This window comes from Acomys russatus, chromosome 9 (assembly GCF_903995435.1).
Source record: "Acomys russatus chromosome 9, mAcoRus1.1, whole genome shotgun sequence".
NCBI lineage: Eukaryota > Metazoa > Chordata > Mammalia > Rodentia > Muridae > Acomys > Acomys russatus.
Genome location: NC_067145.1, coordinates 35,857,137 through 35,922,136, shown reverse-complemented (window position 1 = coordinate 35,922,136; position 65,000 = coordinate 35,857,137). Strand labels below are relative to the sequence as shown.

The following is a 65,000-nucleotide window of genomic DNA, read 5'->3' as shown; positions in this document are numbered from 1 at the left end:
AGGGGGCTCCGTGTGATCCCTCTGCTGATCCAGTGTATGAGTGAGGTTGCTAACTCAAAAAGGAAAGAGAGTGCTACTTTAAAATTAAAGACAGGTGAGGGCATAATTTGGGAAAACCAAGTAACAGCTGGAAAGAAAAATAACCCAAACATTCACAATAACCTTGTTACATAGAATTTGTTTTGATGGGAGAACCTGCTCACTAAGAAGACAAACTGTTTTCGTTGACATTTATACTCTATGATAAAGCAATGGGCTCGGATTAGCAGATTGGTTTGGGTGTGTCTGTGTGCCTTTGAAGACACGCATTCTTGAATAGGGAGTGGTGGTGGTCTGAATTCTGGTCCACACTTTTTTCTGTTCACATAAGCTCCTAAAGTGAGTGAGCAAAACGTACCTGCTCCACCCAGCGGCTTCCTCAAATAGCTTGCACAGAGTTCTACTTAGAACTTAGCTGCCGGCCTTGTTCAGGTTGGGGGGGAGGGTGATAGGGTTAATTTTTCCTGTGTAGTGATGGTATAAAAATGGGAGTAGCTAGGAAGCAGAGTACGAGGCTACTCTCTTGCCTTCTGCCTGGAATGCGAAGAGGGTGAGCAATGCAGTTTTCTGTCACTACATTTTAGTTGACCTCATTTGTTTATAAAGCCATCTGTCATTAGGTATTCCATGCAAGCCTCTGTACAAAGCAACCCAGAGTCTGGCTTCAGGTTTCACATGTCTGTGGTTCCCCCTTAAGTTCCTCTCTTTGCAGAAAGTATTGGTTGCGTACATTCGGAGGTTCATTGATGGAGACTACAATTCCTCTCTCTTAAACTTTACAGGGTTAAGTATTTGGTAAGTAAGTGAGACTTTTAAATGAACTCACAGTAAAGTAAGAGATCTAACTTGATTGCTAGGTATATAATAAGCAAAAGAGCAAAGAGAAATGTTCTCACCATTTGCCGTGGTAGAGAGGGAGCGCCAGCCACATGCACACCAGACAAGTAAGTGCTCGGCCACCAAGCAGCATGCCCTGCTCCGGCCCTGTGTGTTTGTAGACATCATCTTCCTTGTGTGCCATAGAGAATCTCCTCCTGCCACGTGGGTCTCATTACCCTGTGACCTTTTGAAGTGCTATGTCCTGAGGGTGCTGTCAGTTCTCATGCTTTTGAACACATTTTTGGTTTAGGCGTGGGTATTATTTGTAGAATCATTGCATGTACTTTATTCAATAAGAAATTAAGCACCGACTTTCTTTTCCTGCCTCCAAATTTCTCAGTCCACCAATGTGTGAGGAAAAAGCCCAGAGATCTTTTTTTTTTTCATTTTTAAAATTTTATTAATGTATTCAGATTACATCTCAACTGTTATCCCCTCACTTTTATCTTCTCATTCCTCCCTCCCTCCCTCTTTTCACCCTTTTCCCCTCCCCTAGGTCTGTGACAGAAGGGGACCTCTTTCCCCACCATAGGGTCACAGCCTATCAAGTCTCATCCTGATAGCCTGCTTATCCTTTCTCTGAGTGCCACCAGGCCTCCCCACCAAGGGGAAGTGGTCAAATATGGGGCACCAGAGGTCATGTCAGAGTCAGTCCCTGCTCTCATGCAACTGTGGAAAATGCCCTGTCCATTGGCTAGATCTGAGTAGGGGTTCAATGTTTACTGCATGTACTGTCCTTGGTTGGTGCAGTAGCTTGAGCAAACCCCTCTGGATTCAGATCTGCCCATCATGTTTTTCTTGTGGGTTTCTAGGACCCTCTGGGTCCTTCTATTTCCCCCGTTCTCCCATATTTCCCTCACCTAGAGTCCCAATAGGAAGTCCCCACATCTATCCCGATCTCCTGGTAAGTGAAGACTTTCATGGCACATCTCTTTTGGACTAGTATCCAATTATAAGTGAGTATATATCATGTGAGTCTTTCTGAGTCTGGGTTAACTCACTCAGGATGATCATTTCTAGTTCCATCCATTTGCCCATAAATTTCAGGATTTCCTTCTTTTTAATAGCTGAGTAGTATTCCATAGTGTAAATGTATCACAATTTTTTTTATCCATTCTTCCACTGAGAGACATTTAGATTGTTTCCAGATTCTGGCTATTATGAATAAGGCTGCTATGAACATGGTTGAGCATATGACCTTGTTGTGTGGTGGAGCATCTTCTGGGTATATTCCAAGGTGTGGAATAGCTGGGTCTTGAGGTAGCTCTATTCCCAGTTTAATGAGAAAGCACCAGATTGATTTCCAAAGTGGTTGTAGAAGTTTGCACTCCCACCAGCAATGAAAGAGTGTTCCTCTTTCTCCACATCCTCACCAGCATGTGCTATCATCTGAGTTTTTGATCTTAGCCATTCTGATGTGTGTAAGATGGAATCTCAGAGTCATTTTGATTTGCATTTCTTTGATGACTAGGGATGTTGAGCATTTCTTTAAGTGTTTCTCATCCATTCAGTATTCCTCTATTGAGAATTCGCTGTTTAGTTCTATACCTCATTTTTCATTTGGGTTATTTGGTTTGGTGGTGTTTAATTTCTTGAGTTCTTTATATATTTTGGATATTAGACCTTTGTCATATGTAGAGTTGGTGAAGATGTTTTCCCAGTCTGTAGGCTGTCGCTTTGTTCTGTTGACAGTGTCTCCTGCCTTACAGAAGCTTCTCAGCCTCATGAGGTCCCATTTGTTAATTGTTGACCTTAAGGCCTGGGCTGTTGGAGTTCTGTTCAGGAAGTTGTCTCCTGTGCCAATGCATTCCAGACTCTTCCCTACTTTTTCTTCTAACAGATTTAGTGTCTCCGGTTTTATTTGAGGTCTTTAATCCACTTGGACTTGAGTTTTGTGCATGGTGATAAATATGGGTCTACCTGCATTTTTCTACACATAGACATCCAGTTAGACCAGCACCATTTGTTGAAGATGCTATCGTTTTTCCATTGAATAGATTTGGCTTCTTTGCCAAAATCAAGTGTCCAAATGTGTGTGGATTTATTTCTGGGTCTTCAATTCAATTCCATTGGTCAACCAGCCTGTTGCTATGCCAATACCATGCTGTTTTAATTACAGGCACACATATGATCACAGCACACTGGTTGAGGCATTGTGGACTGTGATGAGCTCACCATCAGCCTGGGCTGCATAGCAACACCCTGTCTCAAAAGGTAGACAACCCTGTTTTCAATTGTTTTGGATTTATACACAATAGTAGAATTCTAATTTTTTACAACACAGGGTTTCTCTGTGTAGCCCTGGCTGTCCTGGGACTCATCTGTAAATCAGGCTGTCCTTGAACTCGTAGATCTGTGTGTCTCTACCTCCTGAGTCCTGGGACTAAAGGTGTGTGTCACCACCACCCAGCTCTAGTTTCAATTTTTTTTTAATTTAAGCATTATGTTTCATTAATTTGTTTCTTTGTTTATTTTTATTTTATGTACATTGGTGTTTTGCTCACATGTGTGTCTGTGTGAGAGTATAAGACCTCTTGGAACAGAGTATAAGACAGTTGTGAGCCACCATGTGGGTGCTGGGAAATGAACCCAGGTCCTCTGGAAGAGGAGCCAGTGCTCTTAATTGCTGAGTCAGCTACCTAGTTTTAATTTTTTGAGGACCTGATATACTGTACTTTTTTCACAGATACTGTCTCCTCATCTTTCACAATACACATTTTCAATTTGGTTTGTTTGGGTTTTTTTTTTTTTTTTTACTAGTAACCATCCTTATAGGGTTTTGTCTTGGACCCATGTTTTCCTAATTCATGGTGAATGTTTTTCTTTGTGTGTTGGCTGGTCATTTGGGTATCTCTGTCATGTGCATGTTCATGTGTATGTATGTAGGCATGCACATGTGAGTATGTGGATGCCACAGGTTGTCTGGTGGCTTCATTGATCATTTTTAATCATCTATTTTGAGCCTGAAGCTCCCCATTTTGACTAGACTGTCTAACCAGTGGACTCTTAGAGCCCTCCTGTCTCCGCCTATGTAGTGAGTGCTAAGATTACAGAGTCAGGCCACTCACACTTATGTGGCAAGTATTTTACCATGGCCATTTCCCTTGGTAGCTTCTTCTTCTTCTTCTTCTTCTTCTTCTTCTTCTTCTTCTTCTTCTTCTTCTTCTTCTTCTTCTTCTTCTTTCTTCCTTCTTCCTCTCTTCTTCCTCTTCTTTTTCTTCTCCTCTTCCTCTTCTTTTTCTTCTCTTCTTCTTCAGGTGTGTCTCTGTAGTGAGAATTTTGGCTTCTTTAAAAACACAGAATTGTTATGGGAATATGTTTTTGTTTTAATCCCAGGTGTGAGATATGGGGCTGCTTCAGATTGTCCACAACAACTGACTATGATTTGCCTCATGCTCTGGCAGGGTTGTGACTTTGCCAGCTGCAGATAGTTTCTGCAAGTGTATGACATCTGGATTCTGGGGACTCTTGAGAGGGTATGTAAATGCTAGAGTCCTGAGAGGAGCTGCTGCTGCTGCTGCTGCCGGTGGTGGTGGTGGTTGCTGTTGGCTGTGGTTTGTCAAGTGTTTGTGTGTAAAGAGATGAGGAAGGAAAATTGGATATCCTGATGTTAAAGACCAACCCTGCCTCAAGGACATCAGCACACCTAATGATATAGACATTCCCTTTCCTCTCTAACCTTCTTTCTCTCTTACCTAGTCTTAGGGGGTTGGAAGATTAGTAGAAAAAGGGACCCACAAAATAGCCAAAGCACTGACTATTTGTGTGCACGCACATGTGTGCACAGGTGTGCATGTGTGCATGCCTGTGTGCATGCTTGTGTGCCCATGTGTAGTTATGTGCACATGAGTACAGATGCCTGGGAATGGCAGAGGTATCATTTTCTTACAGGCAGTTGTGAACCACCTGGCATGGATGCTGAGAACCAAAGTCAGGTCCTCTACAAGAGCAGTATGCAATCTTAACCACAGAACCATCTCTTCAACCTTCCTTCTTCCCCTCCTTCCTTCCTCCTTCCTTCTTTACTTCTTTTCTCCTATTTCTCCTTCCCTCCTTTCTTGAGAGGGGATATCCTTATTTAGTCCTGGCTGGCCTGAAACTCTCTATATAGATCAGAATGGCCTCAAACCCAGAGATCTGTCTACCTCTGACTCCCTAGTACCGAGATTAAAAGCATGCACCACCAGATCTGACTCTCCATTTCTTTAATGTTTTTGTATTTATGATGCTGGAGAGATGGCTCAGAGGTTAAGAGCACTGGCTACCTTCCAAAGTTTCTGAGTTCAATTCCCAGCAACCACATGGTGGTTCACAACCATCTCTAATGTGATCTAATGTCCTCTTCTGGCATGCAGGAGTACATGCAGGCAGAATACTGTATACATAATAAGTAAGTAAATCTTTTAAAAAAATTTTTTTCAGGTTTATTGAAAATATGACAGAACAGATTTAACGGGTAAGTTTTGGGTCAAAGTTTTTGTGGGTGGTTTGGTGGTGTTCTCCCTCCACTAGGAGTCTTGTCTAGAAAAGATCATCCTGAGTGAGGTAACTCAGTATGTACTCACTTATACATAGATTTTAGCCATTTAGTAAACATACAACAATGCACAGTCTCAAAGAAGAAAAGTAACAAAGAAGGCCCAAGGGAGGATGCTTAAATCTCACTCAGAAGGGCAAATAGAATAGACAGAGGTGGCAGTTGAAGAGAGGGAACAAGGAAGGAGAGAAAGTGCTGAGAGAAATGAGGATGGGGATCAGATGTGGGCAGAGCGTGGTTGGGGGCACGGGGGGACAGAGGGCTTGCAGAGAAAAGAGAAACTGTGGGTGGGGGCATCTCTCTGACAAGCTGGAGACCTAAGTCAGAATAGGCCTCTGGGGGGGATATGAGGAAACTATAGCTGAAACTCCTAGTAGCAGGGACTCTCCATTTCTTAATAATATTGTTTCTTTTATTGCTGTTGAATTCTAGTTTGTTTTGTTTTGGGTTGTTGTTGTTGTTGTTGTTTTGAGATAAGATCTCCTGCAATCGGGGATAATTGAACTTATGATTCTCCTGCTCCCATCACTGAAGTGCTGGGTTGCAGTTATGTGCACTGTGCCTGTCTGTCACATGTACGTTTCATGTGTGTTAGTCAGGCACTCTTTCAAAGGAACTGCAATCTCAGCCCTGCTTCCGTTTACTTTTTAAGGCTTCTAGAATATGACACTGAGGCTTTCAAACTATTGTTAGAACAACCTTTAGTACCGGAAATCACTCACTCACAGACGTGAAAAGCAATTTTTGTTTTTTGTTTTTTGTTTTTTTTCAAAGTTGTTTCCCTTATCTCTAAGTTTTCTTCTTGGAGTTCTTTCAGAAATGATTTTAAGACTTTTCCTTCTTTTCCACGTATGGCCAGCAGAGGGCACCCTAAGAACAGCATTTGTATCTGGATGAACAGTCGCCTTTTCGATGTAGCCAATGTGTGTAGCCAAAGAAATCTGCAGTCAGGGTTCTGAATGAAGGTTAGGTGGGCTGTCTGGTGCATGAGGTGGTGCTAATTTGACACACCTGTGAAGGTGAAACCTCAGATGGAGAACTGCCTCTAACGGACTGGCCTGTGGCTGCTTCTGGGAGGTATTTTCCTAATTTGAGGTAGAGATACTTGGCCCCCCCCCCCCAAGCTGGATGAACTGCGTCAGATCCCCAGAACCCCCGGGGATGGAAGGAGTAAACTTGCTCCTTAATGTGGCTCTGACCTCTGACCTCTGACCTCTGCGCGAACACGTAGATATATATCTCACTAGCCCCAGAGACACCAGGGCCCCTTCATTTTGCTATCGGACTATTAGAAGAGTTCCCACAGAGGAACCTGTCTCCCAGGAGGGGGTACGAAGCCTATGTAAGATGCAGATTGCCTTGTCCTGGGCAAGCTGTCTGAGACAGTGTTCGGAGTGCTAGGCAGCCTGCTGTACCACCTGGCAGACAGACTAGAGACCAACAAGGATGCGCCGAGGAGGACCGACAGGGCCACCTCCTGCCAAGACTTCTCACTTGGCTCATGCTGACTCCACCCTGGAAGGACAGCGCGTGATTTCTGTTTAGTGGCTCTCTAGAGTCTGTCCTGTGCTTTTCTATGGCTGATTTTAATTTGTCTCCGTGCCCCCGTGTTGAAATGTAATCACAAACGTCAGCAGCTTCCTGTGAAATTTGTAAGTCCTTCTAGAAAATTATCAACTGAGATTGGTCTGGGGAGACTCCTTAAGTTTACAGCTGGTAGAAAGGGAAGCAGCCTAGTGGTTTGAACCGGGAAATGTCTCCTATAGGCTCGGGCACTTGAACGCTTTCTTCCGGATTGGTGCGGCTGCTAAGAGAGGGTTATGGATGGAGCCTTGTTGGAACAGGCACATCCCTGGGAACAGAGGGCCTTTGAGGGTTCCTAGCCGGGCCCCACTCCCCGCGCTCCTCCAGTCTCACCCAGTATGTGCACAACATGTGGTCGCTCTGCTTCCTGACTGCCAGGCTGGCCTCACACCCTGCTGCCGTGCATCCCTCTCCTGGCATGATGAACCAAGCCCTCCCTAGAACCGTAAGCCGGAACAAGCCCTTTCTTCTCTAGGTTTCCTCTTGTCACAGTGTTTTGTCACAGCACCAAAGATGTGGCGAATAACAGGCTTCATGTGGGTTGTGTGATTTCAAACGTCTCAGGTGATCGAAAGGAAAGAGAGAGCGAAGGGGGAGGGGGGGAGAGAGAGAGATAGATTACAGTTTCTGTTCTGTGATGAAAGAAGCTTGGTGAGGAAAGCATTTATTTGGCTTACACTTCCATATCACAGTTCACCATCAAGAACATCAGGACAAGAACGCAAACAGGGAAGGAACCTGGAGGCAGGAACTGAGGTAGAGGCGGTGGTTTCCACGACCCAAGATCACTGGCTCAGGGGTGGCCACACCTACAATGGGCTGGATCCTTCCCCTATCAACTTAAAAAAAAAATGCCTTCCAGTCCTGTCTATAACCTGATCTTTTTTTTTTTTTTTTTTTTTAAGATTTATTTATTTATTATTATGCCTGCATGTACACCTGAAGGTCAGAAAAGGGCATCAGATCACATTATAGATGGCTGTGAGGCACCAGGTGGTTACTGGGAATTGAACTCAGGACCTCTGGAAGAACAGCCAATGCTCTTAACCTCTGAGCCATCTCTCTAGCTCCTATAGCCTGGTCTTATAGAGGCATTTACTTAATTGAGGTTCCTTCCTTTCAGATGACTTTAGCTTGTGTCAAGTTGACATAAAGCTAAGACAATTCCCAAAGAGCTCTTCAAAGGAACTGTCATTGCCTGAAGCAATTTGGAAGAAACTCACACTTAGGGATGCTCTTGAGAGCAATGCTTCTTTTTATTTAGAACAACAAGCTAAACCATCAGCTCTTTGCTTTGCAGGGAGAACTAGGAAAAATACAGCTAGGAAGAGATCTGTAAATGTCTAAACAAATTGGTCTCAGTCAGAAATTAAATGATTTAAGCTGATAAGCATAGCACAATTAAAAAAATAGAGCAGTCAGCCAGCAGGACATGATGGCACATGCCTTTAATCCTAGCACTTGGGGAGGCAGAGGCAGGCAGATTGCTATGCGAGTCCAGGGCAGCCACCTGGGAACTGGAGCTGTAGCGACTGTTTTATACCAAAAGACATAGAAAAGCTTGCAGCAAAAAGCAGGAGCTACAGTGTGGTGTGCACACCCGTAACTCTAGCTGTTCCAGAGGCTAAAAGAACAATACAGAATCAGTGAAATAACTCTTTGAAAAAAATAAAATTGACAAACCCTTAGACAAGTTAAGGAAAAGAGAAAAGGCCCCCAAATTTAAATTAGACATAAAAGGGAGACTTTAGATACCACTAAAATCCAGAGAATTATTGAAAATTTATATCCTGATAAATTTTAAAGCCTAGAAAGAAATAGATCAATTTCTAGACATAGGTGATATACTATCTACCAGACTTGAACCAGGAGAGAATAAGCAGCGCAAAAATGATAGTGAACAGTGAAACTGGGCAAGTAATCTTCTCCCAGCAAGGAACATTCAAGTACCAGGTGGACTTAGCACTGAGTTGGACCAGAGCTCCAGAGTCACGCTATCACACGGCATTAGAAAGGGATGCTTCTAAACTCACGGCAGGAAGCCTGCACCATCCCGATAAAACCAGGAGATGATAGCACACAAAGAGAAAGCTATGTGACAAACACCGATGCAAAATCCCTCAGTAGGACAACAGCAAACCAAAGTAAACAACGGACCAAAGTGTTAAAACCCCAGGAGCAAGGTAGTTTCAGTCCAGGGGTGTTGGGATAGTTCAATAGATGCAGATAAATCAAGTAACACAGTGCAGAAGTGGGGAGAAGACAAGCTACATAATCACCTCAGTGGATACAGAAAAGGTTCTGACAAAATTCAATATCTTTCATGACTAAAAACCACAAAGTAATTAGGAACAGTAGGAGCAGACTTCCCCCGAGACAACAACTATCGATGAAAACCAGCAGGGATTATAACAGCACGTGGGGAAACATAGAAGGATTTCTTCTAAACCGAGGACAAGAAAGGATGTCTACTCGGCCCACTGATTTGGTGATCACAATAATGTCCTGAGCTGTGTTCTAGTTCTTTCCTTCCTCCTTCCTCCTTCCTCCTCTCTTTTTTCTTTCCTTCCTTCCTTTTTCCTTCCTTCCTCTCCTATCTCCACCATAGTCTCAAATAGCCCAGGATGGCCTTGAATTCACAATGTAGCCTTGAACTTCTGCTCTTCCTACCTCCGCTTCCTGTGGTGTGATAACAGGGGCATGCCCCATGTCTAGTCTGCGCAGTGCGGGAGATCAAGCATAGGGGTTTTTTGGGTTTGGTTTGGTTTGGTTTGGTTGTTGCTGTGGTTGTTCATGCTAGGCACATACTCCACCAGCTGAGCTGTACGTCTTACCCCGAGAAGTGTGATCTAACCACAGATATTTGCCTTCTTTGCTTCACTTTTGGTGTTGGCATCAGAATAGGGACCCCCCCCCCCAAGTTTTGCACTGGAGATGCAGATTCATTTATGTTTCCTCGGAAAATGAAGAGCTATGGATACCATAGCAACTTATAAAGATTAAAATTGAGCAGGAGAGCTCTCCTTAAAAAAAAAAAAAAAAAAAAAAAAAAAAAAAAAAACCTTAGCCACTGACCTGAAAAGGGGCTTAGTTCATTGAAAAATATCTGTTTATATTTTCCTGTTACACCCAGCACAATTGATGACTTAAAATGTAAGGCAGGAAAATGTAGTGACAATTTTGGAATTTTGGTTTCTTTAAAAAAAAAAAAAACACAACAATCCCCAGCATTCGGGGAGGCAGAGGCAGGGCTATCTCTGCGAGTTCGAGGCCATCCCGCTCTACAAAGTGACTCCCAGACTTCTAAGGCTACACAGAAAAACCCTGTCAACAACAACAACAAAAAAAAATTACCTCCCCCAAAACCCAAAAATCCACAGCAATATTATAAGAATGTGTCTTTGTTTTAATCCCAGGCGTGGGGCTATGAGGCTGCTTCTCAGCAGCTGACCATGATTTGCCTCCTGCTCTGGCAGAGCATGCTTTTGCCAGCTGCAGATAGTTTCTGCAATTGTGTGACGTACATAAACGCGAGGGCCCCAAGAGCTGTGGTGGGTGGTTGGTTGCTGTTGGTCATGGTTTGTTAAGTAGCCCTTCGCCAAGAAGAAACTAGATATCCTGATGGCGAAGATCAAACTGGCCCCAAGGAGCTCGGACACCCCTAATCAGCAGGAAGTAGCCTAACGATAATGTCACCCCTCTCTGACCCCTGACTTTATTCACAGATCTCATCCTTTTCTTTCTATCCTCCCCCACCACCACCACCTCTTATCTAGTGTTAGTGGGTTGAAAAGGTGAAAGAAAAAGGGAGGAGAAGGATAGAAGGAAGAAGAACCAGTGGTAGCAAATGCTGGTTACAGATGAGTTCTTGGTTTATTGTTTTTTGGCAACAGTAAGTTCCTTAAAGACTAAGTGACTTGGAAACTTTGAGTGTTTAGTAGAACTTCCTGCATGGAGATATATTTATCAGAGTGGCCACTTAGTGCCAGGAATAGCTGATGTGCTTCAGAAGCTATATTTTAAATTAAACTATATTAAATTTAAATGTTACTTTATAGAGTTGGTGGCTACAGTATTGATTTCTCCAATGTCGCTCCACTTCTCTTCCTGGAGTATCACATGCAGCTTATTACTTAACAGCTGGCAATTACTAAAATGAATAGCTGGGGTATTTGCAATGGTGGTTTTAATCTCAAATCTGGGTCAACAACCACAGAGGAAATCTGCCCACACCCCTCATATACCTCTCCTCACTCTCCTTCAAATGTATGGCCTCTTTTTTCATTAATTGTCATTGCGTGTGTGTGTGTGTGTGTGTGTGTGTGTGTGTACATCTATTCCTAAAGATAACCTGCTTAGTCTGTATAGTGTTTCTTGTGTGTATGTTATCAGGGATGCCTGTTTGGTATTAGATAATCAATTGCTGTTTTCCTTGAGAAAGATTGTTTCTTAGTTGCTTGTAGTTCCTTGTGTAAGGTTGAGGCTTGGCATGCCTGTTGGTGCTGTCCTTGTTTGGTCAGTCATACTGTTGAGACTTTCTGGGTGTAGCTTCTGACAGTAGCAGGAAACAGTAACGAAAGACTCTTTCCAAGTGGCCGGTGTTTTCCTCTGACCTCTTCCTTCCCAAGTGACTGGGGAACCTCTCACAGGCACCACCACTCTGGGGATCGGGCTTTTAATGCCGAGACTTTTGGAGACTCCAGACCCAAGTGTCCCAGGCTGTCATGTTCCCTCTCTCTGGGCTTTGCTTTTCTTCGTGTCTATAGGCCCCTTCAATCAGAAACTCACTCTCGCAAAAGCCTAACCTTACTGTAAAGGTGTTATCAACAATACTTGATTCAAAAGCCTGTGGCTCACAAGGTTACATAAAGAAGTTACTCTAATCTAAATGCCCCCGGATACATGGAACACACCCAGGGCCTCCCGGAAGGAGATCTGGCCAGCCCCCAGGCTGCCTGCCCTGAGAGTCACACAGGGGGCAAGGGCCAGGTCCCAGCAGCATCTCCGGCAAGACAGCTACTGGGGAGGGCATGGAGCAGTTCTTCGTTTCTGTGGGGTTGCTTGTGTGCCTGGTCGGCCTGGTGAAGTGCATAAGGTTCTCCCAGTACCTGTTCCTGAGCTTCTGCAAGGCTCTACCAAGGTCTTTCCTGCGATCGATGGGACAATGGGCAGGTAAGAGGACTCCTGAGTCTTGCTGATTTGATAACCCTGTTTCGTATTCTTATGTCCCAGAGTGCCTGTGTGACTTCACATAAAATGTAATGGGTGGAACTAGAAAATCAAGGGATGGGTCAGGAGAGGGTCGGGGAGACTGCCCCTCAGCTCATACCCGTGAGTCTGTTACTTTGTTAATCTTCTTCTTTTTGCAGTTTTTCTGATTAATAAATAAATAAATAAATAAGGCAGAAATACCTGGGTCCTCATCTATGTATTTCCAAACCCTGGGCTGGTATGCTTCTATTTTATTAAAAGGTGTTTTTAAAAAATTGAAATCCAAATAGTTTTTTTTTAAATGCATTTTATGCCCTTATTCACTAAACTTGGCAGCTTTGTAAACTTTGTCATGGATTTTTCTTTAAGTGATCATATGAGAAATTGTTTAGGATGAGCCTATCGATTTCTAGCTGATGCTTCTTACACTTTATGATGTGTGTGCACATGTGTACATATGTATGCATGTGTGTGTGTGTGTGTGTGTATATGATTTGTGTGCACATGCGTTTCATGCCACCTGAACCTGCATGTTCCCCAAAGAGCAGTTAAGATGCAGTCAGAAACTCTGTAGCTTCAAAGTGAAAAGTATAATGTTAGCTTGTTTGTGAGTCAAGAATGAATAACATTATCACGAGCAAATATGTGATGTCTTCAGACACAGACAAACCAGGGAGGGAACAGATTTCAAGCAGGGACCAAGAAACTCCAGTAACAAGGCTGGAAAATACCCAGAGAGAGTATACTGAAATCCATGATCAATAAACTTAGATCTTTTTGTTAATTAAAAAAAAAAAAAAAAAAAGGATTTTAGCCCAGTATGGTGGCACACGCCTGTGACTCCAGCACTCAGGAGGCAGAGGTAGGTAATATCTGTGAGTATGAGGCCAGCCTGGTCTACAAAGAGTGTCTAGGCCAGCCAAGGCTACACAGAGAGACAAGAGCAGTTAAGATGCAGTCAGAAACTCTGTGGCTTCAAAGTGAAAAAGTATAATGTTAGCTTGTTTATTTGTCTCAAGAAACAAACAAACAAAAAAAGGACTTTAAATTAGCATTTAAATAAGTGTGACCTAAAAAAAAAAAAAAACAAGTGTGCCCTTTAATTGTTGGTGCTAAGGTCAGTTGCAGGTATATGTGTAGTTAATGGTGAAAGTTGGATTTGTGATAATCTGTCTCCAATTTTGGGAATGAAGGGCTTGAAGGCCTGTGAGACTGCTGGGTACTAGTAGACAGTGGAATTGAGGATTAACCCTCCAAGGTCGTCTAGTCCCCCCTACCCCACCCCCCCCCACACACACATTCCTGTGTCTGCTTTGCTAGGTTTGCTATCTTCCACAGGCATTGAGGGCTGCTGACCTATGGGGTGGAGGAGGGAAGGGACCAGACTTCACTTCTCAGAAGGAACTCTGCAGCGTTCTTAGGGTGACCACTGAGCAGGGGTGAAGCAATAACAGGGTACAGGCTTGCCCTTGAGGTGCTAAGGTTGCACTGCTTCAAGCCTTAAGAAGCCTGAATAAAATACTTGTTGGCTTCACAGTATGTTTTTCTAGACTCATAGATCCTTCCAAACCCACATATACAACCTCAAACCAAAAAAACAAAAACAAAAACAAAAAACCAAAACCCTCCCTTTCCAGTGTTCTGTCTGTCAGGGTTACCAAAGACTGGAACTTTGGAGTAAGGGCAGTGTGGCTTTGCAGAATTGGGATTCCTGGGTGGAGATGTATGTCGCTGTCAGAAAGACGTGCGTGAAGATGCATTCTGTTGCTTCAAGACTGTCCCTGTTTCTTGCAGTGATCACTGGAGCAGGCGATGGCATCGGGAAAGCATATTCATTTGAGGTGAGGTGGCTGGTTTTTGTGGTGTGGATTTTGGAGACCAGGTCTTGCCAGGTCTCACAGGCTGACCTCAAAGGGATCTCCTGCCTTAGCGTTCTAAGTAGCTGAGACTACAGGTGAGTTCTGCCAGCCTCCCTCTGAAGCTGTCCTCTAGGCAATAGTCCTTCCCTTGTTTTTATGAGACATTGATACCACCTATCACTTTCCTGAGTGTAAAATTTATAGACAGTCATTTACAAAGTAAAATATGTTTAATATGAGAGTACTCTTTTAAAAAATACCCATAATCTCATCCTCTAGACATTTAAAAAAATAAAGATTTAGTGTTTGTGTATGCATGCCACTTGTGTAGCCAGAAGAGGGATACCAGATCCCTTGGAGCTGGTGTTACAGGTGGTTATGAGCCACACTTTGGTGTTAGGGACCAAACCCTGGTCTTCTGGAAGGGCAGCGACTGCTTGTAACCACAGAGCCATCTCTCTGGATGCTGTCTAACCCTAGCCAGCAAACTTGGGACACTCAAAGGTGCCTGGGCCTCCCTTTAGACTTTATGGATTTATGGAGCATTTGGTGTTTTCTGGTTGTAATTGTACCTTAGTATCTAGATATTTTAATGCACCCTTAAAAATGTAGCCTGGCATGGTGGTATACACCTTTAATCCTAGCACTGGGAGTGCAAAAGCAGGATGATATCTGTGAGTTCAAGGCCAGCCTGGTCTAGAGAGTGAGATCCTGTCTCAAAATCAATCATCAATCAATCAATCAACCTTTTATTTGTCCCATACAAATAGGGGAAGTGCTGGTTCAAAAGTTATTTTTATGGACTAGGTGTATCATATATTTTGTTTCAAAGCATTGGGGTGTTGGGGGCACAGAGACAGGGAAGTCTCTCAGGCAAGCTGACTAACTAGACTAGACAATCAGTGATGTCTGGGTTCAGCAAGAGATGCTGCCTCGGAAAATCAACCGGAGAATGACTGCTGAAGACACTTTATGTAAACTTCACGCACATGCACCAACATGCATACTAGCCTGCGTACACATGTGGGCTCATGCACATTTAAACACTCACACACACCACACAAGATAGTTGGGGTTTTTTTGTTTGTTTGTTTTGGGGTTTTTTGTTTTGTTTTGTTTTCTGGTTTGGGGTTTTTTGTTTTTTGTTTGTTTGTTGTTGTTGTTGTTGCTGTTGTTGGGGGGGGGTTGGGTGGTTTTTTTGGGTTTTGTTTGTTTGTTTTTGATTTTTCAAGACAATGTTTCTCTGTGTAGCCTTGGCTGTCCTGGATTGGCTTTGTAGACCAAACTGGCCTTGAACCCACAGAGATCCACCTGCCTCTGCCTCCAAAGTGCTGGGATTAAAGGCATGTGCCATCACCGCCCAGCCACCACACAAAACAGTGTGTATTTATAAAAAAAAAAAAAAAAAAAAAAAAATCCTAAAACGACAAGGAGAGGAGTAAGTCTCCTAAACAAGGAAGACAGACGGATGCTCTGAACTTGTCAATTTCCCTCAAATTTCTTTCAAACCTCATGTTTCACATATCATTATTTTTTAAAGTCATATTTAGCTCTTAGAATTTTCTTTTATCAAAAATATTATATTAAATTTTATTTATTAAAAGCCAGGTGTGGTGGTGCACGCCTTTAATCCCAGCACTCAGGAGGCAGAGGCAGGTGGATCGATGTGCCTTCAAGGCCAGCCTGGTCTACAAATCGAGTCCAAGACAGCTAAGGCTACACAGAGAGGCCCAGTTTTGAAAACTCACAACAAATTTTTTTTCACATTTACTTATTTATTTGTGTGTGTGTGTGTGTGTGTGTGTGTGTGTGTGTGTGTATGTGCGCGCGCGCGCGCGTGCGTGCATGTAGAGATCAGAGGGCAGCTGCAGACTCAATTTTCTCCTCCACTAAGTGGATCCTTCAGATTGAACTAGGGTCATTGAACTTGGTGGCAAGTGCCTTACTCATTGAGCTGTTTGTCCAGCTGTACAAAATATTATTTTTAAGAGGCAATGTAATATTCTGTCAAATGAAGGCCTGTAACTCAGCCGGGTTTTTTTGTTTTTGTTTTTGTTTTTTTGTTTTTTTCTCTCACTGAAAATTTTAGATTAAATTTCTGAGTTTTCTTCATTCTTTATAAAACTGGAAACACCTGTCAGTGAATGTGGATGGTGGAGACTGTGACCATAGTGAAGGACGCGTGGTCTCAGTGGGCTCTAGGGAGTCATGGTAAGCCCTGCCATCCTAACCAGTCCCTCACATGTCGCCATAAGCTGGGTGGCCTGGACAGCTCATAACCTACAGTGCTAGAGGCTCCAATGGATGCTCACTCTTCATCCTGGTTTACAGACAGCAAACTTCTCAGTAGACCCCCAGGACACAAGCTCTCCAGGCCTATTCTATGGGTCCTAACCCCTCCACAAGGCCTTTACCCCCGGTGAGCTAACCTACAGCATGTGAAGACCTCGCCTTTGGCTGTTTTCACAGTCAGGGCTACGATTTCAATACGTAAGTTTTGAAGGGGCGCAAATATTCAGTGTCTATGAAGACTCTACTCAACCACAGAATGGAACCCCTATCTCTCCATCCCAGAGGTGAGAGGCATAGTAAACCACACTGTGTGCTATGACAGCGATAGGTGTCCTGGAGCCCTTCTATATACACTCTGGGGCGTGACACATCTTGTGAACACCATTTAAGAAGTTCCAGGTGCTGGCAACAGAACATCTGTGCCCAGTTTCCACCCCAGGAGGAAAATGTCTGGCCTTTGGTCTCTGAGTTCCTCATACTTACTCTAAGTCTTATAAGGATGCCCTTACAAGCAGTATTGGCTGGTCCTTGGTAGATGATGATGGTCACATTTGAGTGTAGAGAGCGGAAAGAGGGCTCAGCAGTGTGGCCTCCTGTTACCAAAAACTGGGAAAGAAAGGCTGATGTGCTGGCTCAGCAGGTAAAGGCATTTGATGCCCAACCTGGAACCTGACCTCAATCCCAATATGCATGTGCCCTCTCTGTCTGTCCGTCCGTCTGTCTGTCTGTCTGTCTGTCTGTCCCCCCCCCCTCTTTCTCTCTCTGACACACACACATGCCCAACACTACGCACACACATACACACACACATACACAAACATTCCACCTCATACCTACCACACATACACACACCCTACCCCACACTACCCCATACCACACACACACACACACACACACACACACACACACACACACTACCCCCCCACCATCCCTACCCCATACAACACCCACCACACATTCTAAATATAATACAATATTTAGTCAGAATGCAGCCCCTCTCACTGCTGTAACTTGAAGCTTGACTTTCCCCTAAAGGCATGTTTGTGGGGCTCCTGGGAGGCTACTGTGAACTTTCATAGACCCAGAAGGGAACTGAGTTCTGATGTGTCAGTAATGCCCTGCTGCCCCAAAGTGAGCAGCTTTCCACTGCTGGGTTTGCTCACTACAGGTCCACAGCAAAGGGGTCACTGGCCACTGATAGGAACTCCTGTAACCTGGGCCAAAATAAACCTTGCTGCCTTTTAAGCTGTTTATCTCAAGCATTTTGTCACACTTTCAGGAAAATGACACATACTGTATCACCTTCTCATAATGCTTTCCTAGTTCGGATCAGGTTTCTGGAGAGGCCCAAAATCACCCACCATTCATGGCCTTAACCTCTGAGCTCTGGATCGCTGAGCTACTTGAATTCTTTCAGATTTCTCTTTCTTTCCTTGAATCCACATTGAACTTACTTTTCTTGGTACTTGGAGGAGATCCCAAGTCAAAGCGGCCATCACTTTCTTTACTGTCTTATACAGCATAGATCAGGAGTTAGGAGCTGGGGGCTGGGCAGCCATGTCAGCCTCACCCTGGCAGGGTGTGCTGACTCTGGCAGATGAAGTGATGCATCATCCCAGGCTTCTGAGTCACGGCCAGCACCAGGACCATGCTGGCATGCTGTACCATCCTTGACTAATTCTTGCTTTGTTCTTCTGTTCCTTCATATTTCCTGTCCTTTTACAAAATTAATTAAGTATTTTCCTGGGCTCCCAGCCTTCCCTCAGGCAGCGTCTCCCCGTTCCTGAGAGTCCAGTCTCCTCTGCTAACTGCTGCTCCCAGGAAAGATGTTTAGTGTGGGGTGGTCTAGACCCCATGTCTGAGAACCGGCCAGATGTGCAGGTAGTCCGTGCTTGCCTCTGACCATCACTGGCAGAATCCATGTCACCTGGGTGTCTGTAAGGGTTAAACAGGGTGAGGAGCACAGAATGCTACATAGAGAACACTTTCTAAGTTTAGCTTCTATTTGTATTGAAAGTTTAAATTGTGTTTTCTAGGACTGGAAAGGCGATTCATCCATTAAGAGCGCTTGCTATTTTTTGCCACGGACTTGAGTTTGGTTCCCAGCACTGACATGGTGGCTCAGGAATATCTGTAACTCTAGTTCAGGGGGACTCAGGGGATCGGGTGCCCTCTTCTGGCCTCTACGGGCATTGCATGCACATGGTGCACAGAAAAACCACACAGGCAAAATACCCATGCACATAAAATAAATAAATAAATAAATGAAATTTAAAATTTCCAGACTTTTCTTTCACATTCTCTCTACCCCCTCTCTCGTCTCCTCTCTATTTCTCATTGGAGACTTTGTTAGGGTTCTCTAGAGAAACAGTTCGATTACGGAAGGAGGGAGGAGAGACAGAGAGTGGAAGTGAGAGCAAGAGCAGAGTCTGTATGTTTGGGGAGAGACGGATCACTTTTTAAAAAGGAATTGGTTCAAATTTTTCTAGAAGGTGGTGTATTCCAGATCTGAAGGGTAGAATGGTAGTCTGCAGATCTGGGCATGAGGTTCACTCACACTGAGGAGGACAAATACTTAAGGTAAAATCTTCTGATTTTGTTATTTCCAACTGAAATACACATTGACATGCCAACCCTGGCGGGACACACCTGTAATTCCAGCCCTTGGGAAGTAGATGCACAAGTTGCTTTCAGCTCCATAGCAAATTTGAGGTCATCCTAGGCTACATAAGACCCTGTTTCAACAGACCAACAAATAAAAATCAAAAGACAATAATAAAAGAAACACAGACATAGTCACCCATTGACAGATGCATGCCACATGCCTGGGTACCATGATCTATCCAGATTGACACATGGAACAAGCCATCATGGAGAAGATGACTGAGATGTGTTCTCCTTCTGTTATTTCTATCTCACCATGTCTCACGTCTCTTTAGTCACTTCTTCTCTGATTTGAGAACTTCTGTTTTTGTTTTTGAGTTTTTTTGGGGGGGGAAAGGCGGGGGAGGAGAGGAGGCAGGGGCAGGTTTGTAGACAAAGTCTTCCGTTGGCTTTTCTTCACTCTCTAACTTCTGGGTTTATCTGTCATTCTTGAAGGGTAGTTTTGCTGGGTATAGGATTTGCAGCTAACAATGCCTTCTTTTCAGCACTTGAAAAAGACTGTGTTGCTTGGCTTCAGTCTTCAGTTCCAAGGATATGTCTGACAGATTTTGAGTTGCCTTTCCATTGTTTCTCATTGGCTTCCTTCAGTGTGTTTTCTTTGTGTTTAGTTGCCAGAATTGTAGTTCTGACATGTCTTGCCATAACTCTCTGTGATGTTATTCGGCCTGAGGGAGGTCCATTCAGCCTCTTGTCATGTAGTTGGAAGTTGTCCTCTATTGCTTCTTTGAATACCGTTTTGATCCTCTCCTCTTGGCTCCTTCTGGTGCCTCAGGGACATGCTTGCTAGTCTACCTCCCCTGCTCCAGGGTATCTTTCCTCTGTTGCTTAGATTAAGATAATTTTGCCTGGGGCATGGTGGAGCACACCTTTAATTCCAGTGCTTTAATCCCAGGAGGCAGAGGCAAATGGATCACTGTGAGTTCAAGGCCAGCCTTGTCTACAAAGCGAGTCCAAGACAGCCAAGGCTATACAGAGAAACCCTGTCTGGAAAAAATAAAAAATAAAAAATAAATAAAAATTTAAAAAATAGTAATAATAATAAAAGAAAAAAAGAGAAGAAATTTTTGATTCATTACACTCTGCTATTAAGCTCATCCACTGATTAAAATTGCCGAGGCAAAAATAGTGATGCACATTTGTAATCCTACTACCCTGAAAATAGAGGCGGGAGGATCAGGAGTTCAAGACCATCATAATGAGTTTTGCACTTCCACTGAAAGCCTCTTCCTCCTTACTACCCCTGGGTCACAGCTGCATGTTCAGCACCCTAATCACATCAAGCTTTGTTTTTGTCTGAGGCCATAGTTCTTTTTCTAAGGTGTGTATTTGAAATGTGGTAATTATGACTGGTGTGTGTGTGTGTGTCTGTGTGTGTGTGCTGACTACTGTAGGTATGTGTGGAGGCTAGCAGTTGGTGTCATGTGTCCTACTCTGTAGTCCTACATGTTAGCAGTTTTGTTTCCCTACACTCCATATACTACTGTTGATCTTGGCATTTTTGGATGTCAAAATGTATCATAGAAATAAAGGGCTTGGGGCTAGAGAGATAGCTCAGTGGTTGAGAGCACTGACTGTTCTTCCTAAGAGCTAGGTTCAGCCCCTGCACTCATGCGGTGGCTCAGCTTTCAAAGGCTGTGACACCTTCTTCTGGACCCAATGAACACCCGTACGCACATGATGCAGACATGTCAGCAAAAAATGCACACACATAAAATAACGTTCAAAAGTTAAGACAAGAAAGAAAAGACAAAGCAGGTTTGAAGATAGTCAAGAACATTTTTATAACTCTGGCAAAAAGCAGATGGACTCTGGAAGGTTGTGTTCCGGCTGCCTGTATCGGTGCTCTCTTCCAGCAGTCTTTCTGACCTAGATAATTGCTTCCTCTAATGGAGTTCCTGAAATACAAAGCAAACTATTTACTTGTCTGTATTATAGAAATGTTATCATATGTATGTATATATGTGTATGTTTGTGTGTATGTGTGTATGTCTGTATGTGTGTGTATGTCTATTTGTGTGTATGTATATGTGTGTTTGTGTGTGTGTGTGTATGTATGTATGTATGTATGTATGTATGTATGTATGTATGTATGTATTTTGAGACAAGGTCTCTGTTTGAACCTGGAGCTAGCTAGTTAGTTCTGCAGACCCACCTGTCTCTGCCTCCCCGGGTGGGTCTTGGATTACAGATGTTCATTGCCATGCGAGGGCTGGGAATTCAACTCCTTGTACTTGCACAGACAGCAGGGCACCTTCCCCACAGAGCCTTCTCCCAGCCCCTGCCTAAACACCCTCACTAACTCTCTTGTTAGGCTTCCTCCGTTCTGATCCTTTGATCAGAGAAAATGAGCTTCCTTGGGATTTGGTTGGTATTTCTGATTTTATCTGAGCTCCAGCTTAATTAAATAACTCTGGAAATTTCAAGGTAGCGCTTAATGGCAGAGATGGGGAAATGTGCTTCTCCGGCTCTCCCTCTTTCTGGAAGCCTATTCTGTGCACATTTTAGCTTAATCCACATTCATCTTCAAAGCGGTCGGAGAGGGTTTTCCTCTTGTTAAAGGAATTTCAAGTATCAACCAAAGCAGGTGGCGGGGGCAGGGCAGACCAAAAAACAACAACAACAAAACCCTCGGAAGGGCAAGGCTGGGAGGTTCAGGGTGGGCTTCCACCTCTGAGGCCCTTGCCCCCTCGTCTGCACCTGAATTCCAGCCCTGTCTTCTATTCTCTGCCACACAGAGGAAGCCCTGTCTTGCTCGCACCACCGGGTGTAGATTAACAGCCACAAGCACCTTTCTTGACCCAGGCCCCCATTCAAGCCTGCGACTGCTGCAGAGATCCAGGACCGGTGGGCAGTGCATTCTGGGAAAGGCCTTGCCTCTTGGGGCTTAACTCTCTGAAAGGGGGCTGAAGACCCGCATATGGAGCCTGTCAGGCCAGACTTTCTCAGAATAAGATTGAGTCCTGCTTGAGCAGACAAAGGAGACAATGCCGCCCAGACAGCACAGTGCTGTCTGAGCCCCTTTTGGCCCGGACCACTTCACATGCTGCGTGGAAACCCTCTCCAGGAAAAGGCGCCACCAAGGAGAGGCTGGAGCCCACAGGCAAAGAGCACCCTTTGTACTGAAAATGCAAATTGTTTTCCATTTAATGGACAACTTCCCCTTCAGGAAGCCAGTGAAGTGAACTAGGAGACAAAAGTCCTTCATTCCTAAGTCACCTTTGTGACAGATTCCAACTCTCCAAATGGTGGGGGTGGGGATTCCGTATGGCACCATCAGCCCAGAAATGCCATAGCACCGGGTTCATGGATTTTCCTTCTAACTAATATTTTATTTTTAAAACTGCTTGGTGAAATCCTATTTTAAGTTACATTTCCCAGAAGAATAGTGATGGTTCTGTGTATGTTTTTGATTGGAAGAGATATAAAAGAAAACAGCAGAAAAACTCATATACATAAACTAAAAACAAATAAATCTTTCTCTTAAAAGAAAAAAGAAAACTCCTAATTATATGTTGAAGATAATGGCTGACCGTAGCAAAGAGCCTTGATACCGCTCAGAAGGTTCTTAGACTTGCATGCTCTCCTGTCTAGAGGCCTGGTCAGTGTCCTTCCTTCTGGTCCCCACTGCAGCCTTGCACCGAAGCTCTTCAGTCTGCCCTGAGTAAAGAGAAGTGGAGAGAAACCAGCACGCATGCCAGATTTTCCAGGGTTGGTTTCTCACCTTCTCTTGACAGAGAACCAGGCCCCTTAAAGGCTGCAGCACGGTGCCTCATCACATGCCCGGGAGAGCACAAGCATTGTAAGAACCTCTAGTGTCTGCATTTACCCCTTAGGTTTAGCGTCTGTCCACTGAACAGCAGTGAGGGCCCTGTGTCCCTATACCCTGCTTTCAGCTTCACCCCCCCTCCACCCCACTCAGTGCCTGCCCCCATGCTGCTGTGCCCTGGCTGTGCTAGAACTCACTCTGTAGACCAGGCTGGCTTCAAACTCAGAGATCCACTTGCCTCTGCCTCCTGAGTTCTGGGAATAAAAGCATGCTTAACTTTGATTTATTTTTAGGGGTGTTTTGTTTTGTTTTGAAAGATTTATTTATTTATTTATTTATTTATGTATTCAGTGTTCTGCCTGCATGTACACCTGCACACCAGAAGAGGGCACCAGATCTCATTATAGATGGTTGTGAACCACTATGTGGTTGCTGGGAATTGAACTCAGGACCTTTGGAAGAGCAGCCAGGGCTCTTTAACTTCTGAGCTATCTCTCCAGCCGTCAACTTTGATTTTTTTTGGAGGGATATCCTAAAGAGACTATTTTCCTTCAGAAGGCTGGATACTTACAGTAGTCAGATAACATACAGCAAAATAACCTAGTTTTCAAACCATCCTAAGCCATGCATGTAAGAGACTCACAGGAGGCCAAAAGAGCTGAACCTTATATAGGGCATAAGGAGATAGGGACTGGGCCTTCAGGGAGAAGAGAGATGGTGCAGGAAATCAGGGATACAGATGAGGGTTTCCCACAAAGCACCCATCATGGTGCCCCTGGGCCAATGTCACACTGTAACCTGTCTGTGTGTATGTAACACAAGAAAAGCCTGTGCCTCCATTCTATGTCTCCTTTATGAATGTTTATGTGTGTGTTATGTTTGTGTGTATTCATGTACACATGAACGTCCCTGGAGCTGGAGTGACAGGCAGTTGTAGCCACCCAATGTATGTGCTGGGAACCAAGCTCCCATCCTCTGCAGGAGTAGGTGCACTCCTAACCACTGAGCCATCTCACCAGCCCCTTGGTTTGTTTTGCTTTGTTTTGTTTTGTTTAATAATTACTTAATCATTTTGCTTATTCTTACAAGAGGACATCTTTTCGAAATGTTTATTTTCAAAGGTCTGCAGCTTCTCTGAGTAGCCAACCCAAAGTATGTGACAGAGTATGTTTAGTGTGCTATTCGACTCTTCTCTCTCTGGGGAGCTGTGACCCGTAGCACAGAGACATGTGGGCAGCCTTGCTCTTCATAAAGGGTCTCAGGGAAGCTGCAAGCCTGTTGCCAGCCCTTAAGGATGGGCATTGAAGTTAACTTCAGTTGTTTTTGTTGTGTGTGTGTGTATGTGTGTGTGTATGTGTGTGTTACAGTGCCAGCCAAGAATACCACCTTATTAGGAAGCCTGCTTAGCTAGGCTAGTATTGACCTTTCATATTGGATTCTACTGCCAGTTTGTTCTTTATGAGACTGATATGATCTGATGCCACCCAAGAGAAGCTGAGGTGTCGTATTCACCAGACTGTAGCCTGAAATAGTATAGTGTCCGCTTTTTGTCACATTGATGTATATTCTTGGTTGATGATAGCCATAGAATTCCAGAAGGAAAAAAAAAAAAACACTAGGCAAGGTCATTTATTTTCTTTCTCCTTATCTAGGCGGTTTGAGGGCTCCTCCCTAGCATCTAGGAGGGCTCCCCACACAGTGTGGTAGACAAGAACAGTCACCATTCTGAAAGCGAAGTTCCTGGTGGCTGCAGGAAACAGCCCAGAGACCATTCTTGCATTAAAGTCACCAAGACAAGGAAAAGCATTGTCTTGCCCCGGCCTTGGAGATCATCACCTCTTTCCCTTGCTCCATATAGGTCTGTCTTATCCCAGCAGGGAGTTCATAATATCCACTCTGTGTCGCTCTAGCTGCCCCAAGCCCCAGTTTACCTTTTCCGTCTGGCCTCGTTTTAAAAGTTCATCCGTGCTGAAGGTGGCCCTCTGACTTTTCAGTGTTGTAGAGCACCGTTATTACTCTATAGTAGCATCCCAGTGCGCCCCAATTTAGTTACGGTTTCATCAGTCAGCAGACACCATGTTTTCCCCTTACGTCTGTCCCTGTCTCCTAGAGGACAGACAGGCAAGTGGACAGCATCCATGAGAAGAGAACTGCCGAGTCATGGGCCGTGTTTCCTGATGGTCAGCACTCTTAAACGATGGTGTTTGTTCTCCAGAGAGCCTAAAGTGTCAAGGTTATAGGCACTACATAAAAAGAGAGAACTTGGCCTCCTTTTATTCTTTTAAAGGATTATGCAATTTCGGAATGATTGGGGTTTTTTGCAATGTTTGTTAGAGTTTACCAGGAGGATAATCTGTGCTTGGAATTCTCTTTGTGGGACAATTTAAGATACTTGTTTATAGTCTTATTGCCTTATTTTATTTTATTTTTTGTTTTTTGAGACAGTGTTTCTCTGTGCAGCCCTGGCTGTTCTGGAACTCACTTTGTAGACCAGACTGGCCTCAAATTCACAGAGATCTGCCTGCTTCTACCTCCAGAGTGCTGGGATTAAAGGTGTATGCTACCACCCCCCCGACTTGTTTTTGTTTTTCTTGAGACAGAGTCTCTCTACATAGTCCTGGCACAATGTAGACCAGGCTGGTCTCAAACTTACAGAGATCCATCTGCCTCCTTAGTGCTGGGATTAAAGGCAGAAGCAGGCAGATGGAGGCCAACTTGGTCTATAAAGTGAGTCAAAGACAGCCAGGGGTCTGGCACATGGAAAAACCCTGTTTCAAAAAAAAAAAAAAAAAAAAAAAAAAAGCAACAAAGCCAACTAAACAAAAAAGATTACTTTATTTTATGTGTATGAGTGTTTTATCCACATGTATTTACGTGTACTGCGTGCGTACCTGGTGTTGACAGTTCAGAAACTGAAGTGACTGTTAGTCATCTGATGTGGGCTCTGCAAACTGGACCTGGGTCCTCTGCAAGAGCAGCAAGTGCCCTTCACTGCTGAGCCATCTCTTTGGCCCTGGCCTGGCCTCTTAATCAGGTTTAAAGAACTTTAGCAGGAATTGTGTTTGTTATAAAGCTGTCACCTAGTTCATAAGATTCACTAGGAAGGCTCCATCCCCACTTCAGAAAATAAGAAACCAGGAAAGACAAGACAGCTGGGCCCAGGCAGGCCCCAGGGGCAGCGTAGTCGGTGTTTCTACGCCCTCCCATCCGTCTCATGGTTCCTCCTGGGACTCTTTTGGTGAAGATGTTTGATGACATTGTCTCTAGAGCTATTATTCAAGTTCTGAAGCCTCCATTTCTCTGTCCTCTTTTTGGTTTCTATCAGAGCAGTGCCATAGCTACCTGTCAACCTTTCAACTGATGTGTTTCATCTTCTTAATTAAAATAAAGTTGATATTCAATATCTTTGTGTGTGTGTGTGTGTGTGTGTGTGTGTGTGTGTGTGTGTGTGTCGTGGTGTATGCACAGGAAAATGTTCACCACAGTGTGTGTGTTCCTCTTGCTGTGTGTGCATGTGTGTGTTTATCTATGTATGTGCATGTATGTATGCAAGTGTATACATGGGTGCATACATGTATGTGTGCATGCATACAGGCAAATGTTTGCCTTCCACAGTGGAAGGTCAGAGGACATTTTTGAGCATTGCCCCTACCTTCTGCCTTGTTTGAGACAGGATTTCTTGCTAGATGCTTTATATGCCAGGCCAGCTGGTCTGTGAGCTTCTGGGGACTTGCCCTTCTCTGCCTCCCTTCTTAGCTTTCCTGTGTGAGTAGCAGGATGGATGTGTGCTGCCTGGCCTGGCTTTGCATAGCAATGGCTTTACCAGCTGCACTGTCCCTCCAGACCTGCTTTATTTTGCTATGTTCTTTTTCAATGTAAAAATTAAGAATAACTTTTTTTTTAAAGAAAGACCTTATTGTATAGCTCAGCATGTACTTCAATTAAGATTGCATTTGTTATTGAGGCAGGGTTTTGTTACAGAGCTCAGGATAACTTCAAACTTGGAGCAGTCCCCCTGCCTTTGTGCTGGGATTTACAGGTTGCATGCAGCGTCATCTCAAGGCAGCTTTGAGGAGCAGCCCTTCTGGTTTTCTCTCACTCCTCTGAGGACCACAGCCTTGGTTGTTTTAAACATGGTCTCCAGAGGCTCTTCTCTGCTAGTCTCTTCCCCTTTGCTCTGCCCTGCATGCTCACTGCCTCCCACTGATGTGTTTGGGCCAGCTGTTCAGGGAGGAAGAGGCTGCTGTGCAACACTGTTGTGCAGGTCCCTGTGCAGCCTGTTACATCATGCCTGGTTGGTGGATGTTAAGGCTCCTCCTCTCTTTGTTCTAAATGCCCTGGACTCAGCTCTGGGGCAGGGAAATGCACTTGGGCTAATAGCTTTAGAAAGAGCTCACAGCACCCCTTATCTGGTGCTAGTGTGGCCAGAGAGTTTAAAAAGTTCAGAGATTTTGATAACAATTTCATTGATTATTTCAAAATAGGAAAGAAGGTTTTGCATATTCAAAACACAAATAAATGATCCATATTTGAGATGACAGCTATTCTAGGCCCTCAAGGTGATTATTACACACTGGGAATATGTACTGAAATGTTACATTAAAATTACTACGTGCCAATTAAAGAGAGCATATGTTAGCCGGGCACAGTGGAGCATACCTTTAATCCCAGCACTCAGGAGGCAGAGGCAGGTGGATTGCTGTGAGGTTGAGGCCAGCCTAGTCTACAAAGCAATTCCAGGACAGCCGAGACAACACAGAGAAACTCTGTCTCAAAAACAAACAAACGAACAAAAGAAACGAATATGTTATTTGTATATTAGTCTATGTATATAAGAGCATGTATACACATATATTTTTAAATTAAGTTTTAAATTATGTCTATGCATTGGGGAAGGGGTGTGTGCATATAGTGCAGGTGCCTGTAGATGTCAGAAGGTCCCCTAAAGCTGGAGACAAAATTAAGAGCAGCAAGTACTCTAACACTTGAGTCCTCTCTCCAGCCCTTATCAGATTTCTCACAGAGACAACGTTCAGAACATCGACTCTTGCTTCATGTTTCTATGTGTTCATAAGACCCCACTTATTATTTGTGTGGTTTATATAGTCTGTTTTCTTATAAATCTCTGCTTGCTTGTCCGACAATTAGAACCTTCAGCTGAGCTGGTGCGTTTTTACCTCCTGTTGTTCTAACTCTCCTATGGAAAGCTTTTCATCTAGGTAACAAGGGTTAGAGTTGAGATGTCTCCAGGAGAAACTAGCCTTTTACGATATCTATTTATAACAGTATTCATTTGCCTTAATGCTGATTTTGACTGACATTAATAGAAATGCCTTTTTCTTTGGGTTGGTCTTCACTGCTTTCACTTGCTCTTGTTGTTGTAACACAAACACTCCAAAGTTATACAATTTTCCATCCTGAGCCCTGAAGCTACATAGGGTCTCCAGACAGCAACTGACCCATTGGTATGCTGGGACACACTTAACACTTAGACTACTCCCAGGATTTCAGGGGGTCAGGAATGAGGGACCAAGACCAAAGAAGAAGCACAGGATGCTCCTGTCATCTCTGTCTCGTGTGGAATGATGTTCTATCATTTTCTCATGCACAGGAAACATAGGTATCATCCCCAACATGCTGTAAGGGCCTGGAAGCTCTGTACCAGCTAGGTGCAAGAAGCAAATGTGATCACAATATCACAAGCATTGGCCTTTTTGTTCTGTCTCTGAAATCATCTTATGATCTGCTATCTACTGTGTGTGTGTGTGTGTGTGTGTGTGTGTGTGTGTGTGTGTGCAGGTGTATGTGCATATTCATGTGTATTCATCTGTATATGTGGAGGCCAGAGACTGATGTTGAGTGTCTCTTGCTACTCTTTTTTTTTTTTTGAGACAGGGCCTCTTCAAGTTCAGTAACTGGCTAGACATGTTGTCTCCTGGGATCCTCCTGTTTCTGTCTCCCTAGCACTAGAATTATTGGTGGTGCTGCTGTGTTTGGCTTTTTATATGGGCACCAACGTTTGAACTCCAGTCTTCATTCTTGTGTGGTAAGCACTTCACTGACAGGGTATCCTCCTAGCCCTGGTGATGCGTATTCTCTCTCAGCACCTCTCTTGAGAATTCCACTTTCACATCTTACTACACGAGGATGATATAACCAAGACCAAAAGGTTTTTTAGCCCCTCTCACACTGGTTTCCAGTGCCAGGTAAAAGCCTTAATGATCAATCTAGACCCAAAACCACAAAAGTTAAAGGGTTAAAGTTATCAGGGTCTTACGAGTTGCAATTTGGGAAATAGATTAGGAGAGTTTCAAATCGGTGTTCCAAAGAAGGAAAGAGAATGGTAACTCATGCTGAATGACTAAGGAATCATTGTATTTCCAGGGAGTAAAATTCAACTCTGTGGAATTGCAAACAAGTGCAGCGGCCATGGAGCCCAAGGAAGATTTTTTTTTAACACATGCATATTATTAGTGAGACCATCCAGAAACAGGAATCTGATAGTCTCTGATATGCACTTCAAGTCTCCGGGTACCATGTAGCTCTTTGAGATGCTTTGTCAGAAGATAACCAGAGCTCACAGTGCCTTTGCATTGCGTGTAAGCCCTTCTACCCTGATGGTCTCTCGATGGTTCTTAAAAAGTGGTGGAGGGATGGCTCAGTCATAAAAGTGCTTGCCCTGCAAGCCCAAGGACTGAGTTTGGTCCCCAAACACACATGAAAATGCTGAGCAATGTTATGCATGCTTGTGAGCCCAACACTAGGGAGGTAGGGGCAGGCAGACCCTTGGGCTTGTTGGCCAGCAAGTTGAGCCTAGTTGATGAGTCTCAGTCAAGGTTAGTTTCTAACTCAAAAAGTAAGGTTTACAGCTACTGAGGCACAGCCCCCCAAGTTTTATCATTGTCTACAGTGAGTCCTGCCAGTTTCAGATAGGGATCCTTAAACCGTGGGCCAACATAAGAAGGCTTCTCACAGTGGCTCTGGCCATATGATGTGCACGGAGCATGGCTGTTACACTGTTGGCTTCAGCCCCATCCACAATGGCTGTTTCACTCATAGCTCAGGAACAGCCATCACATATTAGCTCAGGGGAAGCAGATGACTCATGCTGCAAACAGATATGTCACAAAGGCCTTCCATCCACTTAGCATCTTTCTGGTCTTTCCATTCCTGCCTGCAGCTGGCCAGACATGGACTTAATGTTGTGCTCATCAGCCGGACACTGGAGAAGCTTCAGGCCATTGCAGAGGAGATTGGTGAGTCAGGGGTGTGTGTACGGAGCCAGCCAATCGTGACACTGCCCTGCTGCCGGGAGCCTCTCTACACTCTTGCTCACCCTGAGTTCTGTGGCCTGAGTGAAGCTGGAATAGGCTTAGGCACAGCAGGGCCATTTTCTCTGGCCTGATCTTAGCATCAGCTCTGCTCAGCCAGAGCCGCTTAGCTTCTGTCCTTCCCTTCAGAGCCAGGGACCACATCAGTTCTTTGCGCCCATTTTCCTGCCCCTTGCAGGAGGGTGAAGAATGCTAATTGATAGTCATCAGGGTAAAAACAAAAAGAAAAAGATGGGGCTGGAGAAGTGGCTCAGCTCCCACCCACATGGCAGTTCACAGCTGTCGGCAACTCCAGGTCTAGAGGATCCAGCACCTTTTTACAGACACACATGAAGGCGAAACCACCAAGGCACATAAAATCAAAATTAAATAATTCAAAAAGAAAAAAATATGACTGAGGGCTGCCGTGTATAGTCACAAAGGTTACACATAGACATCTTTTATAGATTATGCTTTGTTTAAATTGTTTAATTTTTTTAAAGTAAAAATAGCCATAATCCTTATTTTTTAGGCATTCAACTCTCAATAATTAAGTTAATAACTAGCCAGATTAGCACTACAAAGGCATGAATCTTTAATTATGAAGACTTTTTTCAAAGATTTATTTATTTATTTTATGTATATGAAATACTCTGTTTTTGTAGACACCAGAAGAGGGAATCTGATTCCATTACAGATGGTTGTGAGCCACCATATGGTTGCTGGGAATTGAACTCAGGACTTCTGGAAGAGCAGCCAGTGCTCTTAACCACTGAGCCATCTCTCCAGCCCCAATTATGAAGACTTTTTAAGCCATAGCAGGCTGTACTGGGCCAGCCTTGTTTCGTTGGTTGTGGGGTGTGGGTTATGCAGGCAAACTGTGGAAGCCCACTGCCCTTGAGCTAATGAATTTGGCTTCGGTTCTGGATCTGGATATTACAAGTCACTCCGATTAGGACCAGGCATTCTTCAACATTTTCCTCATGGTGTTAAATGTGCTTTTTATCAGGTTCTTGGAAAACAAGTCATGTCCTCTACATTAAAGGACCCCTGAGTCTCATGCTGCATGTCATGATTGCTTGGTTCAGAGGAGCTGGGTCTAGACACAAAGCTGAGGCAGTTCCCAGAGAGACTGGGGCACCCTACCTGCTGCTCCTGCTGCCTGCAAACGCCTTCATCGGGCAAGTCAGCACAACACAGCTGACAAGGCACACTAGGGAGGGGTGAAGAACAGGTATCTTGGAAAAGTTAGTCAGCTGCTCAGATCCTCAGTTCGCTGCCCTGGAAAATGGGAAGAACAGTGCTGGCCCACTCAGGACTTGAGGGGGACAAGCTGCCATGTGTGCAGATTGTAGAGGACTCATGCAAAGGATGCTTCTGTCTACTGAGCTGTGAAAGCATCAGATGGTGTTTACAACCTTCCTCCAGGCCCTCAAACCTATGTCTGTGGCAATTGCCTAGTGGCTTGTGGGGACCAGTCTGGCTCTGCCCACTGTGCCTAAACCAGCAGGTCTGGGGTAGAGAGAGAAGGCTGGACTATCTAACAAGACTCCCAGTGATTTTGATATGGCTTTGAGAAGCACAGTCCCAGCTCTTTCTAAAAATACTTCATTGTTACTTTTAATTGTGTCAGTGTGTGTCTGTGTGGGTGTGCACACATGTGTGCATGTGCCTGAAGAGGCCGTCAGATCCCCTGCAGCTGGAGGTACAGGGGTTGTGAGCCACCCCATGTGGGTGCTGGGAACTGACCTCCACTCTTCCTTAAGAGCAGAAAGTATTCGTAGCTGATGAAGCACCTCTCCAGTCCCACAAAATGTCTTTTTAGTGCTGGGAACTTGATGGTCAAGAGTGCTGATTGTACTTGGGCTTGTTAGAAATCTGTGATCTCTCACACAGAGTGGACCACTGGAAGCCGTGTGAAGATTGTACAAGCAGATTTTACCAGAGAAGATGTCTATGACCATATTAAAGAAAAACTTAAAGGCTTAGAGATTGGAATTTTAGGTAAGTACATTGAAAAGTTCAAATATTGGTGTTGCGTATAAATATGACAATCCCCTAGTTACACTTTCTCTTGTGATAGCGTACACTAAACTCACAACTACGTTGTAGTATTAAAGTGAACATTGAAGCCTCTTTTGGAAGGGGACTGGTGAGATGGCTTGCTGTACAAGGGCAGCCATCACCATGTCTGATGACCCGAGTCCGATCGCTGAGATCCACATGGCGGAAGACAAGAACTGAGTCTTTCAAGTTGTTCTCTGAACACCATACACATGGCATGGCATACGTGTGCTCATACAGACACACAGACAGTGGGAAAACGGACTTGCTTCTTACTCAGAAATCAAGATGTTTTTCTGGATTTATAGGCAAGACATCCTGCAATCACGTGCAGAATACACTGTCAGCATTACATAGAAGTAAGACCTGAATTTCAAAGTTCTCATAAAATGTAAGCCATGATTCCATTTTCACAAGTAAAAAAATATAAAAATACATCATTTCAGAAAAATTTGGAAAGAATAAATAAACATGTAAAGGACAAATTTCTTTTTATTACTATTTATTATTTATTCACTTTACATCCCAGTAGTAGCCCCTTCCCTCCTCTCCTCTTGGTCCCACCCTCCCTTCCTCTTCACCCTAGTCCCCCTCCCCTTCCATTCAGAAAAGAGGAGCCTCCCCTAACCCACTCCAGCACATCAGGTCACATCAGGACTGAGCATATCTTCTTCCTCAGTGGCTGGGCAAGGCAGTCTGGCTAGGGAAAGTGATCAAAAGCATGCAACAGAGTCCATGTCAGAGACAGCCCTACGCCTCTTACTAGAGGACCAACACGAAGACCAAGCTGCCCATCAGGTGCATATATGTAGGGGGCCTAGGTCCAGCCGATGCCTTTCCTTAGTTGATGCTTCAGTCTCGGCAAGCTCCCCTGATGCCAGATGAGTTGTCTCTGCTGGTCTTCTTGTGGCGCTCCTGTCTGCTCCAGCTCCTTCTTTCTTTACCCCCACTCTTCCATGGGGCTCCCTGCACTCCGCCCATGTTTGGCTGTGAGTCTCAGCATCTGGGTCGAGCCTCTCAGAGGACAGCTATGCTAGGCTCCTGCCTGCAAGCATAGCAGAGGGTCACAAATCGCATCAGGGGTTGACTCTCTGCCTTGGTGTAGATCTCAGGTTGGGCCAGGCATTGGTTGGATGTTCCCTCGATCTCTGCTCTAGCTTAATCTCTGCTCATCTTGTAGGCAGGGTAAATTTTGGGTCAAAGTTTTTTGTGAGTCGGTTGGTGTCCCCCTCCCTCCACTAGGAATTTTGTCTGGTTAGTGGGTAGCCTCTTCAATCTCTATGACCCCTGCTACTGGAGGGGGGTGTCTCAGCTAGAGTCACTACCATATCCTTTCAGGAACATAACCCTGTTGTAACAAGTCTCCAGCTGGTCTCAGAGATGCCCTCTCCCTCAGTTTTTTCTCTCTGCTAGCCCCCTGCTCTCCCCACATCTGATCCCTGTCCTCATTTTCCTCTGCACTCCCTCTCCTAACCTGTTCCCTCTCTTCAACCACTTCCATTGTCTGTTCTATTTTCCCTTCTGAGTGAGATTCAAACATTCTCCCTTGGGTCCTCCTTGTTACTTAGCTTCTTTGGGTCTGTGAATTGTAGCATGGTTATCCTGCACTATATGGCTAATATCCACTAATAAGTGAGTACATACCATGTGTGTCTTTCTGGGTGTGGGTTACCTCATTCAGGATGATTTTTTTTCTAGTTCCATCCATTTGTGCTCAAACTTCATGATTCCCTTGTTTTTAGTAGCTGAGTAGTATTCCACTGTGTACATGTATCATATTTTCTTCGTCCATTCTTTGGTTGAGGGGCATTCAGGTTGTTTCCAGTTTCTGGCTATTACAAATAAAGCTGCTATGAACATAGTTGAGCAAATGTCCTTGTTGTATGGTGGAGCATCTTTTGGATATATGCCCAGGAGTGGTGTATCTGGATCTTGAGGTATTTCCAATTTTCTGAGAATGCTCCAGGTTGATTTCCAAAGTGGTTGTACAAGTTTGCACTTCCACCAGCAATGGAGGAATGTTCCACTTTCTCCACATCCTTGCCAGCATGTGCTGTCACTTGAGTTTTTGATCTTAGCCATTCTGATGAGCATTAGATAGAATCTCAGAGTCATTTTGATTTGCATTTCCAAGATGACTAGGGACATTGAGCATTTCTTTAAGTGCTTCTTGGCCATTTGAGATTCATCTGTTGAGAATTCTCTGTTTAGTTTTTAATTGAATTATTTGGTTTGGTGGTGTTTAATTTCTTGAGTTCTTTATATATCTTGGATATTAGACCTTTGTCAGATGTAGGGTTGGTGAAGATTTTTTCCCAGTCTGTAGGCTGTCGTTTTGTTCTGTTGACAGTGTCTTTTGCCTTACAGAAGCTTCTCATTTTCATAAGGTCCCATTTATTACTTGTTGATCCTAGAGCCTGAGCTGTTGGTGTTCTGTCAGGAAATTGTCCCCTGTCCAATGAGTTCAAGGATTATTCCCATTTTCTCTTCTAAAAGATTTAGTGTTTCTGGTTTTATGTTGAAGTCTTTGATCCACTTGGACTTGAATTTTGTGCAGGATGATAAATATGGATATATTTGCATTCTTTTCTATGTGCTGATACCCAGTTAGACTAGCACCATTGGTTGAAGATGCTTTCTTTTTTCCATTGTATGGTTTTGGCTTCTTTGCCAAGCATCAAGTGTCCATAAGTGTATGGGTTTATTTCTGAATCTTTGATTCAATTTTATTGACCAACCAGTCTGTTTCTATGCTAGTACCGTGCTGTGTTTTTATTACTATTGCTCTGTAGTATAGCTTGAAGTCAGGGATGGAGACACCTCCAGAAGTTCTTTTATTGTTTAGGATTCTTTTAGTTACTCTGGATTTTTTGTTTTTCCACATGAAGTTGAGAATTGTCCCAAGGTCTGTAAAGAATTGTGTTGGTATTTTGATGGGAATTGCATTGAATCTATAGTTTGCTTTTTGGTAAGATGGCCATTTTTACTGTGTTAATCCTCCCAATCCATGAACATGGGAGATCTTTCCATCTTCTGATATCTTCTTCAACTTCTTTTCAGAGACTTAAAGTTCTTATCATACAGGTCTTTGACTTGCTTGGTTAAAGTTACACCAAGATACTTTATATTATTTCTGGCTTTTGTGAAGGGTGTTGTTTCACTAATTTCTTTCTTGGCCCATTTGTCTTTTGCATAAAGAAGGGCTACTGACATATTTGAGTTAATTTTGTGTCCAGCCACCACTTTCCTGAAGATGTTTATCATCTATAGGAGTTTTCTGGTAGAATTTTGAGGGTCAGTTACACATGCTACCATGTCACCTGTGACTAGGGAAACTTTAACTTCTTCCTTTCCCATTTTTATCCCTCTGAACTGGCTGTTTCTGGATCCCTGTAGGCCTGAATGATTGGAAAGGGAGATTATGGAGCTCTGTGGACTGTGTCCCCTGGGAGGCAGGAGAAAGGCTGGATGGGTTCTGACATGGCTGTTCCTGGGAACCCACAGGCCTGGGTGATCTTGAGGCAGTCAGGCCTCCTCCAGAGGGGAGGGTTTAGAGCTCTGTTGGCTGTGTCTCTAGGAAGCAGGAGAAAGCGAAGGACAAATTTCTTAAAGTCCCCCAAACTGTGACAGCATTTTGGTTCATATTCTTCCAAGGGATTTTTCAAAACTGAGATTGTATCTATACACTGTTTTGTATAGTGTATTAAACCAGAAACAGAGAACTGGAGGTGCACCTTGGCTGGCAGAGGGCTTGTTCCCTCTTCAGCACCTTACAAAACAAGCATGCTGGTGCACGTCTGTGATCCAAGCACTCAGGAGGTGGAGGAAGAAGAATTAGAAGTTTATGGTTATAGTGCATAGTTTAAAAAAAAAAAAAACTTGTACCGTGAATGTTGTTTCCTAATGTCTATATGCTAAATAGCCACAGTGTGTGTGTGTGTGTGTGTGTGTGTGTGTGTGTGTACAAGTGGAGGCCAGTGGTTAATGTCAAGTGTTTTCTATTTTTCTCCACCTTACATTTTGAGCCATGGTCTTTCTCTGAACCTGGAGCTCACATATACTGCTAGGCTCACTGTGCAGTGAGCTTCAGCCCTGCTAAGGTCATAAATATGCACTGCAGTGTGTTTGTGATCCACCCAGTGCAGATGCTGGGAACTGAACTTTGGTTCCTCTGCAAGAGGAGCAACGTTCTTAGTCAACAAGTTAGCTCTCCACCCCCCAGCTTGCCTGCCTCCCTCACTCCATCTTCCCTCCCTTCACCCATGCCTTCTACCTTCTTCCCTCCCTCCCTCCCTCACTTCATCCTTCTCTCCCTCCTTCCTCCCTTCCTCCCCCCTCCCTTCCTTTCTCTTTTTCTTTCTAGTTTAATATAGGTGCTGGGGATCAAATTTAGGTCCCCATCTTTGTGTAACAGTCACTTTATTCACCGCGTCATCTCCCTAGCCTACATCCGCTTTCCTTGTTGTTATTAAGTCATATTGCAATGAGCACCGGTGAACAGAAGTCACTTTGTACATGTTTCTGTGAGGAGATTTCTCACCTGTTCTGACATTCTTTGCTTTGCCCCTTTGTGCCAGTCAACAATGTTGGAATGCTGCCCAGCCTGTTCCCAAGCCATTTCCTGAGCACACCAGGTGAGATACAGGTGAGCTTTTGCCCTTTGTGTCTGCTTCTCTCTCAGCCAGGTATGGACACCTGGCTTGATCACCAGGACTCAGGGAAAAGAAACAGGAAGCAGGTCAGACCAGACTCTGCTGCATGGTGGCTGCCTGGGCATTTTCTTCTCCACCCTAGAAGTAGACACACAGTGTGTGCCTTTTCATCTCTGCTCTTCTCTGCCCACCAAATTTCCTAACCACTGTGCCATTCTTCTGGGGAATCTATGCTCTGCTTCATAAAAAAAGGAATTTGGCCCAATACATTCATAGCTCTGATATCATGGGAGCAGCCAGCTTTTGGCCACTTCTGTCTTCTTGAGTGATAAGATGTAGCCAACTTTCAGTGAGAGGGAAGTCTAGACATCTTTCATATCTGAGGGCTTGACACTCCTTAGATACTGAAATCCGCAGCTGCCAAGCCCCTGCTAATCTGGCATCATGTTCACTGCCAAGCTATACATGTCTTCCTCCAGTCAGCTGATCACTAATGTGACATAAATGTGTGAGAACAGTCGCCACACCATAGTATTTACAGAATAAAGACAAAGCAATGCAAGTGTCATCATGTTCAGTACAGATGTGATTGTTTGGGGAGGGGAAGTTATTAACTGAGCAAATCTATTTTCTTAAATACTTTGTCTTTTAAAATTTTTAATTTTATTCTAATTTTAAAGTTTGCCCTTTAATAATTTCTTACATGTGTGTATGTATCTCTATTCCTTCTTACTCCATCTGGAGCCTTTTCCCCAGCAAATCCCCCTCCTACTTTTATGTCTTTAAATCTTTTAATATCAAATTTTTAGTAAAAATATTCATTTTCTACTACTTAACTTCTCCCAGATCCATCTCAACCGTCCCATCCCTTTCCAATTTTGTGTCTTCTTCTCCTCCTCCTCCTCCTCTTCCTTCTCCTCCTTCTCCTGCTCCTTCTCTTTCTTCTTCCAATAACACAGAATCCATTGGAACTTGGTTGACCTAACAGGGCTACACCTTAAAGAAAACCCACTCTCCCTCTACCAGAAGCCACCAACTGTTAATAACTTCTCAGCTTGCACCAGGGACTCATTAGCCCCTCAACACTCCATGCTGGAATCTTGCATGGCTTGATCTTGTGCAGGCAACCAAACACCACTGTGAATTCCTGAATTCAATGGGCATGTAATAGCCAGAAGACATTGTCATCTCTTCTTCTTCTTCTTCTTCTTCTTCTTCTTCTTCTTCTTCTTCTTCTTCTTCTTCTTCTTCTAACAAACTACTGAGATTTACTAGAATTGTTTGCATGAGCATGGTTGGGCTGCTATTTCCCAGGACAATTTATCCGTGGCTGTGCTACTTAAGAAAAAAAAAAAATGACACCCAGCTTCCCAACAGCCAGCAACACCTCAGGGAGGTATGCTTTGGGGGTTTTTAATCTATAGTTAGTTGAATCCAATGCTACGGAGCCTATGAATGCAAGGCTCGCTGCACAGACTGCAAGGCTAGGGGCTCTGAAAGTTCAGCGAGGTCAGACTCACAGCTGCCGTTCAAGGCAGGAGAAGATTGTTGTTGCTGTTGTTGTTGTTGTTGTTCTTGTTCTTGTTGTTCTTGTTGTTGTTTTAATACATTCAACAGCCCCTGAAGGCACGTTTACTGACCCTTTCCACAACCCAAATCTTTAAGGTGTGTATGGTGTGTGCACCAGTCTGAGCAAGCTTTCATGCCTTAGTTCCACAGTGTCCCTGTGGTCCATTTAAGCCCTGTGTCTCCTCCTTGGCCTAGATGCCAGGGGTCTAGTTTCCTTTCTGCTGATGAACCAAAAGCAGCTTGTTTAGGGGGAAGGGTTTACTTGGTTCATAGCTCCAGGTCAAAGTCCAATTCCCAAGGGACGTCATGGCAGGAACCTGAAATCTTAGAAGAAAGCTGCCTGCTGCCTCACTCACAGGCTCACGTTCAGCTAGCTTTCTTATGCAGCCCAGGCCCACCTGCCTAGAGACAGTTCTGCCCATAGTGTGCCGTGCCCTCAAGACTATACCTACAGATATGCCCACAGGCCCATCTGACCTAGTCAATGCTCATTTGAGCTTCCTCTCTCAGATGACTCCATGCTGCATCCCGTTGGTAGTCAAGGCTCACTCGAACCCCAGGTCACTGGGACATGGCTGCTTAGCCCCACCACACTCCTCTCCAAGCGTGCTCTCTGTTTCACGTTTCCGCCTTTCAAGTCTGTCTTTCTCTTCAGCTGCTTCCATTATCGTGTTTCTCTTTCTGTCTGTGCCTTCCTCCCTTCCTCCCACTCTCGGCCTTGGGTAAGGTGATTCTAGCATCCCTGAGGGAGTTCCTGTCTAGACCAGGGGTTTTCAGGTTGTTGGTGTCTCATTTGTAGACACAAATAAAATACGCCTGAGGAAAGGCATACAGATTGCAAAGTGGGGAGAATTTTTTGAGAAGAAAATGGAGAGTGCAGGTCAGACTTGCTGCAAGAGCACAGCCAGCACCAGAGATGGAGCAGCACCCAGGCCCGGCATGGCTGGGAACTTCATCTACAGGGTTAAGGAGAGGAGGAGGTGAATCTAAGGGGCATCAACTGGGCAGTTCTCTGTTTTGATTGGCAGGCTTGGATAATGCAAACCTTTGCCCCCCTGCGTGTACTTTCCCATGATGCATCTGACTTTAATCATATGCATGTTCAATTATACGTAGATATAAGATGGCATAGTGACTTTCCTCCAAAAATTCACTGATTCCTTTACTGTGCACGCATCCGTAACAGACTTCTGCATCCTAGTTAGCTGCACACCTGAGTGGAAACTGAGTTCCCAAGGGCTTGTTAAGGAGTAACATATTCCATTATGTGGAGCAGGGTGAACACAGCCCACTCAGGTGGGAATCCCAGGCTGATAGATGGATGCATCACTGGGCGGTGGGCGGCGGATTATGCATAACCCAAGCCACGGTCCCAGGTTGCTAAGTCATCCCTATGCTTGTCTGTCACACTAGCATTCTCTTTTCCTGTCGTCTGTAGCCCAGAGCCGCCATCTTGCAGTATGTGACCGTTCACCTATCTGTCCTCGGTGTTGTTGTCTCCTAGACACGTCTTCCTCTAGCTGGAAATTCAACACTATCCTCCATCATGATGAGATTCCTCCCAATAAACCTGCCAGTGGTTGAAAATATCCTAAGTAAAAAAAAAAAAAAAAAAAAAAAAAAAAGGCTCAATACATCTAACCTCCAGGGTACCCCAGCTCCAGACATGGCACACTGGGAAAGAATGGGTTTGCAACTCAGGTCAACTCAGGGATGCAGTCATGGTCCAGCATGGCAGAAGGGTTTTGTACCACATGCCACTATCCCCGGAGAAACTGCACAATCAAAATTTAAAGTGTGATTTCTATTGTGCTTACACTGCTTTTGCTTCATCCAGAAGTCAGTCCAACCACCAGAAATCAGGGACAATCCATCTTCCTTTGATGTCTATGATTCTATTACTTCCCAAATTTTCAAGGCAGCTCTCCTGCTAAGGCTCGCACATAGGTAAGACCATAGAACCAATATCACTGAGCCTCATAGGAGCCTGAGTACTCAGGGGCGCATGGGGAACCACTGGGTCTCAGCTTTTTGCCCACTGGACACCTTGTTAGCACCAACCTTGTTCTGGGATAATTCTCTGAGGGGTGGGCTGATTTGTGTATAATTATTTATTGCAGAGTCTCATCCACTGCAACATCACCTCCGTAGTCAAGGTACGTGGTGAACATTTGTGCTAAGCATGTTAAAATACAGAGGCTGACATTCCTTGAAGTTGCCCTGCTCTGGACCACAGGCTGGGTCTTATTTTCCCCAAGCCTTACTCTGTTCTCACCAGGAAAACACACCAATGGGCTCATTCTCCCTAGCATCCAAATGCTGTTTTAGCATTCAGAATACACCAGGCCTTAAGATACCAACACTTCCTCAGATTTCAGAACAATTCTCTTATAATTAATTTTTTTTAAAAATGTTCGACTCACTACATCAGGAAAGAGAGCCTGCTCAGTATTTGTTGAATCAAGCTCAAAACCATCTATGTAGTAGGCTCTTCTTTTTTAAAAACTTTAGTTGGTAATTTTATTATTTTTAAATGATGTGTATGAGGTAGGTGATTATGAACACTAGTTGTGTCAGATCCTCTGGAGCTGGAGTTACAGGTGGTTGTGAGCTGCCTGACCTGGGTTCTGGGAATGCAACTCAGGTCCTCTGGAAGAGCAGTACATGCTCTTAACCCCTGAGTCTCAGGCCAGTAATTTTTTCTTATTTGTGGGTTAGTTTTCTGTGGTCAGCCATGGTCCCAGAACATTAAAAAGAAGAGTCTTTACTCTAAGGTAGAGAGACAAGAGAGGCTGGAGAGATGGCTCAGAGGGTAAGAGCACCAAAAGCTCTTCTAGAGATCCTGAGTTCACTTCCCAGCAACCACATGGTGCCTCACAGCTATCTATAATGTGATCTGATGCCCTCTTCTGGTCTGAAGGTGTACATGCACATAGAGCACTGTATACATAATAATAAATAAGTCTTTTTTAAAAAGAGACTAGATACCACATTCACATAAGTCTTATTAGAGTTTATTGTTACAATTTTTATATTTTATTATTAGTCATTAATCTCTTATTATATTTAATTTGTAAATTAAACTTGCCTTAGGTTATATTGGCTTCAGGTTTCATATCAACTCAGGGTTTTAGGTTGTGCCCTTCACAGATTGGCAGTGGGGTTATCTACTGTGTTCTAAGCTGATTACTTCAATAGCACAGGACAAGTTGTCCAACCATCTTAAATTTCTAAGTCTGCTTCAGTTATAAGAGTGTCAAATGGGGCAGCTGGGGAGATGGCTGTTAGTTGCCTTGCCAGCATAAGGACTTGAATTCAAACCCCAGGTATGATGATGTGTGCCTATTATCCCAGTGATGGTGAGGCTGGAGGCAGGGACAGGCAGATCCCCTGAAGTCTAAGGGCCAGCTAGCGTACATACATGGTGAAGTCCCAGCCTGGGAGGACTTCTCAACCTGAACCTGTCTCAGATGAAAGACAGGAGGTACATGAGGGCTCTGAAGTTACCCTCTGACTTTCACATGCACCTCCCTTTATACAGAGACACACCATGCACAACCACGCACAACCATGTACAATGACGCATGTGTCTCCCTTTATACAGAGGCACGCCAACAGTATTGGACGAGGCAGTGTCTTAGGTACATTAAGTTCTAGGGTCCTTTGCTTTGGGTCAGTTGTGGAGTCATTTATACTGTGAGTCCCTCAAAGCTAGTCCAATTATACCACTGTGTAAAGAAGAAAAGGGCATCCCCTCTGGAAAGACAGTTTAGAAACAGGTGCTGCTTAAGAGTGGACACAGCCAGATTCCATGGGACATGACATTTGAGCGTGAACAGAACGTCTCCCCTTCCTCTGAGCACACAGAGCCCTGTACGTCCACCACACTACACAGGCAGTGAGTGAGCTCTGAACTTTCTGCCTGGATTCACCCCACAGCTGGGCATCTACCTCATCCGCAAAGTTCACAACGGTATGTGATAGCCCTGTCAGTAGACCTGTGAGGAGAAGCCAAGTGTATGTATGTCATGCATTTCACTGTGCTGGGGGATGGTGTGGGTTCAGTTTCAGGTCTGCAATATAAAATGGCCATGGAGGATCAGTTTTCTAACTGGTCAGCACCATCTCCCAGTTATTTAAGGTAGACAAGCTCGCTGGCAGTCGTTACTCTATCATTGGTTGGTTTTCTGTCAGTACACTGGCATGTTATAGCACTTCCTGCTTGGTTTCTTAGCCCCCCCCTCCCCCTGGGGCTTACAGAATTTGTATGCTTTTTAAAGGTCCCAGCTGAGATGGCTTTAAGGTTTACATGTTCAACTGTTGCTGAAGCCTTACCATTAAAACCTTTTTATATTATTTTAAACATTGATCTTCCAATCTTGGGCTGTTTGATCATCTGGATTTCCCCAAAGGGATTTGACAACCTTCTGATTCCTTTAGTGAAGAAATGCTTTGATTTGCAATTTTTTAAAGTTTTATTTATTATAGCACTAAATTCTCTAAGCAACAAAGAAAATAAATTTCAAGTCAGCTTCTAAGTATACCATGCACTCGTTAGCCTGACTGGCTAGAAACATGATCCATGGCTTTTAATTGTTTCAAAGATGCCATCTGGGAGCAGAACGTAGTCAAGGGCAGAGATGGAAGAAAGGGTTTGAGGAACCTGGAAGGTGGGAGAATGGGCTTTATAGTTAATTTTCTTGTTACCGTGCAAAAGAGGCTGGGGGCCGGGGAGAGATGGCTCTGCAAGGAAGACCCATGTTTGGATCCCTGGCACCCACATAAAAAAATTGAGTGTGGGTATGCATTTCTGTAACCCCAGCCTGCTGACTTCCAGCCTAGCAAAAAACAAGTGGGTTCTGGGTTCAGCGAGAGGCCCTGCTGGATGGAAGGAGGTAAAGAGGGATACAGGAACAGTCCTGATGTCCTCTGGTCTCAGTATGTACGGGCACATGCAAACACATGCACACACGCATGTATGCACACACACACACAACTGCACACATGCACACACACACAGATGCACACGCATGCCCCTGATTTAGAAGCACCTCAAGAGAAGGTACATTCCATTATGGTGCTGACACAGGGTACAGCTAGTCACATTGTGATCAAAGTCTAAAGTTGGGGGGCAGAGAGAGATGGGTGCTGGTGCTTAGTCCCCCTCTCCTTTCTACTCAGTCCAGGACTCCTCCGGGCGGGCCAGCCTTCTCATTTAAGCATTTTGGGACCGCTCTCATAGGCACACACCCAGACATGAATCTTTAGGTGACTTCAGACCCTGTGATGAAGATTAACCAACCACCCCAGAAAAGAGACACTTGGAACTGTGGGGCGGGGATCAATGGCATCCACTGCTGTCAGTGCAACTGAGACACTGAGGGTACTCAAGTGTGTTCAACAAGACGGAACTGGTGCCCCCTGAGTGTGTGTGCAACTCTGTCTGACCACTCATTCTTGTTTTTTTGTTCCCTCCATACCCCACCCGCCATGGTGGAACGGGGGCATGGGGGGCACTGGAGTTCTCTGTGTTTCTCTGTCCTGGACTTGCTTTGTAGATCAGGCTGGCCTCAAACTCAAAGAGATCCACCTGCCTCTGCTGGGATTACAGGCATGGGCCACTGAGCCTGTTGGCAGGTGTTTTGTTTTGTTTTGTTTTGTTTTGTTTTCCAGGTCTTCCTCACCAGAGCCCCACCCCCCAAACACAGGAAAAATGTCTGGGTGCTCTCTGGCACTGGCACAGAGGCCTGGTGTATGTGATGGTTGCATTGGCATGAGAGCCTCCCTAGAAGCTGCTCCAGAGCCCCTGATCAGCATAGGCACAGGGGCACATTGCATCTGTGGCCATTGGTCTCCTTGCTTTCTCTTGCCTCCTTCTTCAGACCTGCACTGAGGAGGCTGAAGTGAGGAGATGTATAGGAGATGCCAGATTCTTGCTCAGTTCTGACTCTGGGGCAAACTGTGTGATGGCTGCCGTACTCTTCCTCCATCCCTGGTAATAGGAAGGACCCTGAGAACTCAGGTATAGATCCTGCCACCTTAAGCCAAATACCCCTTGTTCCAGTGTCCTTGTGTTCCGGGGAGACTTCGCCAGGAGAAACCAGGGCCTGCTGGACAGTTGGCCATCTGTCTAGGTTGCTTGCTGTGGCTTCTAGCCAGAGTCTCAGGTTGCCAGAATGGCCTCTAAGGTTTGCCAGCAATTTTCAAGGTCATCTGGGAAGATTAAGCCTCCCCCACTTCCTCCAAGGACCCTGCTCATTGCTACCTAGTTGCTCTGTCAAGGCTTAACCCTGGCCCTTCTCTTACAGATGACTCAACTTGTTCTCAGACACATGGAATCAAGGTAAGGCCTTTCACAGAGGCAGCATAGAGCAGGTGGGCCTTCCCGGTCGGGCAGCCACTTGCTTGGGGACTTGATGGTGGAAGGGGCTGGTTTCATCAAACAACTGTTTCAGCTGATGCTTAAAACCCATGAAGACAGAACACAGGGATTATGGGGTGGGGGGGTGGGGGGGGAACAGCTCATCCTGGGCCAGGCCAGCTCTTCACATACATGTGCATATGTGGAGGTCAAATGTGACGTGTTTTAGAGGGAGATTGAGAGCAGCCATTTGCAAACACATTTAGTTTTAAAAGAAAATTAACTCAAATGACCATAAAAGAAGCCGGTTGGCCTCAGACCAAGACCATGTCTTTTTTATATTGTGAATTCTGTCTTCTGTTAGAATGGGTACTCTGCTTTCCTGGTAGCTGCCCCTCTGCCTCTCCAATAATCCATATCTGGGTCACCCTATGACAACGGTTGTTAGGGCATGGTTTTCACACCTCTTACTCACTAAGAGCAAATCCTTCATAGTTTAATTTCTTCCTAGGGGGGGTAGCTTTGTATTCTAATGCAACTTCTTGCCACTCCACTCCAGGCACCTAACTGGGAAGATTAGGGATGATTGAATTTCTCCCAGTAATGGGGAAGTTGAGGCAGGAGGGTCCCACAAGTTCAAGACCAGTCTGGGTTCCACAGCAAGGTTGAGCCTAGCCTGCACTATGTAGCACCGTAGCTATGTTTCAAAAAGTGAAATAAACAAACAAACAAACAAAAAAACATTGAACTTCAAAAAATGTAAGTAAGATCCTTAAAGAACATAGCGGGTCAGAGTGAGTACACCCCATCTAGGATTGATTCCACCGTATGACACATGTCCTGCTGTGGCAGGTGATCCTTCTGAATCCAAAGGGACCCACGGCACATGTTCCCGCTGACACTGGACTCCCTCCCTTCCTGTTGTCAGAGCCAGTTTGGCCTTTTATAACTTGACAGGGAGACCCTTGTCCTAGCAGAGCTCCCGTTTGGAGTTCCAAGCCCTTTATGTCATATGACCTCAGAGTGACATCACCACTCTGCACCCTCCTAGAGACTTTGAGGAATATTTCCCTCACAGTTCTTGCAAAACCAACTCTCATGAGCTATAGAAGCCCAGAGGGTGGGTTCTGACAGCTCCAGCCCTCGGATGTCTTCGCCGTGGTGGGACACAACAGCCAATACCTCAGCCTTTGCTCTTCTGCCTTTCAGGCAGAGAGGCCTCATCTTGAACATTTCCTCCGGGATAGCCCTCTGTCCCTGGCCTCTGTACACCCTGTACTCGGCTTCCAAGGTGGGTGCCGGGTGACCCAAGTCTCTCCCTTCTTCCCCCAAGCAGGATGTATCTGTGATACTCTCGGGAAACTCAGGGTGTGGTGGGGTGGTAGTACTGTCTGTAAGGCAGGAGGAAATAAACTCTAGGACCTGAGGTGTTTTTCTCTCTCACTGCAGGCTTTTGTGTGCACATTTTCCAAGGCCCTGCATATGGAATACAGAGATAAAGGAATCATTATCCAGGTCAGGAGGACAGTCGTGGGCCCTCCCAAGTGGGACCCTTGGCTGGGTGGGTAGTCCTCTGTCACCTCTTGCAAAACAGACCACGCATGTGAAGATGGACTGGGTGCTGCTGTTAGGTTCCCCTGCCCAACACCAGGCCAACCGTTGCCTCCACAGCCCCTCCTGTGCTGAGGTTTCTGCTGGCCTCCCTTTGTTCTGGGTGTTGAGTATGGATGCTCAAAGATGCTGTGAGGCCTGGGCATGTAGCTGAGCTGGTAGCGTGCTTGCCTGATACACACAAAGCCCTGAGTTTCACCCACAGCGCTGTGTAAAAAAAACAGTTGTGGTGGCACATGCCTGTGATCTCAGCACTCAGAAGACGGAGCTCAGGATGACCCTTCCTTACCACACTGCAAGTGTCAGGTTAGCCTGAGCCACATGAGATGTCTGGAAAACAATGCTGTGGCCCCTTAGCTGTGTGGTGCTGTACGGGAACAGACAACCGAGGTCTAGTCTACTGTTTCCTCTGTAATATGTGGAGAAGAAGCAAAAGGAACCCAGGCACTTGGCCTATGGGGGGAGGGAATGGGGCCTTCCCTAGGGGGAGCTGACCTGTGCTGGGATATAGGCACTATTAGGTAGTTTCTTTCTCTCAGTGATGCAAATTTAGGCCAGATCAGGCCAGATTAAAAGCAGATAAATGTTTATTAGGTGTTGCTCCCTGGCAAGTTCATCAATCCCAAAGGACAAGGCTGAGGAGGTTGTGGGCCCTGGCTATGGCAGGGAGGTTTTATAGTTCTCAGGTGAGAGGTGGTGAAGTGTCACCCAGGAACTAGAACTGTGCCTAGGTATGTATGGGCGGCCACTTGGTTGGGCTGGTCCTATCAGATTGGCCAGTTGTATCAGCTGCCAGAAATATGGAATTGAACTTTTGGCGCCATTTTCAATGTAGGCAGGGTTGAGGGGCGGGGTGGAGTTGGTGTCGGGGGGGGGGGGGGGGGGAGGAAGGCAGATGAGGTTTCCCAGGTTGTGCAGGGGCAAGCAGTGGGCTCCTGCCTAACAGCCACCTCAACACTGGTCTTGGGCAGTGGGAAGAGGAAAAGAGCCATTGTGGAGACGCCTTGTACTCATTGAAACAGGTTGTCACTGCCATCTCTGGGTTGAGCGATGAGACAGTCTGAGTGTCAATGATTTACATGTGTCTAGTTTAGGAGTATAGTCTGGAAAGGAGTTTTAGGGCATGCTATTAGAGATGAAATAGACACACTTGAAATTGTATCTTTTTTGTACATGTGTTATATGCATGTGTGGATTGTGTGCACATGCTAACGTGTGAGTGGGTATGTGTGTGAGAACAGGTATGTGTGTGTTGCATGTTTCCTGTGTGAGTGTGTGTGTGCGTGTGTGCATGTGTGGGGAATCTGAGGGCAACCTTAGCTTATCTTTTGACAGGGTCTCTCTTGGGCATGCCAAGTACTTCTCAGTTGAGTTGTCTCTTGTTCCCTTGGCTCTGAATTTCATCCCAGTTCTGTCAAGCAATACTGTATAGCTTGCTTAAATTGTGAGCCTCAGTTTCTCCATCCATGAAATGAGCCTTTATTACCACCTACCTCTTAGGTTACCTTTTAATATCTCACAATTAAATATTTACCAAGTCCTTACTTTGTACATAAAGGTCTTTTCTCCACCGAAGTAAACTAAAAGAGTGAAAATATTGAGCTGGGCATGGTCATCTCAGCACTCAGGAGGCAGAGGCAGGTGGATCACTGTGAGTTCAAGGCCAGCCTGGTATACAAAGTGAGTCCAGGACAGCAAGGGTGACACAGAGAAACCCTGTCTTAAAAAAAAAAAAGAAAAGAAATTGGAATTTTTCTCAAAGAGTAACCCCATGAGATCCTGGGATTAGGGAGAGTGTTAGGCATTTGAATCACAGCATTAATTTACCTAAGAACCAGTTCAAATAGACCAGCTGGCAAATAATTGGCTGTAGTTATAAAACAACATAATTATGAGAGGTTATGAAAACAGGAGGACTAGAATGGATTGTTTTTCTTCCTCTCTCTTAAATAATTTAAAAACAGTGTGATTAAGAGCGAGAAAACAAGAGAGAGGGAGAGTGAGAGAGGGAGCAGGAGTGAGCAATGGAGAGAGCACATGAACTCACGAGTGGGCGGAGGGAGAGAATGAGCACAAACACGCGTGTGTAGAGGTCAGAAGAGTCCATTTCTTTTTGTACTGTGAGGGCCCTAGGAAGCACTCTGCTTGCTGAGCCATGGTGAAGGTCTGTGCAGTTGCAGTAACATCAGAACACTGGTTTCAAGTCCTCCATCAGATTGTGACATGGTTCGACATGGATGGAGGCACAGTACTGGATGCCCAGAGTACCATCAGTGTGCTGGTTTATATTTCTTACTACAGTGAAAAGATTATGTATATGACCGTCAGTGGGGTTGAGAAAGGGAGTCCTGAATACCTTAGGTGGCTCCAGCTTGGCCATGTATGTTAGAGATAACACACCGAGAACCTCGCTCATTTTCTGTTGTCGGACTTAATACAGGTGTGCAATTAAATTTGGTTTTCAAAGGAATGTGAATAAATTTGTCTGTTGAGACAGAGTTTTACTAGTAGCTCAGTTGGACTTGAACTTTTGATTCTCCTGCCTGAGCCCTGGGACTATAGCTATGTGCTGCCACACCTGGCCAATTAACTTTTGAGCATAAATCCATTCAGTGTAACTCTTGGGATATAATTACGCCGAATGACTTGTGCTTGTGTATGTTTCAATGCTGAGTTCCTTTTGGTTGTGTATGCTGTGTTGGGAATGGAACTCAGGGCCTCATGCAGGCACCCTACTGCTGAGCTTACCCCTAGGCATCCCCTGTGAGCATCAGCTACAACTGCTGCCCTGCATGCTCGATCTCCAGGGTATTTGAGCACCTTGAAATGAACAGATAAGGTGTCATCTTTAGCAATCAAACCTATTCTCCAGTTTTGTGCCAGCTTTGTATCATTTGTCAGGGAGATTAGAACGTTTCACAGATGGCCGGGAGCTGGGGAAGGGTGGTGAAGTGTGTTCCTGCCTCACCCTCTGCTGGGGCACACCACGCTGTGTCATCTCTGTTTTCTTCCCTGCAGGTGCTGACCCCTTATGCTATTTCAACCCCAATGACAAAGTACCTAAGTACCAACATGGTGACCAAGACCGCTGATGAGTTTGTTAAAGAATCCTTGAAGTATGTCACGATTGGAGCGGAAACCTGTGGCTGCCTTGCTCACGAAATCTTGGTAATCATTGACTTCCTGTGAAGCAAGGGAGGAAGGCTGTGTGCCAGCATCCTGGCCAGGGTGGGGCTTGCTCTCCTTTGCTAGTAGGACAATCAGCCATTTTCTCTCACCATAAGCTCACAGGGCCAGGGTGCTGCAACAAGGGTGGAGGTCCATGTGCTCAGCCTATAAGTAACCATGAGGCTCCACTTCTCCACGCAGTGGCCCCCGATGTTCTTGGGCAGGAAGACCTGGACCTTCCATGGAGTACTTCCTGCTTTCCTTTGCTCGGTGTCTCAGTAAATTTGGGCCTCTAAAGAAATGTTAATCAGTTTTTCCTTTGCTACAAATAAATGGGGAAGAAGACATGGTAGAAAGAGTGCAAGGCGACTTGGAAATGGGGCTTCAGGAACAAACAACCAATGTTCCATAGGGCAAAAAAGAGGTGTAGGAGGTGGTTGGCACAGAGTGGCTTCTCTTGCTATAACGTGTCCTTCAGAATGATGCTATCAGGATGGCCAAAGGGGCAGTTAAAGGGACATGCTGGGTGTCTAAGAAGCTCACCCTTGCAGAGTGTCTCAAGACCTTAAACATTAGAATTACTTGACCTGCTCATAGTAGTCAGAAAAAATAAATAATAATAACCCTTAAATGACTGACTTCAGATGTCTGAATTGTCATTTCTCTGCTCTGCTCTAGTCTCAAACACACGTTTTTCTGTTGCAGGCAATAATTCTGAGCCTGATCCCTTCCAGAGTCTTGCACAGCAGCGCCTTCCAAAGAGTCCTCCTGACACAATACTCAGATTACCTGAAGCGTAACATCCTGGACAGATAGGGAGCGGTGGGCTTGGAGTTAGGGGTAGGATGGGGGTGGGCTGGAGGGAGGGCAGAGGGGGTGATCCAAAAATCTTCATTGGTAGCAGTGGCCAAAGGAGCATATCCTCACCCTGCTAAAGGGCTGCTGCCATGCCAGACACAGTGTGCAGTGGTTTGGGGGAAAGGGTGTATTTTCTATAAAAAGGGAGACTGGCATCAAGAAGAACCCCCATAAAGATAATAAATGTATGAAAAGAAACCTCGGGTCTCAGAATATTGAGAAGGACCTTACCTCTTAGAGGGTTGCTTTATAGCTGTTTGTAGAACTCAAAACTCAAACAATACCTGGTTCTGATAAACTAAACAGGACCTCTGTGGGCCCAGGGCACACAGCCCTTAACCGTGGCTTCTCACAGGCCCAGGAAGCTGGATGTGGAAAGTGTTGGCACAACAGCCAGTTCAGGCCAGACCAGGTCTGGCCTTCCCCAACACACACTTCAACAAGGAGAGCACCAGGTGTATCTACCGTATTCCTGTTAGCATCTGTGTAAGAGTGTGCTGGTAAAGACAAAAATGCAGAAGGAAGTTTTAAGACTTTGCTTTGAGGCTAGAGAGATGGATCTGTGGTTGGATTGTGTGCCAAGTGAGCACAAAAAAAAAAAAAAAAAAAAAACAGGCTTTGAATGCACACAACCCACACAAAAGCCAGGTAGACTCAGTAGCTTTCCTGATCTCCAAAACCCACGAAACCGAGACAGGGTATCCCCCAGGGAACCTGGACAGAAACTAGCCAGAACTGGTGAGCTCTGAGTTCATCAAGAGACCTTACTGCGATAAAGTGGAGAGCGCTGGAGGAAGATTCCCATGTCAACTATGGGAGTCCATATGCATACATGAACACTCATACACACATATATACACTCACCATGCACATGGAAAACTGTTGTAAAACAAACATACATCTGGACATGATGGTGACACCTATCATCCCAGCACTCAGGAGGCAAGGATGGGAGAAGCTCCACAAACTTGTGGTTAGACTGGTCTACACCATAGGTTCCAGAGCAGCCAGGGATACACACAGCGTCACTTCTCTGGCTGGTAGATGAATCTGGGAGAGCCAGCCTAAAAATGTGGTGGGCTAGAGTCTCACGTAATAGCCAGTTTTATTGAGAGCATCAGACAATGTATAGGTCATATGAGCAAAGCTCACATGAGTTCAAACTGTATACAGTCACAAGGACAACCTATGCTTGGAAACATTTTTTTTTCTAGAGCTGAGGACTGAACCCAGGCCCTTGAGCTTACTAGGCAAGAATTCTACCACTGAGCTAAATCCCCAACCCTGGAAACATTTTTGAATAACAAAAATAAGCAGCAATGTGTAAGCCATAGCAAACCCACCCCTGTTTACTGCCCCTGGGATGGGCATGAAAGGACATTTCCGAGAACAGGTCCCTGTGTTTAGAAGGCACAGAGGTTACAAGACTCTTGTCTTCTTTTCCTGACCTTTTTTTTTTTTTTCACAAGCTCTCAGAATCCTCACATACCTTCATTCTTGGACCATGTTCTGACATATAAATAAGACTCTGTCTCAAAAAACAAACAATAATTACAACAAAAGAAGTCAACCCACAAAATAAACAAATGTCCTCTAATGCAGACACTGGTGATTGTAGAAATGGCATCTGCCAGGTCTTTAACTCTTGAGGTGCTGGGGACATGGCAGTGGTATGTTCTCCCCTAAGGCTAGAGTCATCTGAAGGATTATGTTTGTATACGTCCTATGATTGAAGGGGTTGGTGGCTGGGACCCCAAGCTATGCCAAAGAGAATCCAAGGTTTACTGTCTTGCATAGGTTAGCCTTGCAAGTCACCGTACCCCTTGCCTAAGTCTTCCCATGCTTATATGAGGAGACACAAAGCCTACTTCTCCAGCTGGGAATGTAGTTAACTACTGAGCACTCATCTGGCATGAATGAGGCCATGGTTGCATCCCAGCTCTGCAAGCAAGCATACATGGTACCTCTCAGATTGGAGGGGGAGGTATAAAAAATGTAATACATATTATTTTGGAAGATAAAATGTGCCACATTAATTAACCAATCCTAGACTCAAGTTTTGTCTCAACATACACCAACCTCCCTCCATTAGCGTGTAGGCAAATCTGCCAGGCATTTTTTTTTTTTTAACTAAACTGGATGTGGGCGGTGCCATTCCTGGCATGTAGTCCTGGGTTGTATAAGAAAGCAGATTTATTAAACCAAGGACAGCAAACCAGTCAGGAGTGCTCCTCGACAGGCTCTGCTTCAGTTCCTCCTCTGATAGAGGAAATGTCACTGGGCAGGGAAAAGCTCCAGTGCTTGCACCTTAGAGAACTGCTTTGTAAGGACCTGGAGGGTGCTGCTGAGAAAAAATGCAAAGAGTGACAGCCAAGGGGGAAACAAAGGTCCTATCAGGGCCATGTGTGCGATGTATTTGAATTAAGAATCTGTGACTTCCGGTCAGGTGAGGCTGAGGAATCAGCTGAGACTGAGTAAGAGACAAGCATAACTGAAGCACCTTCAGGGTCGGCACACAGAGACTGTGTTCCAGATGGCCCAAGGCTGCCTCACAAGCTGCCAGCTGAGTTTGGAATTTGTAAGAGTCTCCCCAGGGGTACTGCCTTTGACATCATGGAAGCTGCAAGCTTGAAGGAGGTCATGGAAAAAAGCTGAGGGTTGGCACCCTGTGGCAGGGTCAGAGTCCTTGAGAGGAGGCAAGGTTGGATGTTGGTGAAAGTGCAGCCTTGTAAGCTTTGGTTAAAAAAAAAAAAAAAAATTACTTTACTTGAAGTTCTTTAATACCTCTACCTCCCTTCCAACCCACCAACCCTAGGAAGGAGAGAAAGAAGGTTAGTAGGGATGGGGGTGTAGACCTTTTAGACTCAGTTCTTTGTGGGTGATTCCAGTCTTTGCCAGCAGAATTCCAATAGCCCAACTAAACAGCAAACAGCAGCAGCAACAGTGGAATGAATCAGCAAATCAACAGCAGCTTTAAAGTATTCTCTGAAGCGTTTCTCTCTAGCTCTCTCTCTCTCTCTCTCTCTCTCTCTCTCTCTCTCTCTCTCTCTCTCTCTCTCTCTCTCTCTCTCTGTGTGTGTGTGTGTGTGTGTGTGTGTGTCTGTGTCTGTCTGTCTGTATGTCTCGACTCCTATTTACGCCTTCTCATAGTCCACACAAGGATGTTTTCCTGCTGGCGAAGACCACCCCACCCTCACCCCCACCATGAGACGGTTCCCAGCTGACAAAGATCACTTTCCCTCTCTCAGGAGGCTGTTATCAGCTATGGATAAACTAAAGGCAGAGTTTCATATCCCACACTTGGGATCAAAAGAAAAGCCTGTTTCGATAACATGACCAAAATTTCCACTACACAGCCTCAGTTGTGATGGAGATTCCAGCAACACCAAGGGCAGTAGCAGATGTAGACTGGGCAAGCAGTGTGCATTGTGGATGACAGAGCCAGAGAAGTGGAGCTGCCCAAGCCCTCTGAAACTCAGAAGATCATGTGTGAGTCCCAGACCTAGGACATTGAGGTTTTTACACTGTCGAAGGTTTGGGTTGCTTTGAACTACTGTAACCGCCCTTGGTCTTCCCTCTTGGCATAAGGAACTGTTTAACTTTTTTTTTTTTTAAGTGTATACAGCTAAATGACTTTGCATTTTTAAAGATAACTTGAATTTTTAAATCACTAAATCTTTAAAAGACCTTGGGATTTTTTTTGGGGGGGTTGGTTTTTCGAGACAGAGTTTCTCTGTGTAGCCTTGGCTGTCCTGGACTCACTTAGTAGACCAGGCTGGCCTCGAACTCACAGCAATTCACCTGCCTTTGCCTCTGCCTCCCGAGTGCTGAGATTAAAGGCGTGCACCGCCACACCTTGCCAAAATAATGATTTACTTTTCATTTTATGTGCATTAGTCTGAAGGTATCAGATCCCTTGGAACTGGAGTTAGAGACAGTTGTGAACTGCTATGCGGGTAGTGCTGGGAATTGAACCTGGATCCTTTGGAAGAGCAGAGAATGCTCTTAACTCCTGAGCCATCTCTCCAGCCCTGACTGTGGGACTTTTAAAGTCATACTGTGTTTTTGTGTGTGATAGTAACATGATATCCTGGGATAAGGAAGGAAAGGTTATGGCTTATACACTGCTGTGTTAAACTGATAAGGAGCTAACTGTACCACTTGGTATTTTGTAAGCTTGACGCAAGCTGGAATCATTTGAGAAGGAACTTCAGTTGAGGGATTGCCCCCATCATACTGGCCTGTGTTCATTTCTGGAAAGCATTTTCTTGATTAATCGTTGATGTGGGAGAGAGTGGCCTACCGTGGCTGATGCCACCCACAGGCAGGTGGTCCTGCATTGTATAAGAAAACAGGCTGAGCAAGCCACAGAGAACAAGCCAGTGATCAGCTCTCCTCCATGGCCTCTGCCTCAGTTCCTGCCTCCAGGTCCCTGCCTTGAGGTCTTGTCCTGACTTCCTTTGGTGATGGAGTGTGACCTGAGAGTTCTAAAATGAAATAAACTCTTTGCTTCCCCACGTTTTGGTCAATGTTTTATCATAGCAATGAAAAAGCACACTGACTATGGTTTGGGTATGTACCCCCCAAAGACTCACATGTTAAAAATTTGGTCCCCGGCCTGTGGTACTGCTGGGGCTCTAGAGGAGGGAGTATAGCATTGAAGGGCATTGTGGGACACTAGTCTCTTCATACCTTTCCCTTTGCTGTTCACTGGCTGTGAAAGTATGCAGTTCCTTCTCTGGCCATGAACACACTGTGATGAACTTCCTGGCCACAGGCCTAAACACAGCGGGGGCCAATTGATCATGGATTGGAGCCATGAGCCCAGATAAGATTCTCCTCCTTAGTGGGTTACCTCAGGTGTTAGGTTTTGTCACGGTGACAGAGAGCTAACACAACAACATATTGTTATAGTCTACATACACATTACATATGTATGAGGTCACAATCGTAAGGATGCTAGGACACTTATTCCTGGGGCTGCAGGTTGGACCTGCCTGCTTGGGAAGCAGAGAACTCCATTTCAAAGACAACTAGGCAGTTCTGGCCAGAGAAAGCTGATTGATTGATGGCCATCCTGGGGCCAGAGCCAAAGGCAGGCCTCTCTGTAGTCATCCACTAGGCTTTGAGTTTTCTGGGCCTTGGCTCCATACTGCCCTCTAATGGTCTTGGGGAGAAATTGTGGGTTTGCTCCTACCTAGTGCCCTAGAAATTTCACTGTAGACTCCAACAGGGGGTGGGGGTGGGACGGGGGGGGGGGGGGGTTCAATTTCTTTCTCAAGATTTTAAAGTAGGGGGTGTGTCTGAAGGTGTGGGTGGGTGTGTACACACACATTTATTACAAGGAGCAGGAAGGAAGAAGAAGAAAGGACCTGTTTGGGTGGCAGAGATTCTGACAGAAGTCTGAAGATGTAAGGCAGGAGCCGCTTAGTCTCTCTGGATGGAGCTTTCCCCATCACTCGGGGAAGAAGGTAGCCTTCATGATCTTTCTTTATTCGGTAGACTTCAAATAGATTCAAATAATAAACAGATTTTAAAACTATATTTGAAAGATAAATTTCCTAGCTACAAACAAGTAGGTAGATCAGAAACGCAGGAGCTATAGAAAAAGGGAGAAAAAGAGCCGCCTCTCAGGATTAACTATCTTTCACTCATGGTTAATTGCCTTTTCTTTAATTTTTAAAATTACATTTATTTATCCTCCCTCTCCCTCTCTCCCTAACCCCCATGTGGAGATTAGAGAACAACTTACAGAATTCAATTCTTTCCATCCACCATGTGAGCTACGGAGACTGAACTCGGCTCATCAGGGTTAGTGTTAGGCATGTTTATCTGCTGAGCCATCTTGTCAGCCTATATACTGATTTTTCTGATTTCTTTGTTTGAAGTAGATTTAGATCATTCGCTACGTACAGCTAAGGAAGAGATGTTTTGCGGTGATCATAACACCTGCTCTTACGTCTCGATATAATTTATTGTTTTGTTTGGCATTTAGATGTTTCTTAATCTTTAAAATTTGTATAGATAACAGACTATTATCCGTCCCTATGTGTATGCCACTTTGTTGTTGATATTTAAACTTTAACAATTCACACACTACATTTTTCAGCTATTTAAAATATGTGATTCATGGGGCTGGGAAGATGGCTCTGTGGGTAGAGTGCTTGCTGTGGAAGTAGGCACACCCAAGTTAAGGTCCCCAATACCATGTAAAACCAGTGACCTCAGTACAGAGGGGCAGAGAGGACAGGTCTCTGGAGCTCATGGTGAGGGATTGAGGAAGACCTGGGTGTTGACTGCAGAGCTCCCGCTACCCAACTCTGTTAAACACTGACTCTGTTTCCTTTTTCCTTACTGACCTGTGTGTCTCTCTGCACTGCTGGTCATTTACCCAGAGTAAGGATTCCCACACAGGTGTGCCAGCCCCAAGCCTAGGAAAACACCAAACACTACCATTAGCCCAGAATGTTCTGGACTAGTCTCCCGCAGGAGTAATTGAAATTAGGCAGTCTGGGCGTCTGGGCTGTTGGTTTTTTGGGTTTGTTTTTTGTTTTGTTTTGTTTTGTTTGGTTGGTTGGTTTTGGTTTTTTGTTTTGTTTTGTTTGTTTGTTTGTTTGTTTGTTTTGGTGGAGGAGAGTCAGGGGTCAGGCTTCTCTTAGCATCATGGTTGTGGGGGAAAATCCACATTCCTTCTTCTGGGTGAATCTATTTCATACAAGAATATATCTCAATTAATTTTCTTTTTCTCCTCTTGAGAAGTGTGGGTAACGGTACTCAGGCTGCTGTGAACACGCTTGCCTAAGAACTCTGAGGACATGTGTTTCTATTTCCTTTAGGTTTATCCTGGGGAGTGGATTTACTGGGTCAAGGGGTTGGTACATTAAACATTTTATTTTAACTTAAAACATACAAAATTACACTCTTCTGCCAATCTTTTGATGTAGGGCCAAGTCCTTTCTTTTCCTTCTGCGTCCACTGTCTGGAATGTGTCAGCCGCAACATACAGCTTTGAATTCTTTAAACTAGAGTGAGGAGAACCCAGTGACGCTTAAAAGCAATCAAAACGCAGAGGCCTTCTGGGTTTTCAAAACCCCCCCATCAGCAATTTCTTATAGTTGTCATGTCCATCTGCATGTTTATAATATTAATTTTCATTTAGTTGCCTTTGGTGTCCCTTGTATGTGACCCTTGGGTTCATGTGCTGGGAAGTTAGTCCCGGAAATCATGCTGACATTTGGAAGTGAGGCTTTTGAGGAGTGACTGCGTCATGAGGACTGGACTCTGTCCTCATGATCACGGGAGCCTGCCTACAGATCAGCAAGGGAGGGGCCTCAGAAAAAGCAACTGGTCTCACCTGATGCCCAGCGGATGTTGATACCATGCCCCAGGCCTGCAATCAATAAATATCTATTCTTCATGTATTCCTAGTCTCAGAGAGTCCGTTACAGTAAAAGAAAAATGACAGCAACAGTAACAACAAAAACACTGTTGCTGAGTCCTTCCCAAGTACTCACTCCAATTTTCAAAATTACTTTATTTTGATGCCCAGACATCATTATTTTGGATACTTTAATTCAATTATGTAATTATAATAATAAACAGAACTGGTTTGTCTATAATAAATTGACAGGTCTGAGGACACAGTGCCTCTTTGAAATACATGGCTCAGTCAGCAGGGAAAATGAAAGAGCACACAGCAGAGGCCCGAGGATGCGTACCAACCTGCAGTCAGTGTGGTTCAGAAAGAGCAAAGACCGCCAATTTGTTTGCCTCCTAATGCCGGGTGATACACTGTTCCCCGCGTGATAACTAAAAGCAAAGGGTGGTTGGTTGGTTGGTTGGTTGGTTGGGGTTTTTTTGTGTGTGTGTTTGGTTTTTTTGTTTGTTTGTTGTTTTTGGCTTTTTGGGTTTTTGGTTGTTTGTTAGTTTGTTTGTTTTTACCAAGCTTGTGGATTCTGTAGGCGACAGATAAGTGCAGACAAGGAATGGCTACAATGCCTCCCATTTACCTCAGCTGGAGGCCTGTGAGGGACAAGAGAGACTCTGCATGGCAACTAGGATCCTCTGGTGGTCTCTCTGTCCACACATCCTGCAGCTGATGAGACTGGAGCTGCCAGCGAAGTCCCTCCAAGGGGCCTGAGCTTCACCACAGTGTAGAGAGCTTCCATGGGCAGTCAGGGCTTTAATAGTGAGTTCGAAAGACAGTGGATTTGGAGTAACTATGCTGTCATTTTTTTTTTTTTTTTAAATCAGATCTAGCATAGAGACTTCTATTGGTTACAAATAGATAATTAACTTTCCTCTTTATTTCCTTTCCTTTTCTTCTCTGCCCCCTTCCCCCCAGACAGGGTTTCTCTGTGGAACCTTCACAGTCCTAGACTCACTTTGTAGACCAGGCTAGCCTCGAACTCACAGAGATCTGCCTCCCTGAGTGCTGGGATCACAGGCGTGCACCACTGAACCTGGCTGATAATTAACTTTTCAAGGGATTTTGTTGTTGCTGTTGCGGTTCATGCGTCTTTATCAAATACTTTGTCAACTTTTAAGTCCATTTTAAAGTTGGATATTTTGTTTTCTTGTTGCAGAGTCTAGAGGGTTCTGGATAAAGGCTGGGTATGGTTTTCTAAAAGGCAATCTCCCCTTCAGATGCATCGCTTGTCTCCACAAGCTTTACTAGCGTTGTCGCTGTTATTATTATTACTGTTACACTTACTTATTTATTGTGTGTACTTTTCACATGCCATGGTGGTATGCATCCTTAAGATAGAACATAACTTTCAGGAGTCAGTTCTCTGCTTCCACTGTGTGGCTTCTGGGGATCAGACTCAGATCCTCGAATGCCTTTACCGCCTGAGGCACCTCACTGACCCTCCACAATCCTTCAACATAATTCCTGGCAAAGAAAACATTTTAAATCTGGGTGAAGCTCAAATTGGTTAGTGTTTTCTTTCATGCATTATGCCCTCGGTGCCATAGCCACAAATTTCTCTTTCACAGCTTCACCTCTGACCTTTGGATCTGGGATCTATTTTGAGTTGCTTTTTGTACAATATGCCGGGTGTAAGCTGTTCGTGCTCAAGTATTCGAACACTGTTTGCTGAGAAGACCCGCCCTCGCTCGCTGAGACGGCAGCTGTCGAGCTCCCGCAGCATGGTATGTGGGTCTGTTTCTGAGCCTTGCGTTCAGTTACACAGACTCACGCGGATCCATGGCCTGTTGCTATGGTGATTCCTAAGATCAGTGACCAGTGATGCTCCTCATCGAGCGTCTTTCTTTCTCGGAATTGGCTAGGTGATTTAGTTACTCTTCTTTTTCATCTACCTCTTAGATTTAGCTCATTTCGGGACCACAAAGCCTGTGATTGGAATAGCAGTGAAATGTCTAGATTGGTTTGAGAGCTTATATCTTCCCTGTGTTAAGTCTTAACTATCCATATGCCTGATGCGTCTCTTCAGGCATTCAGACCTCCTGTGGTTCTTTCAAGTTATATATGGATTTTATGCAGGGTTTTTAGATTTGTGGCTGACTTCTGTCTTCCTTCTGCCCTTTCTTCCTTATTCCTTTCCTTCCTGGAAGCGGTTAATGACTCTGTGTTTTAAATTTTTTTATTTATTTTATTTTTACTAATTTTTATTTTAATATATTTAAATTTTAAGTATTATATCATTTTCTCTTTCCCTATCCTCTCTCCAGTCGCCTCCCTCCAAACCCTCCCACACATTTTTTTTTTTTTTTCGGTTTTTCGAGTCAGGAATTCTCTGTGTAGCCTTGGCTGTCCTGGACTCACTTTGTAGACCAGGCTGGCCTCGAACTCACAGCAATCTGCCTGCTTCTGCCTCCCCAGTGCTGGGATTAAAAGCGTGCACCACCACACCCGGCCTCTCACACATCTTTACTCTCAAATTCATAGTCTCTTTTTCTTTGGTTATCTATCTAGCTATCTATTTTTATATTTTTACAAATATAAATATACAACCAACTGAGCCTGTTTCTGTTGTTTGTGTGTATATGGTTTCAGAAATGGCCACTTTATGTTTGGTAACCAATTAAAAGGCACATCCCTGAGCGAGATTAGTTCTTGCTCTCTCAATGTTGGGCCCCATGGCCGAATCTGTCAGCCCTCTGAGGCCTTGAGGAGGAGGCTGGGTTGCCGACACTCACCATCCCGCTCAGCCCCCAGGGAGAGGAAATGGCGGGTCCAAGTCCCGTCCCGTTCCAGCCTTAGTTGCCTGTCGCTCTTTGCCTCAGAGTGGGACTTCCATGAGAGTCACCCTATAAGTAGTAGCATGTGCACTGATCATACCATCGTTCCGTTCTTATTTACGCAGCCATCTCTAGGACACACAGTCTCTGAGCAGACTCGCTGAAAGAATATTTTTATTTTATGTGTGAGTGTCTGTCTTCATGTATGTATTGTGTACCCTTGTGTATTAGTGTCTGTGAAGGCCAGAAGATGGTGCTGGATGATCCCTGAGCTGGAATTACAGACAGTTGTGAGCAGCCATGTGGGTGCTGGGAACTGAACCCAAGGCTTCTGTAAGAGCAGCCAGTGTCTGAGCTTTCTCCAGTCCTGACACTGTGCTTTTAATCCCAGTTTCCCAATTATCCACTTAAAGTTCATATGATAGGATCTGTTTTTGTGTGTAGATTTGGCTTGTAAAATCTTTTAGTTATAAGATGGTTTTGTTTTGTTTTGTTTTTGAGGATCCTTTGGAATATTTTACATATATAAGTCTTGGCTGAAAATAATGAGGTGTTACTCTGCTTTCCAACCTGCAAACCTTTCTTCCTTTCCATTTTTTCCCATTTTGTTTTCTTTTCCCTATCGAGCTTGATTAGATTTCTAGTTTGTTGAGTAATAATAATGAGTCATTCCTCAAGCCCATCTTAGGGGAAACATTCAGTCTTAAATATCTGGAGCTGGCGCTGGAGAGATGGCTCAACAGTTGAAAGCCCTTGCTGCTCTTGCAGAGGACCCAAGGTCTGTTCCAAGTACACATATCGAGCAGTTCACAACCAGCTGTAACTCCAGTTCTAGGGGACCTAATGCCATTTTCTGACATCCACAGGCACATACGTACATGTGGCATACACACATACATACACATAATTAAAAACAAAAATAATATTATGAAAGTAGCTGTAGATATTCGTATGTGATATCACTCTTAATGGACACATATTTTTGCTATATTTAGTAAATGTCCCCATTGGATACAAGTTGTTTTCTATTTTTTGTTATTACAAATAGTGATTCAGTGACATCCTTAAAGCAAACTCTCTAGTCACACGCTAACCCTTAGCTCACTCTGTATCGTTCTCGCCAGCATCCACATAGTTCCATTATGTACCATTAGCAAAGTGATTCCTTCCACACCTCTGCACCATCCCTCATATGTTGTCTTTTCTTGGGGGAGGTGTGAATAAATGTCTACTCACCCCACATAGGCCCAACAATAGACAAAAGAAATGATGTGACCGAAGTCAATGTTGGGGAACCAATGAGTTTGCTGAGGTTACATACAGGAGCAAGGATGACTCAGAGGCTGGTACATCCCACAAGCCGCCACCACCACCACCAAATCCCACCCCAGTGTGGGTGATGCCTCATGAAAGCTATGGCCCTGAAGCTCTCTGCACAACTTGCAGAAATCTTGAAGGATAAGAAAGTCTCTTTTTAAGACCTTGGGGCTAGCCAGAATCGCCTCACCTAGAAACGGTTTGCTGCTTCCATAAGGGCCAGGAGAGGAATAGAGGTGGGGATGGGCCTTGCAAAGCTTGTTAGTTTCAGAAACTTCCTGAGATTTGTGAGTTGTTAATTTCCTGAGTCTTGGAGCCTGGCCTCCCCTTGGTAGAGGGAATGTTTCAATTCAGAGGAAACCGTTCCTCAATACCTACTCTCTCTTTCCCTTCATGAAGCTTCTGGAGTTTTCCTGTGTCACTATCTGTATTTCTTTACTTCATCAATCTCCTTCACCCCCAGTAAGTCTCACTTTTCCATGGAGACTGACAGGTTAGAGGAATCATATGTGGTCACTTTCTAGTTCATATTTTAGTTGTTACTTATTGGTGTTACTTATGATCCATGTTATTCATGGAATGGTTTCTTTATGTGATTTCGGGACACCACACCCTGGTTCCCTATGAAATGCATCTATTCATTTTCCTCACTACTAGCTATGGCTTTGCCATTGCATACCGTGAACCTACACATTTTTCATTTCTTTCAACGCCAAAAGCATAGTCTAAATAGAAAACAAAAAACAAAAAACAAAAAACAGGGCAGTAGGGGTATAGCTCAATGAATAAAGTGCTTGCTTAGCATGCATGGAGCTCTGAGTTAGATTCCCAGCAGTGTGTAAACCCAGGCATGGTGGTGCATGCCTTTAATGCCATCACTCAGGAGGAGGCAGAAAAATCACAAATTCAAAGTCATCCCTGACTATATGGAGAGTTTAAGGTCCCCCTGGACTACATGAGTGCCTGCCGCAAAAATAAAAAACAAAAATATTAACAGCAAAAACGTTGTATATTCCTTAGGGGCTTGAACGAACTTGCTTCTGCCCACTGCTCAGGTCGGTAAGCTTCAGAGCCCGCTCCACACCGCCGTTAACTGGACACTTTTCTTCTTTTGCTTAGTTCTCACTCGTTGGACAGTGATGGAGAGCCAGGAGAACCAGCTTCACTGTGGGTTACAGTTAGCACGCCCTGTCCTTCTCACTGTAAATTATTCTATTTCAGTGAGAGTGGAGACCGGCGATGTCTGTAACCCTGTCCCTCTCGCCCAGGCTGAGGCATGAAAGAAATGAGCAGATTCCCTTTTCGGCAATAAAACTTGCTCCATCACCAGGGACTTTCACCGGGAATCCCAAGACCCAGTTTTTAAAAACACCGAGGCTGTGAATTTATTTGAGCAAGTAACATACAAATGAAATTTCCTTCTTTCAAAATATACAAGCGCACGGGAACGTGCCTGTGGGCCCAGATCATGATTCAAAGCACAGATGCTGAACTTTCAAAGTCATGGGGAAAGCGGGACAATTGCCTGGGAGGCACTTGAGAACGAATTTGTCAGGACGGCTCTGAAGGCCTCCTTCTAGGGCAGTTAATGGAGGTGGAGCTCACCTCACCTGTAGCCTCTAGACAGAATAAGGGAAAACTGCTTTGCCAAGGCTACTAACAACACAGCTCATTGGATGCTGCCTGCAGGGATTTTCTTGTCTGCCATTTGCCTACATTTTCTGCAAGCCAAGGTCTTCCAGATTGAGCCGTGCCATGCCAGTGGGCTCCCAGGGCCTCCCAGGAACTTAAGCATTACTGGTTTGTGGACAGAGAACATCTCGTGTTCCCACATGTACCACGTTTCTCCTCTAAGCCCTGTGTGAGCCCAGTTGATTAGCAGTTATCAATTATTCAAGTGCTTGTAATCAGTTTTATGAAGTCTCCAGTGGGAAACAACATATAGTCCCATAAGATTCTGGTCCCCCTTCTGAGGGGGAGACTCCACAGAGACTCCAACTCTGGGAGAGGAGGGGCTTTCACTGTTGCTCCCCACCAGCCGCACAGTGTGGAATTGTGAAAATGAACTCAAGACTCAACCCTGCTTTGCTTGGTTGATAAGCTACTGGGCGTAGGGGCATGCTTTTCCCAGCAGGCAGTACTGTGTTGAATTCAGTCTCCCCAGAAACCACTTGGCTCTCTCCAGCCATCGGCTGAAAGAACAACTTCTTCGCAAGATCTCTAGGTACGGGGCTTTTCCAGAGGAAAACTAACTGACTCCAGACACCCAAATCCATTGTGGTCCTGAGTGATGTGGCCACCACTGAGCTAGGCTGGTTTTTGTGGTGCCTTCTGGGAAGGCAGAGGGCAGCACTGGAACCTGATGTGGTCCCTTGAGCTGCAACTCGAGGCCACCGTATGTGGAAAATGAGCCCTCTCTTAGGCAGACCTCTCTTGTTGAGTTTCTACAGTACCGGGGGCTGCATTATGGCATCCTAAACTAAAGCTCCAACCTCCAGTGCCTTGGGAATAGCCACATACAGAGAAAACATCTTCAGAGAGGTGAATAAAGGCTTGGGGGCATGTGGCTCGGTCTGGCTGGGGTCCTGAGAAGAGGGTTCACTGGGACATCAGGGCCCTGTGCACACAGAGAACAGGGACAAGTGCTCCTGTAAGCCAAAGGAGAGGCCTCCCAGAAGTCAGCTTTGCAGCCTTGTAGCCCCCAAAGCACAAGAAAATAAAGAGCTACTTTTGCTTGTTTGGTTTTGGTTGGGTTTTTTTTTTTTTTTTTTTTTTTTTTGGTTTTGTTGTTGTTGTTGTTTGTTTGTTTTGTTTTGTTTTGCTTTGTTTTGAGACAGGGTTTCTCTGTGTAGCCTTGGCTGTCTTGGACTTGCTTTGTATACTCACTTTGTAGGTCTCGAACTCACAGTTCATTTTCCCTTTCCCTACCCTCTCTCCAGTCCCCTCCCTCCAAACCCTCCCACACATCTTTATTCTCAAATTGATAGTCTCATCTCAAAAAAGAATTAATAGTCTCTTTTTCTTTGGTTATCTATTTATCTATTTTTATATTTTTA

At 44.8% G+C, this 65,000-nt stretch overlaps 2 protein-coding genes across 2 annotated transcripts in view; both read left to right on the top strand.

Annotated features, from left to right (window-relative positions):
- The window catches only part of Slc35d2 (solute carrier family 35 member D2), a 23,812-nt gene extending 18,441 nt beyond the window's left edge, over nucleotides 1-5,371 (top strand). The window contains 2 exon segments of the mRNA XM_051150858.1: nucleotides 752-834; nucleotides 5,341-5,371. Of these exon segments, the coding sequence (XP_051006815.1) occupies nucleotides 752-834; nucleotides 5,341-5,371 (114 nt within the window).
- A 6,695-nt stretch (nucleotides 5,372-12,066) lies between these two features.
- On the top strand, nucleotides 12,067-50,382 carry Hsd17b3 (hydroxysteroid 17-beta dehydrogenase 3). Its single transcript, XM_051150890.1, has 11 exons — nucleotides 12,067-12,211; nucleotides 14,045-14,091; nucleotides 30,012-30,087; nucleotides 32,038-32,145; nucleotides 36,783-36,850; nucleotides 40,547-40,582; nucleotides 44,735-44,769; nucleotides 45,997-46,078; nucleotides 46,237-46,302; nucleotides 49,417-49,566; nucleotides 50,272-50,382. The coding sequence occupies exons 1-11, from the start codon at nucleotides 12,070-12,072 to the stop codon at nucleotides 50,380-50,382; spliced, it is 921 nt and encodes a 306-aa protein (XP_051006847.1). The 5' UTR covers nucleotides 12,067-12,069.
- The last annotated feature ends 14,618 nt before the right edge of the window (nucleotides 50,383-65,000 follow it).

Excerpts from the sequence above, each read along its gene's own strand:
- Hsd17b3 (XM_051150890.1), top strand. The coding sequence starts at position 12,070 with ATGGAGCAGTTCTTCGTTTCTGTGGGGTTGCTTGTGTGCCTGGTCGGC. Across the intron at positions 32,146-36,782 it reads CTTAGAGATTGGAATTTTAG|TCAACAATGTTGGAATGCTG; the intron begins GTAAGTACATTG and ends CCTTTGTGCCAG. Across the intron at positions 46,079-46,236 it reads CCCTGTACTCGGCTTCCAAG|GCTTTTGTGTGCACATTTTC; the intron begins GTGGGTGCCGGG and ends CTCTCACTGCAG.